We start from the raw sequence: 72,089 nt of genomic DNA, 5'->3' as shown, positions 1-72,089 counted from the left end.
GCTCACACACCCATGATTCAGCTCCTCCGCGGCTCACACGCTGATAATCCGGCTCCGTCATAACCCACTTAAAAGTTAAAGCATATTTATTATGTCCTTTATTTGTATTTATTTGAATTTTTGCATTGCATTTTAATTTTGTCGATGATCTCATCACAAATTTACTGTGACAAGTTAACCCCGCGTTTGGAATATATAAAATATGAGTTTCATTGGGGTCGATTTTACCGTTTTCATTGTAGTCATAGATTTTACCTTATATACGAGTACGTGTTATATTTATGTCTAAATGTATCCATATTTATATTTAAACATATCCAGTTTTTACTAGATTTTCTGTAACTTAGACTAGGTTTCTAATTGTTTGGGAAAGAAATAAATTATGTGTAATTGCAAGACTGATAGTGTTTTAGTTTTTGTTAAAAAACTTAGTATTATTATGATGAGAAAGGATCAAATAAGAAGTTTGATTATCCTAAGAAGGCTAGGAAGGAGGGTATTTTTGTCTACTACCTTAATATTGAAAACTCAGTTAATTTAATTTCAAAAACCCACTTAATTAAAACCCACTTAAATTAACACCCACTTAAATTTTCACTCATCTCCTACAACCACCACCGCTCACCGCCACCACCTTGCCGGAAAAGTCTTCGAAAATTTCGTCGGAAAATAAAACACTATGAAAAACACAATGAAAAAGACACAATGTAAAAAACACAATGGAATAAACACTATGAAAATAAACACACAATGACAAAAACACAATGAAAAACACAATTAAATTACACAATGTAAAAAACACAATGCAAAAAACACTATGAAAAAATAAAACACACTTATATAACACAATTTTGATAAAACACACTTTGTAAAAAACCCACGAATTTTTTTTTATTTTTATATAGCAATATGGTACTCATATAAAAGATAAAAAAACACACTCGTTATTATGGTGAAATTGTTTTGAAAAAAAAATGTCGTATAAAAAAGTTATGAGCGTTTTAAAATGATGGGGGTATATGACATGTGCCTTGCATGTGGAGAGAGAAAGTCAACAAATGTGTTATCCCTATTATGCCATTACCCTTGTTTTACACTTTATGATTTCTCTAATCTAATCTCAACCATTCAATTTTAAAATGAATAGACAAGATTATTTCCTATCCTTCTTAGGAAAACTAATCTTCTTATTATAACTCAACCCTATGATATACTCCAATTTATTTAGCCCGGTTGAATCGATAAAACCCAAATAGAAGAGTCCATATAGTTTTCGTACAGTTACTTTCTAAAAATTAGGGTTTACCCTGCGAGTGTTTGTATATATACACGTAGCTAGGGTTGTATCTTTTCAATTCATTTGACGCCGCTTAGCCTTTATCGGTTCTCCAATCCTAATTCATGTTCTGATGATTCAGTGTGTGTACGTTTTTCTTTTCTCTCTGTTCTTTAATTATGGATCTGATCTGATCTTTTTTATGCATGTATTCTTTAATATATATTCTGACGATTGCTTTAATTTGTGTGTTGAAGGGTGCTCACAGTGTACGTTAATCATAACATGTTGATTGTTCATAGCAGACACGCATCATGTCTTTCAGGTAATTTTGTTAAAACATTCTTTAATTTTCATATTTTGTTCTTCATTTACTAACAGATCGAATGTAGATCTTAGGGTTTGAATCTAGAGTTGTAAAATGACAAATGTTAAGCGGTGCAAACTAGACAGCGAAGCAACAGAAGATGATGCTCCTTCTGGTCGGTATCGTGGGTGAGTTGAGTGGTTTAGTTACACAAGACAGAACAAAGGGTAATGTTTTTGCATCTATGAAATAGTTTTAACTTTTACTTTTCAATAGTTTCTTATTGTTTTACTAAAATATTTATTGTTTAATTTGTGTTAGGAATATGGATGGATAAAGGATGGGATGACATATCCATCCCTTTCTAGACCACTTGGAAAGGTGTGCATGTATTTAATATTTATTAACCTTATACTGTTAAAGACTGTTTAATTAACTAATTATATTGTTCAGTTTTCTTGGACAAACTCAGTTACATGGAGATGATTTCCGTAAGGCGATACATGAGGCATGCAGGGAAGGAAATGGGTATTTAAACTCAGACTATGTGGACAAGGGGAGACCTAGAAATATTGTTTTTGATCATATTCCGGAATCTAGTCCCTGTGGTCAGGCAAGTTGTTCATGTAATCTTGTTTGAATATTCCTTCTCTTAATATGTGTTTATACTCTTATTAGTAACTTGTTAATATGGATTTTCTTACTTTAGTAAAAGAAGCAGCAAACATGGAGGCAAATCATGAACAAGCCGCAGTGGGAACATAGCGAGTTCACAAAGAACCAAGCAGTTCGGCAGGTGTGTCTTTTGCGGAGCTCTAGTGGTGCTGGTGGCAGTGCACACAAAGTTCACTCAGGGAGATCGGAAGTTTGCTTTCGCATTGGGGTGCACATTGAGGAAGAACATGAGGCAAGTGTTCAACAGTTCTATGCAGAGATTTCATCAACCAAAAATCAAGTTGTCAAGGTATGGATGCAGAACAAGAAGCTTTTTGTGAGTTGGGGTTTATTTGATCCGTGTATACTTCTTCGGTAATTGTAATAATTCAGTTCTTAATGTAAACGTTCGTTTGGGTGTACATCTTTAATCTGTTATGTTTTTATTGATTTCACTTGCACATATGTTTCTGTTTACATTTCAAGAGTAACCAGCATGAGAGCCCGCGCGTTGCCGCGTAGAGGCAATGAGAATTCGGTTGTTAGGGTTTCGGTTCATTATGTTCCCAACGTTACTTGCGTGTTGTGGCAGGACTTTTTTCAGCATACAATAATGTTAAAAATGCCGTTAGTCATGTTTGTCGTTTAAACAAACTGTCAAGAGACATAAACGGACACTAAAGATAAACAAATGCTGACATTAACGGACACTGAAGATAAACAAATGTTGCCAAGTACAGACATTTATTATTTAAAAACTCAATACGCTAACCCATCCAACAAATCATTTTATAAGCATAATGCAATCATGTAATAATTACAAGATATAGCATAATGTAGTAACCAACCTAGTGTTTGTTACTTCACATGACAAAGACAAAATAATGTAATCTTTTTCCTTTCTTGAAATGAATCTAGTGAGCCATATCGTTAGTGGCAGTTTTTGATTGTACAGCCATTGAAATTCAGCCTTCAAAGACTTGCTTGACGAAATTATCGTAGTTTGCTTTTATATTGGTTAAACAACATTGGAGTCTTCTAGTTGATATCTCTCATAAATGATATGAGGAAAAATATGATAGTTACATTAAGGATTATATACTGAAAATATGTTGTAGATAACAGACATTAACCAGGTAATACCGGTTCAAGAAAGTTGAAATAAAAAAAATAAAAAAATAAGCGGCACACGTCGGATTGTCAACAAATTTCCAAAGAGAACCCCTTTTTTGGTGATAATGTGCAATGTGTTCGGCTAAAACACAAATTAAACAGAATTGTTCATGGCTATTTGCAAAGCCAAAATATAACATTCATAAGCAATCTGTCATATGTTTAAAGAAAATCCCATAATAGACATGATTGTACCATAAAAAAAATGCAAACTGAAATAAATAGTAATCAAGGTGTAAAACATACAATCACAAAGCGTGGATATACAGACCCTGAACAAGTAGCATAGAGTGACTGAAGCACTGCATATCTGCATTGGAAAAAAAAAGTATTGCCCAACTTTTCAAACCCAGCAACCTGCAATTTTGTACCTTATACTAGCCAACTTTAAAGACTGCAAGATAAATTGTATATCACAAAACTTACTGTGACATCATACTGTTCTTTCCACCGCCGTCCTTTCTTATTATAACCTTATAATTAAATCATTACAGAAAAATATATAAAAAAGACAATAATTTATAATTACTGTTTCTTCTTAAAAATATATTTAAAAAAAAGACTATAATATATAATTACTCTGGCCTCAAACCAACGTTTACCCAAAAGAAAGTCAAACTACCTAAATGCAAAAGTCTAGATTTCCCATGGTGAAACGTGCGCTTCGTGGCTAGGTGAAGTATATATGCCCATGTTATAGAAGTATATATGCAGCGTGAAGGCTTCCTTCGGATAGATGACTTTAAGTCGGTTCGACCATTTCGGTGCATTTGATCCATAAAAGGAAAAAAATATAACCCAAATCAGTATGCACTGGATCAATGCGTAGATGGATTTCATCAGAATTGAGGTAACTGATCTGGTGGTATGTCCTTCTCTACTAAGAAATAAAGAAAAAGAAAAGGATTTAAACTAGAGAATTTCAAGAAAGTTTTATTTTTTTATTAACTTACACAGAAGTAAAGTTGAGAAATTACAATATTTGAATACCTTGATCTAAATGAAGCTTCACCATAGTAACCGCCACCTTTGTATCAATCAATACTTGCCATTTTGAACAAGAAACAAGTAGGCCCTTAAATGCATTTAAGATACCATTGACTTACAACATTTATAAAACAGATAATCAAGAATAAATGGAAAATTAGTAAATGATTTTGTAACCATTACCTTGAAAACCCAGGTTCCATTTCAGTGATGACAATTTCCTTATTCCCCAAAAAATTAGACAGAATAACTGGAAATCTAGCAGCCAATACCAACTTATGGGAATGAAATATTTCACCAGACCCATTTAAGATAACATATGAACCTTTCATATTTTCAACATGACAAAATTTAATCCAATATCATATTATGGGACCGGAATAGAATGTGACCCACGGCAATGTGTTGCAGAAACCACAACTCCACATGTACAATTAATTATCAAGCAGTCATTTTTGTTAGAGGAATTCTATCTAACAAGTTCCTCCAAGTAAAACGTATCACCTTTATGAACCATTTGAGATTTTAGCCAGGTCTAAGGAAAGTAATGCATCGTGCATTACTTTCCTTAGAGACTCTACTGAGAAGGTTCCCAAAGTACGACCACCCACAACCAATTGTCGCCTACGTGATTAAACCCAAAGAAATATGTACGTTAAGTTTCCATATTACGAATCCAACAAGTACCAAAGCTTCGTTAAATCTATTGCAACCTCCTACCGAAAAAAATGTACACTTCAACTTTTCTAACCAAGATATTTCAAGGGGGCCAAGCCTTACAAAAACATAACTTAGAGCATTCATATTTCATTCTTTATAATCCTCCATGTCCTTAAAATAAGTGAAAAACATTAAAAAGAAAACAACTCACTATATCTTATTCTTTTCCTTTTTCTTTATCCATAATTATATCAACTCTATATATGGTTTAAATTTTGATTTTTTATATTGTTAGGCCCATTTTGTATTAAGTTTTTCGTATTTGTATGCAATGTGTCGTTTATGTAATGTTAACTAGTTGGACTTTGTTTATATGTATGTTTGGCCCCAAAGTCATGTATTATGGAGCCCAATGGGTCGTGAATAATGAATAGATAGTGTATGAGCACACACACTATATATAGTGTGTGTAACTTATAGACAAAAACCTTTTGTCATTTCTTATATCTTGTCCATACTTACGTACTATCTCTTCTCTCCCTACCCTCACGGTAATAAATATAACCAAACAAGATCCGAGATATCGGTCCTCACTAGTGATTTCCGCTAGCTAGTGTAGAGGTTGATCCAAGTAGACTAGTTGTTGTGTTGTTAGATTCGGTCAAGGGACATACAATTGGTATAAGAGCTTTCGGGCTCTACTAGTTGTAGATCTTGGGTCACAACCTTGGATTTTGGTCTTGTTTGTGTCGAAGACGGATTTTCAAGAGTTTTGTGGGTTACGTGTTGTTCAAGCCACAAAAAGGTGTTCAAAAGTTCATAATGATGTGTGTTCAAGCTTCAGGTTTTCAAGTTTCTGTGTTATTTGTTGAAGATTCACTGGTTAAATCTTCAAATCTCTAAATTTTGGTGTTTAAAAGTGATAAAATATGGATGTTTGTTAGATCCATAAAGGGTCAAAAGTGATTGAAGTGACATTCATAAAAAGGGATATCTTGGAAAAGGGTGATAGAAAGTACACATTGTACAGTTATAATCGAATCAAATCTCCATTCGAATCAAGTGTGGATTATAATCTAATCGAGTTCAAACTAATCAAATCGAGTTGCTTGTTCTAATCGAATCCAAAGTGATCTAATCGAATAATACAAGTAATCGAATTGAATTCAGATTCCACTCTAACTGAATCCAAACCTAATCGAATCGAATCAACATTCGATTAGATTAGACCATTCGATTAGACTAGAATCTTATTCGGTTAGACTAATCCATTCGATTAGATTATTAAGCCATTCGATTACTTTATACTTAATCATTTTCTCAGAAGCTGCTTATCCATACGATTACCCTGCATAAGATTACATTACATTTGATTACTCAGTACTTGTGTTTTTCAAGAAGAATCTGTTGTGTTTGTGTTTGATTTTAAAATTGTTTAAGCAATGGCCAATCCTAGTGAAGAAGTTACAATTAAGCCTCCTAAGTTGATGAATTGGGACAATGACTTTAAGGAATCAAATGACGGTTTAAGAACCACATTAGGATTCTGGATTATAATCTTCTTAGACCACTTGGAAGCCAACATTGCGTTAGAAAGCCGGATTGTTGTTCAAGATGATTTAATCAAATCTTTTGATGCATAGGCGAAGTTGCGGAAGGAGCAGGCGAAAGAGATGGTGAAGCAAGAAGATGTTCTTAAAACTGATAATATTAAGCTTGCGGGAGCTCTTAATGAGCAGGAGGAGAAAGCCAAAAGAACTGAAGAAGATAAACAATGCCTTATGGCTGAGGGTCTTCCACTGGTATGTTGTTTTCTTTATCCCAATTCTTGCATTAATGTTGTCATAAGCACTTATTATGTTTGTTACTTGATAGGTGATTGATCATATCATGGACGGGCAATAGCTGGGAGATTGTCTTGCTATCTTGCTTAATGTTTCTTCTCAAGTCGGCCGCAATGTTGGTTTTGAGTAAGGCATTGAGTATACAAAGACCCGACGCCCTCTCGAAGAACGTCCGCTGCATGACCGGGACTTCGAAGCGGAATACAACATGAGACTGCGAGAATATGATGATATATTATTTCCTCTCCAGGTTGTAATTCTAGAGTTTGCTACAGATGCGAACGACGTTCAATTGCTCTGGGAGAATCTGAGCGGATCCTCAGATGACAAACCACCAACTCCTTCTGCTTCTCAAGAGCAAGAAACCCCGCAAGCACAAGGTCATGAAGGACCTCAAACTAGAGAACCAGTTGCAGAATAGGATACAAGATTGATTCATCTTTGTTTGTAGTAACAATTTAGGGAAAACTTTGGTAACCATCTTTTGTGATCATCTTTTGAATAATATAAATGAAGCAGTCTTCCTTTTCACTTTGTTTTATTATAGATAATATAAAGTTAACGTAGGATCTTCATTTATTTGTCAATAAAGGATTATTATATCAGATAGAATTTTGAGGACATGCGGACCATTTCTAGTACGCATATCGGGTGTAATTTTAGTGACACGCGGGTCACTTCTGGCACGCACACTAGGTATAAGTTCATGACACGCGAGTCACTTCTGGCACACGCACCATGTATAAGTTTAGTGACACGCGGGTCACTTCTGGCACGCACACCAGGTATAATTTTAATGACACGTGGGTCACTTCTGACATGCATACCAGGTATAAGTTTAATGACACGCGAGTCACTTCTGGAACACACACCATGTATAAGTTTAATGAAACGCGGGTCACTTCTGGCACGCACGCCAGGTATATGTTTAATGAAACGCATGTCACTTCTGGCACGCATGCCAGATATAAGTTTAATGACACCTGACACGCGGGTCACTTCTGACACGCAGGCTAGGTATAATATTCAAATCACAAGATAAGTAAATGGTTTTTTATATGTTTACAATTTTATTTTAGCACTAAGTAATACTTAGAATACTTCTTCCTAAAAGTGGCACGCATGCCATTAACATAAACCAAAATAGTCACGCGGGCCTCTACCAATGACGCTCAGGTCATTATATGTAACATTTTTTCAATTGTGCTATATTCCAAGTTCGCAGAATCGCAGTTGCATCTAACTTTTCCAACTTATACGCACCCTTAGCCAAAACTTCCTTGATTCGATATTGTCTTTCCCAAGTTGGAGCCAGTTTTCCCACAGGTTCTTATCCTGGCGCTTCATTATTGCGAAAGACAAAATCTCTCTCAAGGAATTTGCAAATTTTGACCTTAGAATCATAATACTTTTGAAGTTGACGTTTGTAATTGTTTTCTCGAATGAGTGCTAACTCACGTAATTCTTCAAGAAGATTAAGATTCTGACGCAATTTTTCCTCATTATTGATTACGGACAACGTTCTTGCAGATGAAACTCCTATCTTCACCGGGATCATAGCTTCAGTACCATACGTCAAGCTGAAAGGTGTTTCAGTGTTGCTCGCTTTCTTTTGAGTTCTGAAAGCCCATAGCACATGAGGTAGTTCATAAGCCCTCTCAATTCTTTTGGTTCCAATCCTTGACTTGATCCTATCTTTAATGCTTCTATTGGCTTTTACAACTTGACCATTGGCCTGCGGGTGGGCCACTGATGTAAACACTTGGGTTATTTGCAATTCTTCCAACCATGCGTGTAACCCGCCATCTGCAAATTGAGTTCTATTGTTGCTGACCAATGCTTGTGGAAGGCCAAAGCGGAAAATAATAAACTCCTGTAAGAACCTTTTCACACTTGCAGCGGTGATGGAAGCAACTGGCTTAGCTTCAACCCATTTGGTGAAATAATGATTTCCACTATTAAACATTTGATGCGTCCTGGAGCCTTTGGGAACGGTCCCATGATATCGATTGCCCACTTCTGGAACGGCCACGCGAATGATACTGGCACCAACACATTTTATGGTCACAACATGTTTGGCGCATGTCGCTGGCATGAATCACATTTTCTAATTTCAGCAACCGCATCAACATGCATCCCTAGCCAGTAATATCCCGTGTTCATCAACATGGCCACCACCATTATGGCCAGCGTGTAAGCCACATAATCCTTCATGAATTTCTCTTATAAGATACTTGGCGTCTCCTGCATCAACACATTTGAGAAGCGGGCCTAAGAATGATTGGTGGTAAAGCACCCAATTTGCAGCTGATAATTTAATACCTTATGTCTAATCTTTTGGGCTGCTGACTTGCCTTCCGGGAGTGTACCTGATGACAAATATGCAACAATTGGGGTCATCCATGATTCAACTCCCGTTTGTATGACTAACACCTGGTGTTGCGGAACTGATGGGCGATCTAAAACCTTCAATGCGGATGTCTTTAGCAAAATGTTCAAAGTTCGTGGAAGCCAATTTGCTTAAAGCATCGACAGATTTGTTTTCATTTCTTTTAATGTGAATAACCTTACAAGATGAAAACTGGAATATGAGTTCCTTTGCTTAAGACAAGTATGAAGCCATTACTTCGTTTTTGGCTTCATAAGACCCATTAATCTGTCCCTCGGTTAACATTAAATAAACACGTGCTTCCAAATGTTTTACACCAAGTTTCTTAGCAATCAACAAACCTGCTGTAAGTCCCGAATCTGAATCACTACAATATGATATCAACCAACACACGTCAAATATGCGGAATCTAGTTAACGTGGTGATTCAAGAACAATGATGAACAGTATGAATATGACAAACACGTAATATGGTTTCAATGCATACGATTATATTATCAATCGTCAAATACATAAACCGGTTCACACAGAATCTTAAGCTCTCTAGATGGTGGCTCTCAAGTGTTCAACCTCTCTATATGTGAACAACCCTTAAACCCTATACAATAAGATCTATTTATAGAGTAGCCAACTATCAAGCCCAAAGTAAAGCCCAAAGCCCACCGAGATCCCTTAGTGATCTCGGATTACACACATAGCCCAACACGAAACTCAACAAGCATAGAACTAATTACAAACCACCAAATATTGACCCAACAATCTCCCTCTTGGTTTGTAGCTTCGTTCTTTTATATTTTACTTCAAACTAGCCTAACCGAAATCCATAGGGATTTCGGTATTGCACCAATGTAATTCTTCAACTCGTCTTTGTTTGAATCACTTTAGTCTTGATCATGTCGTGGCCTTTTGATATGCGTCAGTGTAACCAATTTATGACCCAACAATCTTGCCCTTAGACTGATGCTTTCAAGATCTTCAGAATCTTTACTAGAACATAATCAACAACTTCAGTGATCAGCAACTTCAGCATCTGCATCCAATACTCTACCATCTCCCCCTTTTTGACAGCATCATCCAATTTGAATCTCAGACACTTCATATGCTTCCGTTGCAAGAAATCAGTCTTGAAAGAACAATCAACTTTGATAGAAAGATCAACCATAATATTTTGAAAACAATTTAAATAAAACAAAATAAGACAGACATATTTTTGTAATTTCTAAATTTTTCTAATTTTTATGGTTTTCTTGAAAAAACTTGAAATGAGATCATACCAGCTAAAACAACTATGACACAATAACCGAAATCATATTCCATTAGCAGAACACAAATTTTAAAACAATTTCTTAGCACATTTGTTTCGACAAGAGTAATCAAGAAGTAAAAATAAAATAAATGAAATAAAATGAAACCAAAGACAACAAATAAAACAAATTTAATCACATGGTCTTCTTGTAGTTAAGCAAAAATTTGGGATCAAATTTCAGTTATTGATAAAAATTGTCGCCTTTATGAAAAGATCCGAACATGGAATCATATTGTTTAAGGTGCTTTCACAAAGATTCATGTTCAGCGTTATTATGACATAAAGAAACAGGTTGATAACAGGTATAACGAACTTAGCATGATTTTCATTGAATCAGTGATATGAATTAGGTTCAGTTCGGCATAAAGCTTAGATGGACATCACTCATGGACCTGTGGTGCCTCCTATCTCTTCTCAAAGCGTATTTGGCTTTCCCCAGATCACCCCAATTTGACTCCAACCCCCTAGTGCTTGAACAAAATATTTTTATAGATAATCAAACAATAATTTAAGCTTTAAGGTTGAACGTTGGACTTAGTGCCAGTGAACTGACAAGCCTTTCATTCGAGACGTGACATGACTTACTTGTGTGCCCCCCATCTCTGTAGTTATAGTTTGACCCTTTAAGCTTTTGAAATACTAAGTTTTTAACAACACAAATTATATACATACTCATAATAAGATTTTTTTTTAATTTTTTTTTCATATTTTCCTTGTTTTTCATATTTTCCTTTTTTTTCTTCCTTTTTGTAATAATAAACATAATAGCACAATATTTTTGGTGATCAAGACACTAACAGGCTCGTGTATGACTGGGTAATTGCTTTTCTACCTATCATTCAGAGAGATGTATCTGGAGACATGCACCTGTCTTCAAAATGACTCTTCATATTAAGTTTAGCAAATTTAGTTTATATCACTTCAACTTTTACGCATCATGGAAAGCTACCATACAATATCAATGACTGTTCTAGAGCCTTTTAAGCTTAATAACATCATTCGTTAGGCACACAAAAACAATTTACCCATCATTTTCCAAAGGTTGGATCAATTTTCATTTGAAAAATATTTTGAAGTTTCTAAAAAGCTGTTAACTGAATAAATATATCACTTCCCAGAAAGTTACAGAAGACACACATGTTAAGAACTCAGTCACCCCGGTCACTCTTTAGTTTTTAGGTAAATGGCTATCCCGTATGACCACTAGTGGTTAACAGGACCAAACCACATATGAGAATACGTGTCCCTCCAACTTGGAATTACCGACATAATTTTAAGTGAAGGAATTCAAAACACGAAAACACATCACAATCGCCCCAGACGCTTTCAGTCTTTAGATAAATGGCTATCCTGTGAATCTACAAGTAGATCACCGGACCAAACATATACAAGTATATGTTCTTCAAACTTGAGCAGCCGACATAATTTTAAGCGAGAGTGAAGTTTGAAAGACATAGAATTTTTTTTTATTAAACGCATACACACTCTTTTTGAATTTTTTAATTTTCTCCCCCTAAATTTGTGCAAAAACTTTTATGTACAAATTTAACCTCAAAAGACTCAATCGTCGAAACGAAGTATTTAATAAAAAAGGTGTGATAGTCAGCCAACTGATGTACTATCATTTCTCATGTATGTTCAAGTCATTTTCTCATTTTTAAATAAGACAAAATAAACACTATACTTGAAAAACTATACGTGAACAATTTTTATTTTTTTTAATAATTAAAAATTTTAAAATCTTTTTGATTGATCAATCTTTCATACCAAAGTGATACGGTTACCTTTTATCTTCAAGACATCATCTTTCATTTGTGAGAATCTCCCCCTAGGAATAAGCTTGTTTTGAGATTCTGGATCCTTGCGAGTTGAATGTCTGGAACAAGTCTTTTAATATGCAATGTATTCCCTGATTTGTTCCTACACACTTAGAGAGCAGATTAAAAATGTTCTATCACCCTAAAATCCCTTCCAGGCAACAAATAATCCATTTCATGGTTTATTTGCCCTGTCATGTACCTGGAACAACCCATTTAATAAACAATGAATATGTGGTTGTTCCTACATGCATAGCGGGATTAGTTGGACATAGGAACCCAAGTCATAAATGTCTTGGGATTCCCTTGAGCATCAACATATGTGACCTCTAGCCAACTCATATCTTTACCATCTTTAACAGAATCATTTGTTATAACAGATTTTGTTTGCTGAGTTTTAAATTTCCAAGTCTGTCTTGGTTTAGTGAAATTTGATAGAACAGACTTTGGAGTGGAGCAATTTGAATTCGAACTCTTAGAACTCTCAACACTCTTTGATTTCTGAAAATTTATTTTTCTTTTAACAGTTTCTAAATCATTTGTGTGCTAACCTGTCATATTAGCTTTGAATCCTTGAGTATCTGTGACCCGTTGTACAGATACTCATGGTTTTCTAAAATAAGCATTTTGTTTAACCACTGGATTCGGTTGAAACCTATTACCTTTCACCTGAGAGGCTTGTCTATTAACAGCACGGTAGTGACACTCCTTTGCCAAATGCCCGCCGATCCCGCATACGAACATGCCTTCATCCTTCTTCTAATGTCAACGGATATAGTTGCCTCATGTTGGAATTCCTTCTTAGGAAATGTTTTTCCATTCTTCTTGCCCCTTGGCACAGCCTTTTGATTTTGCTTGTAGTATGGAACATATAGACGATGGACACAATTTCTGGCTATATGTCCTGGCGTGCCACAGTGGTAACATGTTTGCCTCTTGATATAAGTAGCACCCGATGATTTATCAACACATGGAGATCCGTAGGATCTATGAGGACGAGACTGTCCTTGTTGTGCTGATTTGTTACGTGTCTTCCCTTTGTTGCCACAACTCTGTGTATTACTTTTGGAGTTGTGGTGTCATCTGAGTTTGATGACACGTTAGAATGAGATTCATTTTCACTAGCATGAACCCCTTTACTATCAGAAGCAACATCATTTACTATATCTGCACATGAAGTATAAGCATCAAAATTGTTCACACATTTAAAAACAGGCTTGATTTCCTCTAGGGATCCTGATCCAACAGTTTCAGATTAAACCTGTTTACCATACTTCATGTCTTTTATCTTTTCCTCCTGTTCTTTGGTAACAGGGGTAGGGACATAATTATGATTATAAGGTGGGGGAACTTGACTGAATCCTATCCCCTCACCTTCATTTTCTTTCCACCACAATTGATTTTCAATCATTGAGTTAACAACTTTACTGGAGCCCTCGAATTTTTTAAAATCAAGTTCAGCCTTTCAAACTTGCTAGTTAGATTTAAGATTTCTAACTTGGAGGCTTCCAGTTAGCAGTTAACTCATCGATTTAACCACTGACCCAGCCTACCGCAGTGAAATTGAGCAAATGATCATTAGGATCCGTCATACCGTTATACTTCCCCAAATTGGTAGGAATTTTTATATTAATAGGAAACGGAGCTGTAGCAATACTCGGGACAGATTTTGACTTCTCCGCAAATGCTGCGGTACAATAAGGCTTTATAAAGTCTTCTTCCGTATCACTAAGGCACTCAGTATGCCTGATCATCGCACGCGGGTGACTAGTCTCTTCCCTGCCATAAACTTGACTGTCATCGCTAAAGTAACTAGCCTCATTATGACGGTATATGTAGGATCTCTTCGACTTCTCGAAGCATGACTCTGATCATACTCAGTTATGACGACCTTTGTCACGACGTCCAGAATACACCTCGGTCCTAACACTCTCCCGCATCTAACTCTAACGTACTGTTGAAGGAGGAGATGGAGATCTCGACGGAGCATCTCCATAAGTTAGAGTCCTTTCACGGACTCTTTCCTCCCGCAACATACATTCGTATTCAGCTATAACCTTCTCCTTCTGTAACTACAACCATTCTTTCTGGAGACTGAAATTTCTCAGATCTAAGAACTTGACGATGAGATCTCGTCGGAGGAGAATTTCCAAATCTAGATTATGACGAGTCCGACGAATCTCCCACGTCACACGTCCCAAATCGCCATGATTTGAACCCGTAGGTGCCATAAGTCCAGCAGAACGCTTCGTTACCACCAGAGTTTCCATCGGGCCTTACTGAGATTGACTCATACTACCTAAACAATCGAAAAACATGAAGTTTTAGCAAAAACATGGATGAGGCTAATGAAGAAGCACAGATCTAAACCAGGATAGGCTAGGCCGATGGTTCCACATAATACGGGTCAAATAACAAGTAACTCAGCAGTATGAGCAACGGTTCAACAAGTCCGGTGACAGAAACCTAAAAAAAATAACACCGTGAGCTCTTTACAGGAAGGACAAGAGTGGGGTTCTTCCAGTAACCACCCACCGACGTGAGAATAAGTACAATTCTTAGAAAGAAAAAGTACTTTTAAGTGATTGATGTAATATGTGAAGTGTGAATGAATACCTCATGAGGACGGAGAGGGTATTTATAGCCGGTGGTTAGGGAAATATTATTGGTACAACTGTCCTCTTCTAGAAGATGTTCTTTATAACAAACTGGACACGTTTCTACACATGATAGGACGAGACAACTGACCATGTGCACGGTTATAACAACCTTGTCAGCTATCCTCCCCTGATTGGCTGTTACATCACGTGCTTTCCAAGAAAGAATCTTCGCATAAATCTTCTAAAAGGAAATTGGTTACAACTGATTTACTGACATCACTCTTCTGTCATCTCGCGTGAGATGGGAATGTCTTGCAGATTACTTCTGAGGGAGTTCTAAATAGCCTGCGGATAGTCTTTGGAGTTTTTCATTAATCTTCCTCTTACTTAAGTTATGCGGGTGACGAGAATGTTCCACGGGTGACTTTTGAGGAAGTCCTGAATGACCTTGGATGATCCTTTATGGGTATTTGGATCTTCTCACTACCCTAACTCTATAGATTGTATTCTGGGTTGCATTTTGTTGTTAAAGGGTCATACTGAAGATTAAACTTTGTTAGTCACAGGTCAGATTCCATCTTACATTTTGTTATTAGCGAGTCAGATTGAAACTTGGATTAATGGGTTAGCTGCATATCGCAGGGTAAATCTCATGTTTGCATCTTAATCAATAGAAATTGATGGAAAACCTCTTGTATCCATCTAAATCAGAATTTAGCATACACGAAATGGAGACCAATTAAGGGTACGTGTATATATATAATTTATTTATTAAAATGTTTTCTTAATAAATTAGTAAAATGTCTAATTTTCCCTCACATACAAAGTACATGACTTGACTTACTAAAAAAAAACCAGCTAGGGTATGGCTAAAGAGCAAACGGTGTAGCATTTAGAAACATGAAGTAAAAAATCATATCAATTTTTAAAATAAAGGAAGAACAGTTAAATTTTATACAAACATAAACAACAATCTTTGTAATTACGTCCATTTATAACCATGTAGAAGGTTAAAAGTGTGAGTTTTGTAAGTTAGGGGTTCAATTTCGAATAAAGAAAACTTTCCAAGATATAAGATATAAAAGAGGCTTAACAACATATTATTATTATTCTCATTCTCTCCCATATATATTTATTTTCGAAGGCCGATATGATGTTATATTGTTACACTAAATCATTTATGTTTAAGTTGTGATCATTTTACGTAAGGATTGACAATGTTGGATTGCATAATCAAGGTAACGATTATTCGATTTCACTTTTATTATGGTTTTGATTCACTGTTTAGGGTTCAGTGTAGGTTACTATCGAATTAAATGTTTAAATCATGTTAAAACATTAGCGAATTGATTTATGATGATAGGTATCGATGTAATCCTCTAATTTACAATGCATAAATTAAGTAGCAACAAGGGTTTAGAATCATCCAATACTTTATCTCTGTGTATAATACACTGTTTTTGTCGAGAGCTATTCGTCTTTTCTTAAGTCTCCGACTGAGTAAAACTTGAATTTGGTGAATTAAAACTTCACATCATATAGTTGTGAATTATGATTAGCAAAAAAAATAAAAGATTCAAGAATGCTATATTTTTTCGAAACACGAATTTACGTAGAAACTTTAATAAAAGTTTAATTTTATTGTATGACATTGATTCTGATATACATTTAGAGGGTCGGCACTAATATCCGTTTCTATTCTGATGATTTAAACAATTTTTAACTCACAATACTCATTATAGTTGTTTATTAACATTGGTCCGACCCCTATTCCAAAAAAGTGCACCTTTATAACTGTTTTAGTTTCACAACTCTATGTGTTATTATTTAAATTTGTTTTGATATTTCACTGGAGTTAGTTATCGGTTATTCCAGCCATTATAAAACGTAACTGTAGAACACTAGAAGCAACCGGTCACTACTTAACAGCTACAAATGGATAATCTAATCATTTATGGCGTATGATACTGTAATAACTTCGGTTTGTTTATTATATTAGTCTTCCATATTATTTCCCATGTATCACGATGCATTTTATTAGCTTTCGGTTTGTTTATTGTATGATTGGGACCGAGGCCATGTAAACAAAGCCCATTGGCCGGTTATAATGAAAGCAAGTATGGTATATCTTGCACTATAAATAGTGCAACCATGCCCATGTAACAACTTCTTTTGACCAACTTTTATCTTATCCATCTACCAACTCTCTCTACTCTTTCCATCTGCTTTCCTATTCCGGCAATAAACCCAACACCACAAAATCCGAGATCTTGGTTAACCACTAGTGATTTTCGCTAGCTAGGGGTCCATATTGATTCAAGAACTTGTTGTTTGATCCGCTCTTGGGACCTGTTGCCCAAGATAAAAGATAGATGATCGATCAATGAAAATAATATGATAACAATTTGCAAAAGGTATATTATTCTTTATTGATATGAAGGTATATATAGACCACATATCATCGTTCATGTCTTCTGCTAATTACAACTTTAATCCTTCTACAATACATAAATATAAAACTAACTAAAACATACTATGACATATTTACATAACTAACCCTAGACTTTAACTTGGAGGGATTAAATCTAACAGTCGCCCCCTTAATCACGAACAAGTAATTCATCAACACCGAGCAGTTTCCTCATTGTAGCAAACTTTATCCTTGCCAATGCTTTTGTTAAGATGTCCTCTCTTTGAAGTTCTCCACTTATATATTCAAGAGTGATGTGATTGTTTTCGACACATTCCCTTATGAAATGATAACGGGTGTTAATGTGTTTACTTCTTCCATGAAACACCGGGTTCTTCATCAGCGCGATAGCGGATATGTTGTCGACATATAGAGTAATCTTTTCTTCTTTCCATCCGGTGAGTTCACTTAGTAGTCTCTTTAGCCATAGTGCTTGACATGTTGCAACCGTTGCAGCCATGAATTCAGATTCACATGAAGAGAGTGCCAAAGTTTGTTGCTTTTGTATGCACCAAGTTATGGGAGAATTCCCAAAATAGAACACTATCCCCGTAGTGCCTTTTCCTTCTTCAGTATTAAGACCATAACTGCTATCACTATAACCAGTTATTTTACATCCTCCATTCTTCTTATAAGTTATACCGAAGTCTTTAGTGCCTTTGATATAACGTAAAACTTGATGAATGGCTTTGAAATGGTGTTCTTTAGGTTCTTGCGTAAACCTGCTGAGTAAACCAACTGAATATGACAAATCTGGTCTAGTATGAAGTAGATACCTTAAGCATCCGATCAGACTTCTATATTCAGTGGGATCAACCGATTTTCCACCTTCGGTTTTAGTCAAGAGTGTACCAGGGTTCATAGGTATTTTGGTTTCATTACTATCCAACGTTTCAGCATTCTTTAGAATTTTTGTAATGTAACCAGCTTGCTTGATAGATATTTCACCCCCTGATTGGGTAACTTCTATACCAAGATAGTAAGCCAATAACCCAAGGTCACTCATCTCAAATTTTTCTTCCATTTGAGATTTGAACGAGTCTATTGCTTTCTTTGAAGATCCAGTTATTATTAGATCATCAACATAGTCTCTAACAAGCAAAGTAGAGGTTTTGCTTTTCTTCGTATAGACTGCATGTTCCAACATACATTTCTTAAAATCAAGTGATTTTAAAGTGTGATCAAGTTTCACATTCCATGCACGTGGCACTTGTCTAAGTCCGTATAATGCTTTGGAAAGTTTGTAGACCTTTCCTACATCTTGTGTTTTCACAAATCCTTCCGGTTGTGAAACATAGACTTCTTCCTTCAGATCTCCATGTAGAAATGCGGATTTTACATCAAGGTGATGTACTTCCCATCCATTATAAGCTGTAAGAGCTATGATGAGACGAACCGTCTCTATGCGGGCTACTGGAGCAAAGACTTCATCAAAGTCTATACCATGCTGTTGTACATAGCCTTTGGCTACCAAACGAGCCTTATGCTTTATTATTTCCCCGCTCGCGTCTCTTTTGGTCTTGAATACCCATTTTAGGCCTATTGCCTTATGATCATTGGGTAATTTGGTCAATTTCCAAGTATTATTCTTATTTATTGAGTCTATCTTAGCTTGCATAGCCTCAATCCATTTCTTGTCCTTGGCTGCCTCCTTGTAATTATGAGGTTCTTCTTCAGCCAGGAAAAGTTCGTTAACATCAGTGTTAACCTTTTTGGACCTTTTATACACATCTCCCAAAGTTTTAAAACCTCTCAATGGTGTATGATCGAAAGAATCTAATGAGCTATCAGTAATTGGTCTATATTCAGCAACCTCGGCTGAATTTGGCTCATAAACGTATGTTGGAGGTGTGACAGGATTGCTAGGAGAATTAGGAGATAATGGTTCTTCATATTCTTGGTCATTATCTTTCGTATATCCATCCTCTCGAATCACCGGGATTGTTTCATTGTTTTCTTGAGGAACTTCATTAAAGTTATCCTCAACAATGAAGTCTACCCATTCAGGTTCCTCACTTCCAACTTCATTCATGTACTCTTTCCAATTCCATGAATCCTTTTCCAAAAATTTTACATCTCGACTGATGCAAATTCTTTTAGTATTGGGATCATAAAGTCTATATGCTTTTGATCGTTCCTCAATTCCTAAATATACCATCTTGATACTTCTATCATCTAATTTGGTAAGATGATTTGATGGTACCTTAGCATATGCTACACAACCAAAAACCCTTAAATGTTTTAGGTTTGGTTTTCTACATTTTAACTCTTCAAAAGGTGTAGCATTCGTTAGTGCTTTAGTTGGGATTCGGTTTAAAACGTATATGGTATGCCTTACAGCTTCACCCCAAAAGTTTTGAGGCATTGACATAGCATTCATTATGCTACGCGTAGTAGACAACATAGTTCTGTTTCTACGTTCAACCACACCATTCTGTTGTGGTGAATAGGGTGCTGTAAGTTGCCTGGCTATACCATTATCTTTACAGAACTGATGGAATTCACTCGATGTGAACTCTCTTCATCTATCAGTTCTTAACATTTTTAATTTTGTTCCAACCTCGTTTTCCACCATCCTTTTAAATTCTCTAAAAACTTCAAAAGCTTGATCTTTAGAAGTTAAGAAATATACCCACATGTAACGAGTACAATCGTCTACAAGTTAGAAAATATATTTCTTTCCAGAATAAGTAGGTGGTGATATAGGACCACAAAGGTCTCCATAAACCAAGTCTAATGGTGTAATAGATTTAAACTTGGCTTGGTTCGGGAATGGGGCTCTAACGTGCTTTCCCAAGAGACATGCATCACAGACTTGACTTGCATGATTAATACGAGGAATACCTTGAACCAAATTTTTATGAGTCATTGACTTTATCGCGTCAAAGTTTAGATGACCCAACCGAGCCTGCCACAGCCATGCCTCATCATCTAATTTGGACAGTAAACAAACGGGTTCACCAATTTTCAGATTGATATTGTAAAGTCTATTCCTTGAGCGTGTGACTTTCATAAACAATGTTTGATTATGATCATATAGAAATAATGAGTCACGTTCCAATAGAACTTTACAGCCGTTTTCTGTTAATTGTCCGAGGCTCAGAATATTGCTTTTAAAACTTGGAATGTAGTAATCATGAGATATAATTCTCTGTTCCTTATTTTTACATTCCAACAGAATTGAGCCTCGCCCTTTAATATCTACAAACGAACAATCACCAAAATGAAGTCGTCCGGAGATTTTTTCGTCTAGTTCTTTGAAATGATTTATAATACCAGTCATATGGTTACTTGCACCATTGTCTAAGTACCATAGACTTTCATTTGTTGACATATGTTCACTAAGAACTGCCATCAACAACGTGGGTTCTTCGTCCTCTTCCACCAAGTTAGATTGATCATGTGTTTGATCCCTTTGAGGACACGTGTTGGCATAATGCCCACGTTGCTTGCATTTATAGCACTTAACCTTACTCAGATCTCTTTGAGTTTTCTTAGGTTTATTGTAATGGGAATGTTGAGATGATTTTTCTTCCTTATCAACATGTTTTCCCTTGCCATCACGCCAATTCATTCGTGATGTATTGAACCTCTTAGGTCCATGATTTCCAAAATTTTTCCCATGACTCTCATTCTTGTCATGGCGTGTGAACAAGAGTTTATCTTGAGTGTCGGTCACAACTCCTCTGTTGGATTTAATCCTTTCCTCATAGGTTTTAAGCCGCCCAATAATATCGTCTACGGTTACTTGCTTTAGATCAGTAAATTGCTCAATCGAAGAAATTATATGCAAGAACCTATCGGGCATTGAGGTTAAGACTTTTCTTACTAGCGTGGTCTGATCAATCTTTTCACCACAACTAGTTGCTTTACTAACAACATTTGTTAGTCTCAATGTGAAAGAATCAATAGTCTCATCATCTTTCATTTGTAATTTATCAAATTCAGACTTAATGCTTTGCAACCGTGCTTCTTGCACTTGTGTTGCACCAATATGTCTGGTTTTTAATGAATCCCACACCTCTCTTGCAGTTTTACAATCTGCAACTTGTAGGAGTAAATCTTCGGGTAAAGTTTGAAACAAGTAGGCAATAGTATATTTGTCTTTCTTGACATCTATTGTTGTTTCTTCATTGGGTTCTATCATCTCCCAGAGGCCATTTGCATCTACCATGGTCTTCATTTGAATTGCCCATGTTGTATAGTTAGTTGATTTTAACATAGGGCATTGGAAATTCGAATAGGATGATCCCGGTTCTTTATGTGTTACAATAGCATTATTATCCTTTGGACTTTCCGACATGGTTTCCTTTAAAGATAATAATCCTTATTATACACAAACAAAGTATGAATTATACACAAAGTATAAACAAGGTTTTGGTGAATTAAGTTTAACCTCTTAAACTTATAAGAACTGTCTTCAAAAGTTTACAGCAAAACTTGGTTCTGAAAATAAATAACGAATCCTTATTCGTATATGATTAAACCACTACACTAACAGATTCCAACGATCTGATTTTGGTTTTAATTTTACCAAAATGATTTCTAAATAAAGAGTAAATCTTTAATAGATTTATAACCAATGATTTCAACAATCAATATTTTGGTTTTCGATATCAAATAATGTATTTCAAAATACTTGGGGTACTTTTTTTTCAAAAAGAATAATCATATGTTTGGGATTTCTTTCCCTTGACCGTGGAAAAGAAATTGGTGCAGCCCCCTTTCTTAAAAACACAACCAACAATTGGTTGGTTAAATCTCAAACCTTTGATTAAACAAACTTTAAATTAGGGGTGTATGGGTGCCCCCTTTTTTTTGTTCCCTGCGTACAACACAACAATCAACTTTAATGGCTTTTAAAGTCTTATGTCCAATACAGAGAACAAACAACAAAAGTTGTTTTTAATTTGAATTCAATAAATGATTGCAATAAATATCAACAATCTGGTTAATTGATATAAACATCAAATAAAAATCACAAAGATTCTTGTAACAACCGATGTTTCAATCGTTAAAGTTTTCTAAACAATTTAGAAAAGATCACAATGAATGTGAATCACGATTTGAATGGATTTGATTTCGATTCTTCTGTTGACGTCTCAAACAATTCCACAAACAATTTGTAGAACCCAAATCGAATCAAAAGAATTTCGGCAATTGATTTCAATTGAGAGCAATTAAAATGGCTCTGATGCCAATTGTTGCCCAAGATAAAAGATAGATGATCGATCAATGAAAATAATATGATAACCTTTTGCAAATTGTTATCATATTATTTTCATTGATCGATCATCTATCTTTTATCTTAGGCAACAGGACCTACAACTCGTCATCTTCATGTATGATGGTTTTCAAGTAGAACGAATTTGATGGCTCTGAAAGGATGGCTGGTCGGATCTAATGAATAGCATAGTAATGGTTAGATCTGACGATCTTAGTAGGAGTGGAAATTTAGATTTGTGGTAGATTCTCAGCTAGATATGTTTGTTCACACGAATATTGCAGGTTTCAGCTACGTCTTCATCGTGGTGAATCTGTTGAATATAACAGTGGAGCCGATGGAGATCAAACAGAACTGATCTTCTATTTGCAGAACACAAAACACGTATTGTTTTCTTTGTGATTTGTTGTTGTACGTACAGCAAGGAGTAACAGGTGCAAAAGTCAAATTTTGGTTGATCTGCACTATTCCCAATTGAACATACAATTAGTTTCTTTCTTTCTTTTTCTTTTGACAAACAAAAACTTCCTATATTATTAAGAAAAGACACACGAAAAACTTAATAAACCTATGTGAACCAAGGGTTTATATAACACCCTTAATTCGAGTCCTACTCGTATTCAAATACACAATTTGAATCTAACTCAAATAGGTTTTAGGATAAGAATAACTTAATTAAAATAAGACAAACTTATTAATAAATAATAAACGAATTATTATTTAAATCTCCTCCAAGCCACCCCATGAGATTTACCGAACCACCCTTAAATATCGTCTCGTTTAACACTCCCTCTCGATATTTGCTTCCTTCATTCCCAAGCGAGTACAAAACTTGACAAGCTTCTCTTTTGGCAAACTCTTTGTGAACATATTAGCAGCTTGCTCCAACGTGTTAACGTATTTAAAATCAATTTTTCCATTTAACACTTTCTCATGAATGAAGTGATAATGAACTTCAATATGTTTCGTACGCGCATGAAACGTGGGATTCTTAGCCAATAAGATTGAAGACACATTATCCCCATACAAGGCTACCTTCTCGTTCTTACCTTGATTTAACTCGTTTAGAAAACGAACTAGCCACACGCACTCTTGTGCAGCCATAGTCGCGGCCCGATACTCCGCCTCGGTGGTCGAAAGTGAAACGGTAGGCTGCCTTTTGCTACACCATGTAACAGCACTTGAACCAATCAATAAAACATACCCGGTTGTACACCGTCTCGTGTCCGGATCTTTAGAATAATCGGCATCGCAAAACCCGATTAATTCCATACTCGTCTCCTCTTAAACTTAACACCATAACTCGGAGTCGACTTCACATACCGCAACACTAACCGTGCAGCTTCAAGGTGCGGTTTTCTTGGAGCTTGAACGAATCTACTAAGCACACCAACGACATACGCAATGTCGGGTCGAGTCAAGGTCAAATAAATAAGACTTCCAATTATTTACCTATACATGGTTACTTCTTCCAACTCTTTTCCTTCTTCGGCTCGTAGAGACACGTTTGGTTCCATGTGTACCCGTATCGGTTTGCAAATTTCCATACCGAATTTAACTAAAAGATTAACGACATACCGATTTTGGTGAAGTATAAACCCATCATTCTCGTACTCGAGCTCAAGACCAAAAAAGTGCTTTAATTTTCCCAAGTCTTTCATGAAAAAACAAGTGCACATATTCGTTTTTAGCTGCTCCACCACATAGACTAAATCACTGGTTATAATTAAGTCGTCGACATAAACGAGTACAACGGCAGTTTTATCACCTTCGGCTCGGACGAACACGCTGGTATCGGCTATTGTAGGAACAAATCCATTGAGTTCTAAAAACTCACCAATCTTACCGAACCATGCCCGCAGTGACTGTTTTAAGCCATAAATTGCTTTCTTTAACTGACAAACATAATTAGAAAAATTTTGACTTATAAAACCTCCCGGCTGATCCATGTATATTGTACTATCCATATCGCCATACAAAAACGCATTACTAACATCCATTTGCCATAAATCCCAACCTTTGCATGCGGCAATAGCTAAAATTACTCGAACCGAAACGAGTTTAGCTACGGGACTAAACGTATCCTCATAATCAATCCCGTACTCCTGTGAAAAACCCCGTGCCACTAATCGAGCCTTATATCTTTCTATCGACCCATCGGCTCGTCTTCTAATTTTAAAAACCCACTTACACGAAATCGGTTTTACATCGCCGGGCTTCGGAACAAGATGCCAGGTCTCGTTACTGGCTAAAGCATCTAACTCTTGCCTCATTGCTTCCATCCACTTAGGATCTCGTACAGCTTGTTCTACCGTCTCTAGTTTGGTTTCTTGACTAACAAATAAGGCAACATTTGCATACTTCGGGTTTTGGTTTCTAACTCGATCAGACCTTCGGACAGCCGGTACATCACCTTTGGTATTAACTGGTTCAGTTGAGGTGCTGGTTTGACCGTTCGTTTGACCAACTAACGACCCGGTTCGCCATGGATCAGAACGTGGCCCGTTTCGTGTTCCTGAAACAGGTTCGGTGTTAAGTGTTTGCTAATATTCTTCTTCTAGATCGTTGCCACCAACCTGAACCGTAACATACTCATCATACTCTTTTTGTAAGTCATGTGTGTCGGGTAAGACTTCCTTACTTGGTGACCACCCTGATGAGTTTTCATCAAATATTACGTCCCGAGACACATAAATTCGCCCGGTACTCGGCTCACAACATCGCCACCCTTTCTTTTCAGTATCATAACCAACAAAAATACATCTAGTTGCCTTTTTCTCCAACTTGTGTCTATGATGCCCCGGGATGAACACGTAACACACGCATCCAAACACCCGAAAGTAACTAACATTCGGTTGGATTTTGAACATCTTCTCGCATGGTGACTCGTAGCTCATTCCTTGTTGTGGCAATCGGTTACTTATAAACGCAGCGGTACTCATTGCCTCCGCCCAAAATCTCCCCGGTACATTTTTTTTGTGCATCATGCTTCCAATCATGTCGGTTAGGGTCCGGTTCTTTCTCTCCGAAACCCCATTTTGCTCGGGAGTATTAGAACACGTTAGTTGGTGTTTAATTCTATTTTCTTTTAGAAACAAAGAAAATTAACGGATGTATATTAACCTCCGTTATCGGAACGAAGGCACTCGACGCTCCTTTTTAGATCCCGTTCGGCTTCTAACTTGAATTCTTTGAAACGTTCAAACGCCTCGGCTTTCTCCTTCATGAAATATACCCACAAATATTTCGAATAATCATCAATAAATGATATCATATAACTCATACCTTTAATTGACGGTTGTTTCTCCGGACCGAACACATCAGTATGAACTAGCTCGAGAGGGGCTTTAGCTCGATAACTAGAATTCTCAAACGGTTGCTTATGAGCCTTTCCAAACTGACAATCGCTACACACCACATCTGTTTTTACTTCGAGTTCGGGTATTCCCGCCACCAACTTCTTTTTCACGATTAATTGAAGTTTATCATACCCGACGTGGCTTAAACATTGATGCCACAGATCTGAGTTTAGATTCCTTTTCACCTTATTAACGTACGAAGTCCCGGCGGACAATACATAAACCGAGTCTTTCTTTCTCCCTTGAATCACCGGTATGGATTTAGTTTCGAACTTATCGAAAATACTCACCTCGTTTGGCCCGAACAGAACATATAGTCCGGTGTCGGTGATTTGAGGAACCGACAACAGGTTCTTTTTCATACCGGGAACGTGAAACACGTTTTTAAGAACAAAACCACTTTCCTCGGAATCCGATGAGAGACCAACCTCACCAATATAAGCTATGTCGTGTCGCGAATCATCGGCTATAACTACCACCTGATTACCCTCGTACTTAACCGGGTTCTTTAACCGCACCTTTTCACCGTTAGGTGATTCGAACAACCCGAATCTACAATCCAATCATTTAATAAATTTAAAGCGGGTTTTACCGTAGCCATTAACGCATGAACTTCTCCAATTCCGGCATAATGGGCCTCGACATCCCAAGGCTCTTCAGTTCGATTTTGCGTTGTCGCGGCGTTTCCTTCTTCAGTTGCACTCGTTGTACAATACTTTGCGATGTGCCCTCGCATGCCCCAATTATAACACTTAAATGTTTTAAACGACAGATGTTTACCCTTTTTATTGCGGTTCCAATTCTTTCGATCAACGTTTCCTTCCTGTTTGTTTTGTTCCTCGGGTTTATTTCGATCCCACGGTTTCTTTATGTTGTAACCGTGGTTGGGTTTGAAATTTCCTTTTCCTTTGCCCGCAACAACGCCTCGTTTTCTTGATTCGGTACAGCAGAGACCGACACACCGGCCGTCTGTTTGGCTAAGGATTCCTGTCCGGATAATAAATTTTCAAATTCTGAGAGTGACGGTTGAGTCGGCCAACCTTGAATAGCAACGACAAATGACTGAAATTCTGGCCTCAACCCGTGAATAATAATCCGTTTCATCCTCGCGTCTCCGATCCTTAATTGCTGATCTAAATCGGCAATCTCGTGACAAAGCGATTTCACTTTATGGAAGTACTTTGGAATCGTCATATCTTTTTGAGTAACCGAAAGCAACTCGTTTTCAAGAAGTTGTAATCGGGTGTCGTTTTTCTTCGTGAATAGTCGTTCAAGAATATCCCATGCATTCTTCGGTGTTTCGGCTTCTTGGAAGTGATCTAACATCTCCTCTTCGACTGTTGTTTTTAACACCAATATCGCTCTCCCGATTTTTACTCGCCACTTCCCGATGGCACCTCTGGTGTCGTTTCTTGGCACTTGTGTTTCGGTTCCGTTGGTTACCTCCCAAAGGTCCTAACCTTGAAGGTATGACATAACACATGTCAACCAAACACGGTAATTAGTTTGGTTCAAACGCTTGATGCCGGCGACAAACGACATATCGGCCATCGTTTACTTCTTCGTCGGCTTCTTTTCTCACCACTTCGATCGACTAAACTCGATTACGTACTGACGTTCGATGTACCGGCTCTGATGCCACTTGTTAAATATAACAGTGGAGCCCATGGATATCAAGAAGAACTGGTCTTCTATATGCAAGAGACAAAACAAGTATTGCTACTTTTCTCTTTGTTGTTGTACGTACAACAAGGAAACCAAGAACCAAAGACTTGAATTTGGTTGGGCTGCACAATTATTCAACTTGCAAACAAAATGAAATTATCTGAGACAAACAAAACAACTTCCGATATTATTAAGAAACGATACACGAAAAACTTAATAAACCTATGTGAATCAAGGGTTTATATAATACCCTTAATTCGAGTCCTACTCGTATTCAAATACACAATTTGAATCTAACTCAAATAGGTTTTAGGATAAGACTAACTTAATTAAAATAAGACAAACTTATTAATAAATAATAAACGAATTATTATTTAAATCTCCTCCAAGCCACCCCATGAGATTTACCGAACCGCCCTTAAATATCGTGTCGTTTAACAGAATCTATAGTGGGCGTGGGTATTACGAGGATGGTGATGTTTTCCTTCCGGCATTGTGTTCTTTTGATGTCATTGTTTCTTGCTCAGTCCGGTTAACCTTTTGAAGTTACTTGAATATATTTTTTCGGGCTAGAAGCGGTGCTGTTGACCATGGATGGTGGTTGTCGAAGCATGAAATGAATCTGACCTGATCCATGACGATGTTTCCACGGATTTTCGAGATGAACGAGCCACGTCTTGATCTTCTTCTCCGGTTGCTTGAGACCTGCAATGGTTTTTCGGGGGTGTGGAGGTGACTGCTAAGAGATCTAAAAGATCTCTTGTTTACAGACACAAAAAAGTGGTGGTTGCTCTTATTGAGCATGACCCCTTAATAAGGAGGTGGAGACCTCCTTATATAGAGAGTCTCATGGCCACCATCATGGTACCCTAATGGGCGCCCAGTTAGGGTTACCTCCACAAAACCCCCTCAGCCCAATAACATTGTATTAGTCCATATAATAAAATAAGCCAAACATAATAAATTTAGGGTCGTAAAACCGGGTTTAGTACCATACCCCTACAGGGTTCACTACATCATACCAGAAGAAGAAGAAGAAGAAGAAGAAGAAGAAGAAGAAGAAATGGCGGTGTAAGTCTTTTATCTATTCTTAGAATTCTTAACTTAAGCAATGTGTTAAAGCATCCCAAATTCATATGCTTTAGTTCCAAGTTTAATTCTTCTTTAAGTTATAACAGGGTGTTGCTACACCACCACCACTGTCAGTTCAATAAGGTTATACGTCATGTATAACTTTTGCAGACCATCATAAACGATTTCTATAACATCTAGGGGTGTAAACGGTTCGGTAAATATCCTCAACCATATTAACCATTTGGGCTATTCGGTTTCGGTGAAATACATGAGGTGGATGCATAAATACTTGAAATTGAAGGTATAAATACATGAAATGTAGATATAAATGCTGAAGATGGAGGTATATATACAAAAAAATGGTGGTATAAAACATGAAATGGAGGTTTAAAAACTAGAAATATATGAAAATATGAATGGTTTGGTTAGGGTAATTTCGGTTAACCGAGGGTACAAAAAATAACCGATAACAGCTTTTCGGTTATTTCGGTTCGGTTTGTCGTTTTTCGGTTCATATAAACCTTATTTTATTATCATATAACCTTATACGGACCACGCTATGTGGAAAAGGTTTATACGGAAGGCACACAGCTCATACAACCTGCCAATGGTGTGTGGATAGTATGACAGTGGTGTGCATATTAGCTTGACTCATTTTTTAGTAATCAACATTGTTTCACTCAATAAATGAAAACTCAAGCATATTTATATCGATTTTGAATCAAGAAAATGACTAGTTTGAAGAAAAATGTGTCTGGTTTTTGTATGAAGGGGGTGATAGTTGTGGGGCATGTCACTTATGAATACAGAAGTTAGTACAATTCATAGTTTACGGTGCTTTCGGTTGTGGTTTTGATGGTATAACTTAAGTTTGTTTGCTTGTTATAATTTTTGATAGGATTGCATCTGCTCCCGGGAAGGTTCTGATTACAGGAGGCTATTTGATCTTGGAGAGGCCTAATGCTGGTCTTGTGCTAAGTACGAATGCTCGATTCTATGCAATCGTTAAGCCACTCTATGATGAACTTAGACCAGACAGTTGGGCTTGGGTATGTATTTCTTTCTTCAACTTTGTTGCTTCTTTTGTTTGCTTAGAAGATTGTTTATTTAACTGTTACTTACATGAGTTCAATTACTATGATGTAATATCTTGTTTCAAAATGTGTCCATTCAGCAGACATTACGGTTTGATGGTTTTACATGTATCTTTTTTATGTCTCTTTTCAGTCATGGTCAGATATAAAGTTAACTTCTCCTCAAATGGGCCGTGAAACTATGTACAAAATGTCATCAAAGCACTTTACACTTCAGTGCACTTCAAGGCAAGTATTGTTTGTGTAAAAGAACTGAGCAGAGCCGAGCCGAGCCCAAGCTTGTCTGGGCTTGAGCTTAGCTCGTTTAACTTACAAGAGCTCGAGCTTGGCTCGTTTCGAGCTCTATTTCTAAGCTCTAGCTCGGCTCGTTGATTATTTATTCATTATTAATTTATACACTTATAATTATTATTATATGTTTTTCAATATAGCTGTTATATATAACGATATATATAATTTAGTTAATTTTATACATACTAATAGTTATTATTAAAATATATATTTAAATAGAAAATAATATAAATAATAGGCTGTTTAGTCTCTCAAAGCTTGGGCTCAGGCTCGTTTATTAAACAAGCTTAGTTTTAGGCCCGTGCCCTCGTTTAAGCTCGTCTCGATTCGAGCTTATAGCAAGGCCTACCTTGAGCAGCTCACGAGCAGCTTGGAATGCCTTGGATCATTTACACCCCTACTTTTCTGCATCATTAACAACTTATGTCTTATATTTTTCAGTGAGGCAAGAAACCCTTTTGTGGAATATGCAGTGCAATATGCTGTTGCAGCAGCATACGCTACATTTGATAACAGCAAGAAGGTTATATTGCAGAAACATATTTTGCAAGGTAAGTTTTGAAACTCTCTTATTATTTTGCATTGATGAAAAATTTCTTAAATATTTAATATCTTTTATATGCAATTAATTGAGCAGGTTTCGATATTACAATTTTAGGGGATAATGGCTTCTACTCCTACCGAAATGAGGTTGCTTTTTCCTTTAATAATGCATACAACTGATTGTTTATTATTTCTCATCTGTTGCTGTTAAATCTTGTTTTATTTTTTTATTATTATTTAGATTGAAGCAAGTGGGCTCCCACCAACCCCAGAATCATTAGCATCTCTCCCGCCTTTTACTTCCATTACATTCAATACTGAAGAGTCAAACAGTCAAAGTTCAAAGCCCGAAGTTGCAAAAACGGGCTTGGGTTCTTCTGCAGCTATGACAACAGCAGTTGTTGCTGCTTTGCTTAACTACCTAGGGGTTGTTGATCTCTCGTCTCATAGTGGAGCCCGGCATGAAGAAAATTTAGATGTGGTGCATATTATAGCCCAAACAGCTCATTGTATGGCCCAAGGGAAAGTTGGCAGTGGGTTTGATGTCAGTTCAGCTGTTTATGGAAGTCACCGTTATGTGCGGTTTTCTCCCCAAGTTATTTCTTCTGCTCAGGTACTCTCTCTCTCTCTCTTTGTTTGTTTGTGTGTGTGTCTATGCTTTGAAGTGATTATGTGTGAAGAGTCAGAACCGTATAATTAAGTGTAATAAAACAGGAGCGGCACTTTATAGTGTTTGGATGTACTTTTTCTGTTTAAAGTTGTAATGATCAGAAAAATCAGATGTTATGTATATGGAGAATTGTTTTTGTTTAAAGAATACACGAGAATTAGAACAGGAGTCCTTCAATTTAGGTTAAAAGGGGTAAATTGGTAATTTTGTTTTACCCTGAGACCATCCGCTTTTTTTTCATGAAATCGATTTTTCTAAATTGGCCATTAGATCCCCTATTAGGGTTGTTCAAAAAGCTCGTGGATCACTCGAAATCGGCTCGTTGGTAACCGAGCCTAGACCAAAGCCAAGCTAAGCTCAGTTTGTTGGCTCGCTTGTTAGGCTCTTTTGTATTAAAACCCAACTTTTACTACATAAAAATTTATAACCCAAAATTTTAATATATATTAGTTATAAATTTTGTAGTTTACTACTTATGCAGTGTGTATATGTTTAAAGTATTATTTTTTTTATATGTATAATGCATAAATATGTTAAAAATATTACTTTTTTTTTGTTTTAGTAAATAAATGTGCTGTCTCGATGAGCCAGCTCGTGTTTTCTACGACTTAAGCTTGAGTTCAACATTTCAGTTTGTTAAGGTAAGCGAACCGAGCCCGAGCCCATCCTGGCTAGGCTTGGCTCAGCTGTTTACAGCACTCCCCCTGAATTGGACATTGCATGTGAACTGAGTTACAAAAAATATATGTTTTCCTTTGGTTGGAATAATTCAGATTACTTTATTACTTGATTTTTATGAGTTGCAGAATGCAATAAGAGCCATGCCTTTAGAAGAAGTAGTTGCTGATGTCTTAAAGGGAAACTGGGATCATGAGAGGACCAAATTTTCATTGCCACCACTAATGAATCTGGTAAATAACCGACTTATTCCATGCTTACATTCATGTCCTACATTTTAACATCCAACTTACAACGCTGCATTATAGTTACTAGGTGAACCCGGTGCCGGAGGATCATCCACTCCATCCATGGTTGGTGCTGTAAAAAACTGGCAAAAATCCGACCCCCAAAATGCATTAAATACATGGAAAGAGTTATCAGAGGCAAATGCAACACTTGAAGCAAAATTCAAACTGTTGAGTAAATTAGCAGAAGAATATTGGGAAATATATAGAAGTGTCATCTACAGCTGCAGCATGCATCAACCAGAGAAGGTAGTCTATTAATTGTTATAAAATAATTAAACGTCTCTATTAATATTTTTTTATGGCAGTGGACAGAGCAAGCTAGTGAAACAATCAGCCAGGAAGTTGTGAAAGCGTTATTTGGAGCGCGCGATGCGATGCTTAATATTAGGTCCCACATGAAGCTCATGGGGATGGCTGCAGGAATTCCTGTAAATTCTCTTCTCTTCAGATGTACCATGTTCTTAATTTTAAAAACTAGTTACTTGGTTGGTCCCTGTGGTTTGGCCAAATTGCAACTTTTTGTTCCCAAATTTTAAAAATTTACAGTTTTAAACCAATAGTTTCTAAAAATGTAACACAAATGTCCCTGGAGTGGATGCGCGTTAACTTGATCTGGGGTAGGGGTATTTTAGACATTTAACATATTCTCAACAGAACAAGTTTACAAAATTAGAGTACATACATTAGGTGGTTGCACTAAAAATACTTTTTGACTCGTTTTGTCTTTTAGCTAGTTTTCTCTATAACACTCGCTTGACCTGTTAAGAGATAAAAACATAACAAGCGTGGACCAATCTGTACAAACGGGTTGGAATTATGTCTGTTAGAAAAGCTCATGGCTTGCTCGAAATTGGCTCGTTTGTAAATGATTCGAGCCTGAGCCATTGTAAGCTCGGCTCGTTACGCTTGTTTAACTGGCCCGTTGGCGCGTTTATATTATGGCCCAAATTTATATATATATATATATATATATAGGGTTGAAATCAATTAAGAACCATTAATCTCATTAAGAACTTTGAGAACTCATTTCAACCAATTAGTTTTATTTATTAATTTATATTTTTAATTAAAGATAAGGGTATTATTGTCTATTGAACAAATAACCATAATAATAGATCTCCTAGAAAATCTCACTCTGTATTCGTTAATGAATAAATCTCCCCAAATAATTTTCAACCTTCAAAATTAGAAATGTTATTAATATGAACATTAAATACGATGAATCTAGTGTTGGATTTGTTTTGCATACAATACAATGTTATTATTATGAAATGTTGGTGTTTGAAATATTTCTGTGTCGTTTACATATAACAACAATACACATGAATGCATATTAGAAAATATGCGCATAAGTAATTTAGCACAATATATGAAAATGCATGCCTGCAACTAATTACCAATTTTATATTTTCTATTGTTATCAACACATATGCAATGTTTGTTTTTTTTCTTTTTACATATATGTATATGTAATTTTCATGTTTGTGTTTTTCTTTTTACATATATGTAAGCTTCTAGGTTTATCTTTTAGGCTTCTATCAACAAATGTATTTCAGATTTGAGTTATTTACATGAATGAATCACATGAAGATATTGTTTATGCTTGGTGATTTTTTTAATACATAAATAGAGAAACGGTTTCGCGTACGAACCGCGAGAACCTCGAAATCTGTGAGACGATTTAAACTTTTAAAAATAAGTACCCGAACCAAACATTACACTTATTAATCAGTTCAGATTCGTTTATGCCATATGCTAAAAATTGGTTCAGTTCCAGGTCGGTTTTGACAGGTTGCAATCGATTACCGAATATTACATAGATGCAAATTTTATGTAAACATGCATATATGTAAATTTTATGTTTTGTATATACCGTCAATTTTATGTTTATTTACAAAGTCACACATGTTTAATTGCATTCATTGCCAAACGAAATCAAAATGAATATTATAATTGGTAATTGTTAATTGTATTAACTGAATAATCTGTATACAATAGGAGGCCCTATATATATATAGGACATATATTACATCTAATATTAGAAACAATCAATTACATATATAACACAAATCTCTGTCTAATATTCCCCCTCAAGCTAATGACGGGGAGCAACTTTTAGCTTGGATCTGAGAAGTAGAAATCGTTGTAAGGATAGGGGTTTTGTAAACACGTCTGCGATTTGATCATCTGTCTTGATAAACTGTATTGAGAGCTTTTTTTGAGCGACCCTTTCTCTAACAAAATGAAAGTCAATCTCCACATGTTTTGTGCGCGCATGAAAAACGGGATTGGCTGATAGATAAGTGGCGCCGAGATTATCACACCACAAGATAGGTGGCAATGTCATAGAAACGTGAAGCTCCTTTAGAAGTGCTTCAAGCCATGTTAACTCAGCAACAGTGTCTGCTAGGGCTTTGTATTCGGATTCTGTAGATGACCGAGAGACAGTTTGTTGTTTACGAGCACGCCATGAAATAAGATTGGACCCAAGGTAGATGGCATATCCCCCTGTGGATCGACGGTCATCGAGAGAGCCAGCCCAATCTGCATCGGAAAAGGCTGTGAGAGACCGTTTGTGAGCATCGGTGTAAGCATGAACAACAGGAGCTGACTTTTGTTGAATCAACAAACCAAGATTAGATGTTCCTTGAAGATACCGAAGAATTCTTTTGACCGCAGACCAATGATTTTCTGTAGGGGAGTGCATAAATTGACAAACTTTGTTGACCGCAAAGGTTATGTCAGGTCTGGTAAGAGTTAGGTACTGTAAAGCCCCAACTGTTTGTCTAAATTTCACTGGATTGTCAAACTGAGGGCTATCTCCGAGAGCTAAATTAGAGTTAGGGACCATAGGCGAGTCAACAGGTTTTGACTGAGAGAGACCTGCTTTTTGAATGATGTCAGCAATATATTTTTTCTGTGAGAGAAGCAAGTCATTGCCTTTGAAGATTACCTCAATGCCCAAAAAGTATGACAACCGACCCATGTCTTGGATCGCAAAAGTAGTGCTCAACCGTTGAATGATGTGGTCAATGAGTCGGGAATTGTTACCGGTGAGAATTATGTCATCCACATAAACTAGCATATATAATAAGTGACCATTATGGGAATAAATAAACAGTGAAGGATCTGTTCTAGACCCGTGAAACCCAAGTTGTAACAAGACTCCCGAAAGACGATTGAACCAGGCCCTAGGAGCTTGTTTGAGGCCGTACAAGGACTTATGAAGCAGATACACATGATTTGGCTTTTGAGGATCGATAAAGCCTTGTGGTTGTCGTAAGTATACGGTTTCCTTGAGATCACCGTGAGAAAAGCGTTTTGAACGTCTAATTGGCGAAGAGACCATTTCCTTGTAACGGCAAGCGACAGAACCACACGAACCGTGGTGGATTTTACCACCGGACTAAATGTCTCATGATAATCAATTCCCGGCTGTTGGTTAAAACCTTTCGCCACTAAACGGGCTTTGTAACGTTTTATATTCCCATTTTCATCATGTTTCAGCCTGTATACCCACTTACAATCAACGACATTAGCATTAGGAACAAGTTGTACTAAAGTCCATGTACCGTTTCTCAGTAAGGCTTTGAATTCCTCTGTCATGGCAGCACGCCATTGAGGACTTTTGTTAGCAATGGCAAAGGTGGATGGTTCGGTTGAGGAAGAGTGAGTGGAAGTGTGAAAAGCAGAAGCATTGTAGGAAGTCCGTTGCTTGGATTTTGTCTTAGATTTGGAGGGCGTGTACGTTGTTGGGTGTCGGTTGTGGTGGGGATTGAAGTGGATTCTGTTTGGACAGAAGGTTGAGTTGATGATGGAAAGGATGTGGTAGTAGATGGGGCTGTTTGAGCAGAATTTTGGTAAGTCTGGTAGGCTGGAACTGTGGGTTGAGTAGCCATAGTAGAGCTACGCTGACAGGTGGCAACAGGTGGGGCTGTTGGTGGGGAGTTGTCTGGTTGGGGTGAGGTAGTGGGTGTTTGGACAACATTGGTTCGGGCTGAGGGTGATGATGGTTGAGCTGAGTTGGTAGTTGGTTCAGTTTGGGTGGGAGTTGATGAGTGATGATATTGGTCGTTTGTAGAAGATGATGGTTGTTCATGTGTTGTAGGAAAAGGATAGGATGAAAAGTAAGGATCTGGAGAGGGTGGGGTAGGTGTAGGAGAAGATGCTTGAAGGAAAGGAAAATGTGTTTCATTAAATCGTACATGTCGAGCGATGTAAATACGATTTGTGGTAGGATCAAGACATTGTTATCCGTGATGTGAAGGACTATACCCAAGGAAGATACATGGTAATGAACGGAAATCCATTTTGTGTGGATTGTATGGACGAAGATGAGGAAAACATTGGCACCCAAAAACACGTAAAAATGAAAGATCGGGTTTACGATTGAGAAGATGCTCAAATGGAGAGAGATGGGACGAGGTACGAGAAGGCATGCGGTTTATCAGGTATGTGGCGGTTTCAAAAGCAAAGTTCCAAAAACGCATTGGAACACCCGATTGTGCTAAGAGTGTGAGGCCGGTTTCGACCACATGGCGGTGTCGTCTCTCAACAAAGCCATTTTGTTCGCTTGTATGAGGACATGAGAGACGATGTAGAATTCCAAGTGTTGTAAAGAAAGAAGACAAGTTTCGAAATTCCCCACCCCAATCTGTTTGAACTGATTTAAGTTGTGTTTTGAATTGTCTTTCAGCCATTGTGTGAAATTGTTTAAAGGTGCTAAATACATCAGATTTTTGTTTAATGGGAAATATCCACATATATCTAGTGTAATGATCAACACAAAGTAAAAAATAGCGATGACCATAAAAGGAAGTAACAGGAGCAGGTCCCCAAACATCACAAAAAACCAAATCCAACACATGGGTACTTTTATAATTTGAAGAAGATAAATGCAGTTTTGAAGACTTTCCCATGGGACATGAGTTACAAAAAGGAAATGCAGAATTATTGCTAACAGGAAGACAATTCTTTGAAATCATGGATTGTAAAAGTTGCAAGTGAGGATGTCCAAGTCTTTGGTGCCAAGTTGTAGGAGAAGCTCGAACAGTAGAAAAAGCAACATTTGAGACAGGATGAATCTTTGGTAGATGAAAGGAGTAGAGACCATCTTTACTTGGACCCATGAGGAGGATAATTCTCGTAACCGTATCCTTCACACAAAAAAATGTAGAGTGAAACTCAAAAAAGACATTATTATCTTGACAAAAACGTTGTACTGAAAGAAGATTTCGTTTAATTTGTGGAACGTGTAGGATGTTATTAATAGAAAGGGTTTTATTTGGTGAATTAAAGGCGGTGGAGGCATTATGAAGAATAGGTAAACTGTTGCCATTACCAACAAGAAGGGAATCCTTACCAAAGTAAGGCTCAAAATTGTCAAAGCCAGGTGCTGCATGACTGTTTGCACCAGTGTCAGGCAGCCATGATGATGATGCTTGTGAGCGATGATCAGCAAAGTTCGCTTGTGGAGCATTTCGTGGTGGACGAATTGTTGCTGGATCACGATTTGGGCACATAGATGGAACGTGCGCAATGCCACACCTGTTGCAAGAATCATAGACGGTATTCTGATTAGACGCCCAAGCAAATATGGAATGAGGAGCCCGTGTTCCGGTTGTTTTTATAGTTGCCTAGTCCACGTCGGTTGTTGTTATATGAACCACGGTCACGGTTGGACTGTCCACGAGCACTGTTATAGGCCTGATTTTGCTGTTGTGCAGGTTTCACATTGAAACCTAACTGTGTCATCAGTTGTTGAAGTGATTGTACTGTTTCAGGCGGGAGTTGAAGGCTGTTCTGCGAAGCTGATTCACGGCTGGTTGTAGCCATGAAAGCTTGGGTAACAACAGGAAGAGTGGGATCAACCTTTTTTGTCATGTATTCATGATCAGCGAGTAGCCTAGGTAATTCCAATAAGGTAACAGGAGGGTGTCGGCCAACAAGGGTGGGCTTCAAGTTGTTGTATTCTGCCCGAAGGCCTGAAATAATCAGCATAACGACATCTTTTTCTTGCATAGCTTCACCAATGTTTGCTAATGCATCATTATATTCTTGGGCTCGTGTGATATAAACAGCTGATGATTCATCAGGTTGCATCTCCATCTTGAGGAGTTGGGTTTTCAGTGTGTACTCTCGAGAAGATGTATGTGGTGCGTAAGCACGTTCCAAAGAAAGCCATAGGTCACGAGAAGTATCACCTTGTACATGCTTAAAGGAGGCTTCAGAGATCGTTGACAGCAAGAGCATGCGAACGTGGGCATCATTGGAAACCTATGTTGGGTAGTCAGGGTTCGGTTGTTGTGTGGGTGGCTCTGGATCTTTGCCAGACGAGGAAGAATTAGCAGTGATGGTTTGGGATGGACATGGAAGAGAACCATCAATGTAAACATACAGGCCATTGGTGATGAGAAAAGGTTTGATCATGGTTTTCCAATATCCATAATTGGTGGGACTTAGGGTAAACCCGAACTTGTGAGAGTTGTGGTTGGTTTTCTCCACTGTGGTGAAGGAGATGATGGCCATTGTTAAGAGGTTTGGAAGAACAGAAAAAAAAAAAAAAGAGAGGCGGCTGTTAGGGTTGAATGATCGGTGGCTGTGATACCATATAATTGGTAATTGTTAATTGTATTAACTGAATAATCTGTATACAATAGGAGGCCCTATATATATATAGGACATATATTACATCTAATATTAGAAACAATCAATTACATATATAACACAAATCTCTGTCTAATAAATATCATACTAAATATGTATGAAACAAAGGTTTGATGAGTTTGGGATATAAGAAAACGTGGGTTTAGTAAAAATCGGGATTTTTGTTTCTGACCAAAACCGATGCTTTTACCATTATGCCCTCATCCTAATGAAAGTTACCCCTCATATTACCAGTTATTTACAATTATGCCATGATTTATTTATAACCATTGATTAATCAGAGTTCTTAATTCTTTTATAGTTGATACCAACCCTATATATATATAGCTTTGTTGCACATTATATCACTATTCTTGATTAATTTTGTTTTACTATGCAGATAGAACCCGACTCACAAACTGAGCTTCTAGATGCTACCATGAACACGTGTGGAGTCCTGTTGGCAGGTGTTCCTGGAGCAGGAGGCTTTGATGCTGTATTTGCAGTTACTTTAGGCGATTCAGGCAATAATCTGGTAAAACATGGAGTTCACATAATGTATTAGCCTTGCTCATAAAAGAAGATCCACGTGGCGTTTCTATAGAGAATTCTGACCCAAGAACCAATCGGATCACTTCTGGTATGTCTTCAGTTAGCATCGCATGAGCTGTAATTTGTAATTTTAATTTTAATTCATGCATCATGGTTACCATATTGTTGTATTATTTTTTTTTCAAATACTATTAAACACATATAAAATAATCAAGTTTTGAACTTGGCATTGAACACGACTGTCTAAGTAAAGAGAACAAACCAAAATGAAGCAGCGGATCTGCTATTGCAGACTTTTGTTTGACCATTGCTGACCGGTCAACTGTTGCCTGGCGGAAGGCTGGTAGCAACAGTAGGGTTGGCAACTGCAAAATACGCAACAAACCGAAAAATAAAGTGACACAAGTGATTTAAGTGGTTCGGTGAGTGTTACAATTACACAGGGTGTATATATGTAGGAAAGTTAACGTACAGATGAAATTAACGTGCTAATTGTGATAATCAAGTAAAGTAATTATATATAATTTCTTCATTGCCCTTTTCTCCCATCAGCTGCCACAACTTAACAATAAATAAATAAATAAATAAATAAATAAATAAATAAAAACTGAATATGGCATTGAAAATCTAAATAATTAAATGTATTTAACAATTACCAATGATCTTTACAAGAGCAATTTCCATCCTCAAAATGATGGAACCTATTTCTATCCCTAACAGTAATTCTTCTTTCAAAGATTGATGAAATATATTTGGTATAATTGTGACAATCCTTACACATTCTCATGTTTCTAACTATCCTAATTGGTGAACCATGTGAAGTATTAATGAGCCCAAATGCAATTGCCAATTTCTGACTGTGTTTACTCAGTCTTTCCCTCTTTTCATCTTCATCTACATCAAACAACACTTCTGATGTATCTGCACAATACCCTTCAAATTTAAGCTGCCATTCCATCTGGTAAATCATATCAGATAACTCTTTACAGTGGGCCAACTTTAGGTCATTCGATACAAACTTATAGACCTTTCTTTTCACCTGAATTAAGCTAAAACCGGGCGTTTTCATCAACCCCTTTTGACCCATTTCTCTTCGGGTTAACACTACATTCTCCCACTTCTGGGCTTTTGCGTACATATTTGATAGAATTACGTACGCATTAGGTGCTGGTGAGTTCAGATTTAGTAGCTTTTTGGCAACTTTTTCTCCTAGTTCTAAATCTTGGTGGACCCTACAAGCATCAAGTAAACTGTACCATAATGCATCATTTGCTTCCATTGGCATGCTTGTAATGAGGTCAAACGCGTCTTTGACTTTTCCCGCTTTACCTAAGAGATCCACCAAACACCCGTAGTGTTGAATTGTGGGTTTAACTTTGTGGTCAACGGTCATCTTCTTGAAAAAGTCAAGACCTTTTTCAACTTGGCCTGTTTGACTACATGCGGTCAACACACCTACATACACAACTTCATCCGGTTCAAATCCTTTTTCAAGCATTTCCGAAAATACCCTTAATGCTTCGGTGCCATAACCGTGAAATGCCAGCCCTGATATCATGACACTGTAAGACCATTGGTTTTTCACCTTCATTCTTTCGAATATGGTCAACCCTTTGACCAAAGATCCACATTTTAGATACATATCTAGTAAAGAAGTCTCCACAATCACATTCAATCCACTTAAGTTCTTTGTCAAAAACGCGTGTGTAGACCTTCCTGAATCTAAGTCACCCAAATTGGTACATGAAGATAGGACACTTACTAACACACTCTCCTCCGCCCGCCAACAGCTTTGACTAGTCAACTCTTGAAACAAGCCAATGCACTCACTCCACATTTGCTTACTAGCATGAGCTGCAATTATTGCACTCCAAGTAGCCAATGTTCTATCAAAATCATCCATTTGCTCAAAAACAGAACATGATTCTGTTATTTTACCGCACTTTCCATACACATTAATCAAACTGTTCCGCACAAACACATCATCTTGAAGCCCATACTTGACGACGTGGCAATGAAACTGCATCCCTTCTTTAAGTCTTTGTAAGTAAGCACACCCTTTGAGAATTGATGGATATGTGAAGTTATTTGGTTGAATTCCCACTTCAAGCATTTGGTTATATAACATAACAGCTTCATCTAGATTCATGTCTTTAATAATATGGCCTCTGATCATTGTATTGAATTCAAACGAATCCGGACCGTCGATTTGTTGGAATATCAATTGGGCATAGTCCATGCTGCCCCAACTGGACAAAGCACAGGTTGATAGAAGATTGGATGTGCAGAAAGAAGTATAATTTAAGCCTACTTTGAGGATTAGTGAATGGGATTGCTTCAGTTGTTGAATATTTTTGCAGTTCTTGATGAGGGAGATGCATTCTTGCTCTCTTGAAGTGAAATCAATTGCTTTTGTGTGATGGTGATGTTCTTGTGGTTGTGGTAAAAGCATATTGTGGTGGACTGATGTCCCAGCCATTATGTCAGCTATGCATATATTAATGGATGCTTGTGTGTGTGTGTGTGTTTTGATGATGAGGAGTTAAATTTTAATTTAGGAAGTGATGGTCATTTTGTGTTTTTTTTTTCTCTTGGGGTGAGGGAATCTCATCTGTGAGATTTAGAGGAAGTATCAGCCAAAGAAAGGATGTAGATAAAGGATAGGATACTGCTTTTTAAACATGGGCTCCACATGAAATATAACTTCATAACATCTATTTAATATATCAGGTTTCCATTATTGTCTCCACTATTCAAAGAATACTCAATGTTCATAACTAAATAATCAGACAAAAGTAATTTATCAGTCAAGCTGAGTAAATTGTTTAGTCAATCAGAATTGGCCATTTGTCACTAAATTAGACGCGGCGAGTAAATTGTTAAACAATAAACTCGCTAGAATCAGTCAAGATGAGTAGATCACGAACGAGTAGATCGTGGTCCACGAGTATGTTACGTTATAAACAAAACAAAGCGGGCCGACTAATGTGTAGTGAAATTAAATGACAAGTAGATGCACCGATCAGCCGGTGTCCCGATGATTGAGTGCTATGTGCCTTATGTCCAAGGCTTGATGCAAAACTACTATCGAGCCGGGGGTCTCACCGGAAGCAGCCTTTCTATCCCTATGGGGTAGAGGTAAGGCTGCCTACATCTTACCCTCCTCAGACCCTACCATAGCTTTGCTATTGGTGGGATATACTGAGTACGATGATGATGATGATGATGATGATGATGATGATGATGAATTAAATGACAAGTAGATCACGGGCCACGAGTTTATTGCGAGTTGATCATTGCGAAGTGCCGAGTAGATCATGGGAACTATCGAGCAAATCATTGCGAACCAAATATTTTAAAGTTCAACCCGTTTATTCCCAATATCCATTTATTTAAATACATTTTTCTCAAGTTTTAAGCAAATTTATAACTTAAAATTGTATTTCAAAATAGTTTGTTTTTAAAATTGAAAGATGGTTTGCACCGTATTTAATCTTATTTAACTTCTTTTTAAGTCATTCAACTCTTTTAAACTGCATATTAGTCGTCATTTGGTTTTAGTACAAATGCCAGTCGGCCATGTTTGTTTGTAACATAAAATACTCGTGGAACGTGATCTACTCGGCCACGATCTACATGTTCCGTTTTGTTTTGTAACGTAACATACTCGTGGACCACAATCTACTCGTCCGTGATCTACTCGTCTTGACTAATTCTGGCGATTTTATTGTTAACAATTTACAGGTCGTGTCCGATTTAGTGATATATGATCAGTTCTGATTGGCTAAACAATTTACTCGCCTTGGCTGATAAATTACTCGATCCGATCATTTAGTTATTAACATTTTGGGATTCTTTGGAAAGTGGAGACAATAATGAAAACCATTTTTATTACATGGATATTCCGGGAATTTTCCCCTTTTAACAATTTATTTTTTAGACAACCTGAGTAACTTTAATGCACCAAAAATATATTAACGATTTCTTTTATAAATTAACATGTCTTTAATATTTTTATAACATTGGAAATTTTAAAGAACAAAAAAAAAGTTGGGAGTAACTTAGTGAAAAAGTTGAAGTATAATTATTTACGTCTTGTTCTTGAGTTTTTTAACCAAGGAAAGAAAAGGAAAAGAGAGGGAAGGATAAGAAAAGGAACGGAAGGGAAGGAATTTTTTTTTAATTAGGTGTGTTCTTGAGTTGGAAGGAAATTAGAGGAAAAATAATCATCCCATTTTTTGGAGGATAACTTATTGGGAAAATACTCTTCCTACTCCTTTCCTTTCCATCCTAAAAAAACCTCAAGAATACCTATTTTTTAACTATCCTTAGTTTTCCTTTCCTTTCTATCCTTTAAAAAAACTCAAGAACAGGGCGTTAGTTAAAAGAGAATATATATTTGCATTCCATTGGGTTTAGGGACGGGCCACGTTTTTTTTATTAAATCTAATTATTGTTTTATCATTTACCGTTCAATTTTTTTTTGAAAATAAAACTTAATTTTTATAATCATTTACCATCCATTTTCACATTTTAATCAACCAATATCCTAAAAAAAACCATTAACATCATCCAATATCTTAACACAATCATCCATTATCATACAAAAATAATGGATGAAACTAGTCAAGGAAAACCTTAACAAAAATACACTTGATCCGCAAAACAAACCTTGATCAGTTCTAGACATAATTATGCATCACATATTAGTAATTATTTTGCAAGATAGTCAAGCCCACCATAACGTGCAACGTCAGGCATACGAAATCCCGTTACACAAAAAGTTCGATTAATTAAAGAGTTATAAGCAAAACTAATCAAATCGAACCGAAAACAACCATTCAACCAGATTCAAACTATACACATGTTTTGGCTCCGACTGGACTATGGCATTGAAGTTGAACTACATTTCGATCATGAAGAGTAACGGTGATCGCGAGGATGGTGGTGACTTGGATCTAGAGTTAGCGATGATGGAGAGGAGAATGATTTAGAAGTCGAACAGTGCAAGGCCTTTCGGTGATTGGAGTTCAATTGGTTGTGGCGACGGTGATTTGGGTTATACCATTGGTACTTGATGATGAAGGTGGTGGCGAACCAGGGTGTGGTGTTGAAGTAGGTGGTGGACGACGGCATGGTGTGGAAGAATTATTTGGGGTGTTAGCCTGTATAGGAAGAAAAGTTTAGGAACGCAAACGCATAGTGTGTGAACATAAAACATGAAGGTAATACCATCATAGTATGTATGTATGTATTGTAAATGTGAAAAGACCATACCGTTAAGGAATGTCGCTAAGCGGAGGGACACATAAAGATGGTCAAAAAGTCGTGGATCATGTTATTTTGATTTTCAGAAGCGCAAACGTGACTCACCCTGAAACCACAGGGACACAATCAGATCTCGTCTCTTTATTTAATTAATTTAAAAAATACTTAACATCTTTATAAAATTCTATAAAATTGAAGCAGCTAATATAAGTTATTCCAATTTAGAGAAACGAAAACAATGAGTGACTTGGTCAACTGATTACTATCATCATGTTTGATTACTCATGGAAATTTAATGAATCCTACCTTATAAATAAATAAATGGAGTACCATTTATTCATAGCATTATCCGATCAAAACTATAATATAATAAAGGTATCTTATGAGAAAAATAACTATAAAAATTTAAAACTACCCAAAAGTTTCCAACTAGAAAAAAAAAACTAAAAATCATTCAGAATTTTGCAACTAAAAATAATCCAAAGGTCGTCCGTCATATATCAATTGGCAATCGTGTTTTCTGGCAGCCTTAATTAATCTAAATAAACATTATCATCAAGTCCTCATTTTGTGCGAGCTTACACTCGGCCTTGGCACACTCTCGAATACTGAAACCCTCATCTTTGTTTATATTCACAAAAAGGTTGTTACGTCGTTCATCTCTATTACTCTTTATATATTTCAAAAACTTACTAAGGGTATTTGTATGTTCCAGTTATTTCCGTCGAATATGCCAATAAAGAATCGCAATTGCTGCCCCTTGTTCTCTTTTGTTATGTACTAGAAGCAACATATAAATGGCTGTTTAGCTGCTAATAAACGTCTATATCCTCTAATCCATCTTAGTAACCTCTTGTACTTTTCTGTTTATGTCAAATAAAATATGAGCATCTATTTCAAAGTAAATTAGCAGATTTGGCTGGAACAACAATAAACATGCTCGACGCTCCCCAACCTATCAGGCAAGCTTATATACAAGTATAGAAAAGACTTCCAACCATAATCCTATAAAATGCAACACTTTTTGGTTTTATTTTGCGATATGTGAATACTTTGTTATTCGGTTTGGGATGACATTTTTTGACAATTTATCCAAATAACAGGACCCGATTAACCCCGTGAAACCCAAAACCCAATTAAAATAATCAAACACCACCCCTAAATTTGGATATAAATCTATTAATTGCAAGTGACTGATTGTTGAATGAGAATTGATTGTTTTGGTGAATGCGAAGGAATCATCAGCTTGTTTTGATAATAGACAACTAGTAAAGGAAACGGGTTTGAATTGAACCGACGCTTTGGGAACAAAACCAAGTTGTGTGGGTTATCCTTAAATTTAAAAAGGGGTATTCGAGTTACCCTATACCCAAACCAAAAATAACGCGGGTGAATCAGTTACCCAATTTTTCATACCCGAAACCCGATCTACCTGAATCGTAGATGGGTCGGTCGGTTGGTCTAATCAGGTATCATTGAATTTCAAAAGGTCTAGTTGCAAAACTATGGGAGGAGGGGTGTCAGGAAAAATATGAAGATGGGAATTTTATTAGTTGCAGGGGCATTTTAGTAAACAACATAGACTCGTACTCTAATCGAATGTTAAATTCCTTTGGTTGAAGTAATTTGTTAGAACTTACTCCATACCAATTCCCTCAATTTCCAAACCAAGTGTGATAAAGAAAAATAATCTGCAACCGAGCTCATGTAAAACCTAAAGCCACTTTAAGTTACAAGATTGAAAGTCGAACGATCGATCTCATCATAATATTCATTAATGCTATAGTTATGAAACAGAACAGAGGTTCAGTAAATATCTTGTGACTTGCTACTAATACTATCAAACAATCAAAATGTTGGTAGTAAAGCCACATATTAAAGGAACAAAATTTAAAGGCTGCAAAAGCATACAGAACCACCCTAATAATATCAGCAGATAATTAAGAGAACTTACTTCATGGATGTAGATACAAGCAAAAGTTGGTCACCATCTGCATCAAGGACTGCATTTCTTGTATATGACAAAATCAAAACATCTAATCGATAACTTAACACTTCAAAGCAGTGTTCCTAGGCGTTGGCTTTTTTGAGTAACAAGAGTTCCACTCGCCTCCATCTTGCGAATAATAATCCATCAGGTAATCCGCAACGTTCTCCTCTAAACCCTTCAAACCATTATTATTATTAGTACCACAACAATTACCCATCTTCTCGCAACAACCAACACCATCACGGTGGTGCGGATTTGTGGTGGTTTTGAGGGGTTTAAGGACGTTCAAAGATTAGTCTCAAGTTAGGGTTCGTCATGATAATTGTTCTTAAAAAATATTTTATATCTTAAATATTAAATACTAGTTTTTATCTCCCGTATTACGGGGGTTGTGTTTTTTTTTCGTGTCTAATATTCATATTTTTTTAAATTTTAATTTTATGTATTATAAAAAAGTTAATAATATACTTAGGGTTTAATGATGAAATAGTTTCACAAATAAATGAAATGTTATAACCCGTTTAAAAGCTTTGGGTTTGGTGAGACCCATGACCCGCTTATTTTTTACTATAAAATTGTTTCTTATTATAAATAATAGATTTTTCTTAAAAAATTGGATATTAATATTTACTATATCCCTACTTTATAAGATTTGCATATCAAATACTTGGTGGGATTTATTTTAAAACAGTAAGATGTTATAACTCGTTTAAGGTTATCTAGGTATGGTGAGACCCATACCGTGAATTTGGGTCAAATGCATTGAAGTCTTTATTTACAATTAAAACAATATGGTGGCTTGAGTAAATTTAAGAAACAATCATAAAGTATTTAAATGTTTCGTATATTTACAGTGGTTGTTTTATATTATTTGTTTCTAATATTTATTTATGTTTTGAATTTTTATTTTTTTATTGTATGAAAAAATTAATAATATACTTATGGTTTGATGATAAATTGTTTCACAAATAAATAAGATGTTATAACCCTGTTTAAAGCTATATGGTTTGATGAGACCCAAGACCCATTTATTTATTTTTTTACTAAAATTGGGTTTTTAATTATAAATAATATATATCTTTTTTTAAATAAATAATATATTGTTTTTTAGTATATCCTTACTTTATAGGATTTTTACATCAAATATTTGGTGGGATTAGTTTTTTATTTAATGAGATGTTATTGGTTTGATTAGACCCATACCCAAGAATTCGGGATAAATGCATGAGAAGCCTCCATTTAAAAATCAAGCAAATTTGGTGACTCCAAAAAAAGGGGGAGCAACCACATTGCGACACGTAGGAATTTATTGTTTTCGTTCATATATATTATAGATATATAAACGAAACATTTAAAAGGTTGTTTCATACATTCTCTCAAGTCATCGGATTGTTTTATTTATAAATACAAGTTTCTCATGCATTTGACCTGAATTCACAAGTAAGGGTCTCACCAAATCCATAATGCCCCTAAACAGATTATAATATCTCATTAAATAAAATTTAGTTTCACCAAAATATTTGATATGAAAATCCTATAAAATAGGGATATACTAAAAATTAATATCCGAATTTTAATAAAAAAAATAAGCGGGTCATGGGTCTCACAAACCCAAATAGTTTTTAAACCGGGTTATAACATCTCATTTATTTGTGAACCTCTTTCATTATCAAATCCTAAGTATATTATTAACTTTCTTACAATAAATAAAATTAAAATTAAAAAAATGTAAATATTATAAACGAATAACGTAAAACAACCCCTTTAATAAGGAGATAAAAACTAGTGTGTGTGTGTGTCGTTTTATTTTTGCTTATATGATGTGAGTTTAAGTCTTGTTCGTGACAAAATATTATGCATAAGTCAGAGGTTTTACCATAGTCCATAGGGGTTTTCAGACGGTGAGTTTCCCCTGGAATTGATGACGGGCCGGTAACTAGTGATGTTTGCGACACGGGCTAGGGTAGCATTTTGCCAACGGGTATACCTAGATGGGTGAACGATTTTGATTGTTGTCAAAATCTTATTGTACAACATATAATGCAAAGGTAGGGAGAATAAATTTGTTTTTTTGTTCGATTTAATTCCCGTAATTAAGTATAAGCTATGCGTTTGGCTCAAAAATTTTACTCGGTTATTTAAAGGTTAGTTGCACTTTGTTCCCTTATCTTTAACCACACATTTCTTTAACATACTTAATTCAAGTTTAGAAAGGATTTAACCAGCCTGTTAAACCTAAGGGATTGAGTCAAATTAGCAAAGTTAAAGAAAGAGGAGGGAGTGATTGAACGACTTAAAGAGGATTCGAACCCAGGTCACGACTTTAAATAACTAATAGTAAACTACTCAAGCTTGAGCTTAGCGAAAAAATTAGTCATAAATCAAGCTCAAACTTTAAACATAAGACTCTGTTCGCCAAGCACCAGGCCCATTCATTGTATTTGAAACAATTGTTTAAATTTCTTATGATACAAAACTGAAACAAGTCAGAGGGTTTTGAATCTAGGAGTTGCTCTTAATGTACCAGAGTGCTTATAATTAACCCCTTCCGATCGTATTTCCCCGAGATAAAAAAAAAGGTAGAAAAGAGCTATCGCCCAATCAAAAGAATACTCTTATCATAGCCCCTACAGGGTACAGATACCTCCACATCCAAATGAGATAGAAAAACAGATCAAGGAGATGCTCTTAACAAGATGATAAAATCTTTTAAAATTAAGCAAGCCAAATTCAGGTATAAACAAACCCGAACTCGTTTATTTACATTATAACGATACAACACAAGTACATATCATAGCACTTCTCTAAGTGGTGTATTTTATCTCTATAAAAGAATGTAACAAAGCGAAACAGTAGATCATCGAATAAACTTAAAACGATTTGAACCCAACAAACGTTCCACAACTATTCTTTGTGCTTGCAGTCTGGCATCAAAACAAAAACGAAAGCAAATAGGTATCTTACACAAACTTAGCCCACCACACAATAAATTCATCATCATCATCATCAACACAGTAACAAACTATCCTCATAAGTATTACAAAACAAGAAACAATATTGTCGAAATACAAAACTTAAGATGCAACTAAATCCGGTGTTTCTGCTTCAACAGATACCAGAGCAGTGTGTACTTTCCCAACCCAGTTGTCCAACCGATCACGCAAAGATTTGATTTGGCTTATTCCCAAAACTCGAGGTTGCACCCATGACACGTAAACTGTTCCTTCAACTTGATCAATTATCCCCTCAATAAGATGCACCTGCAATATACATAATCCATATCCATAATGAATAAACGCCCTGCTTGCGGTGCGCGCATATAATGTATATATGCGTGAACCCTCAGGTGGGCAAAAGTAAAATTGCACTAATTTTGACATTATTTTACTAATCTCATGAAAATAACGTTAAAAGTGGCGGAAGGTTAATCAGGCATCATGTAGTGGCGTTGATAGCCGAAAGACAAGGGCACATGCACCAATCAGCCGGTGTCCCGATGATTGAGTGCTATGTGCCTTATGTCCAAGGCTTGATGCAAAACTACTATCGAGCCGGGGGTCTCACCGGAAGCAGTCTCTATATCCCTATGGGATAGAGGTAAGGCTGTCTACATCTTACCCTCCTCAGACCCTACCATAGCATTGCTATTGGTGGGATATACTGAGTACGATGATGATGATGATGATGATATCCATAATGAATAAGAAACTTAAAATTCTCATTTATAAGACCATGTGTTATACTCCTCATTGACTCATTCACCATTCATTATTAATTTAGTTGTCACCTCACCTATGCTCTATAGGCCTATACTCATCATTTACCATCCAGGCATCCACTATTTTCAAGAATTTTTCAATACATTAAACAGAGAGAGAGAGAGAGAGAGAGGAGCACATCAGGAAGGGGAATAGGGACGGGTGTAAACGAGCCTAGCTGAGTTGGCTCGTTTAACTTCGGGGAGCTCAAGTTAGGTTCGTGATTAATTTTACAGGCTCGAGCCCAGCTCAGATAGTTTTATTACTAGTTAACTGCTTTATTACATGTACATATTTTTATAATTTTAAGTATGTACATGAACATAATATTACATTATGTAATAACATTTATTATGTAAAAATAAATTATATTATATTAAACAAAATTGTTACTATTATATACAAAATAAGCTCATTTAGGCTCGCAAACCTAACCAAGCCTATATGAAGCTCTGGCTCGAGCTCGTTTATTAAAAGAGCTTTTAGCAAGCCAATCTCTAGCAGCTCATAAGTAGCTCGGCTCGTTGACACCCGTAATTAGTACATGGGTCGCAACAGCCCATTCTATTCATTATCAATTGCTATGTTTAGGTTGGACAAGAATAATATTCTATAAATTAAGAAAAAACAGACTTACAGATAAACTCTTCATGAGAAGATATTCAACATCTTCAACTGTCAGTTTAGTCCGCTCTGCAATGATGGTCAATGGAATGGTTCTGTCTTCTGATGGCCGACTGCAAACACACATAAAAAAATGTATTAAAAACAGCTACTGTAGTTAAAATATGCAAGAATTTTGCAAAGAGAATAGAAACCTGAAGATAATTTCCATCAAGCAGAGAATGTTAATCTTTTCCAGAAGCTTCTTCTCATTTGCCACCAAAGCAGGCTGGGCGTTCAGTGACGCTGCATGAACACGGCATAATTCTTGATAGCGAACAAGATCTCCAGCGTTGAATGCTTCAAGAATATAATAGAGCCATTCAACCTTTGTCCCAAGTAGACTTTTAATCTGCGCATGTTCAAATTAATGTAATTACCTTTTGAGCCCGTAAAGAAATTTTGTTACATCATGCAATAAAATAAAATAACTTCCTTAAAACTTCCAGGTCGGGTTTTTATTCAGCGGGCTTTCTTGAGCTAATAATTACATATGCAACTGTGCACATGTGGTTGAATGTGTAAGTTATCTATAGTCTATGCACACACACACACACACACACATATACAAAAATAGATATGTAAGCTTTTGGATAGCATGTATATAAAAATCATAGCCCATAGGTTAGTATTTAAAAATCATCAATGTAAACAAATGTGGTTCGAAGAAAACCATGTCGTAGAGCACATAACAAAAGGACCAATATCATGTCAAAAGGTAATAGGTGGCACTCACTATTGGATGTGCAAGTAGTTCTCCAAAGTTGTAAATGTTATCTCCCAGTAAAGCAGATAAAGACAGATCAAATGCAAGATCCTGTAAACACAAACATAAATCAGTGACATAACAGTTAAAAATCAAATACGTAAGTAACTAATTTCTCTAAAACATACCAGCTTAAATGAATCTGAGAGAGATTCCACCGAGGTGTAGGCCAAATAAAGTAGAGAACTCTTGTAAAACTCAGCAAACTCTTGGCGAGATTTATGGTACTGAGACGACACCCAATAGTAATTAGCGTATACAGATGGGTCAATGTCAGTCATGCTATCAAGTGTACTCTTTCCATCATCTAGAAGATTCTTGCACTCCTTTTGATCGCCCTTTTCAAGATTAAAAGCTGCTATTTGCATCTTAATATAAAGGATTGGTTCCTCTATGCGCGACTCTTTAGTAGCTCTGAGCTTTTCAATCACTCCTTCAAGATAGCTGATGGCATCTACTTTATCTGAGTACTGACGAGACACTATAACAGCAAAATGTGCAAGCTTGAGAAGATTGATCTTAGTCTCGAAGTCAGTGATAAAATTATTATATAGTTGTATCAGAGCATCGCCAGCCTGAAATACAAATAACAAAGGAGTTCATGAGCATAAATGTGAAATTAAAAAAAAAAGAGAGAAATAAAGCTTATTTGTATTTTTTTTAAAGCTGCTAACAGTTAACTGTCAACCTGAAAAATTAAAGAAGAAAGTGCAAGAAGTACATGAGTATGCATTACTAACTTTAATAATATTGATTTGATTTTAGAATATGATGATACCCAAAACGCTACAAATAAGCTTACAATGAATTGTGACTGTTTACATTGATTGGTTGGTTGTTCCCATGGTTATGAACATTTAGTGTAACCAAACCCAAAATATAGGATGAAGGAGGTTTTGTTGAAAGTAAAAACATTGTTTTAGCATATGGACTTGCATATAGATATGTTTATTACTTGAAGGTAAAACATTGTTTTGGTTAAGAGCAAATCAGAACTACATGGTTTTAATTAAATGTCTTCAAACTACAAGTCGGGCTGTCTTCTGAATAATATATACTCTTCTTCAAAATCAAATCAGAAATGATATATATGCAGGTCCTATGAATATGCCACCACTACCTAATAAAGAAACTTCTAGTGTGCATGCATGATGCAACCCAGTTGCACTTTGCATCTCGCACAATGGTGTTTGTACATTTTCATTCATGGAGGTGCTTAATAAAAAAAATAAAATTTTGAGTGCTATGAAAAAGAAAGATGACACTTTCAGATTATAAAACGTCAACAAAGAATCCATATCAGTTACATCGATTGCAATCAACCACGGGTGAATTAAAAAATTTAGCCATAGTTTGATGTAACTTAATCAAACTATGCAGTTTTGACATGTTTTGCATCTAAGATAAGATGCGTGACAACCACATATTCACTTTTCCCAACTCCCATATATATAACATCTAGGATCTCTATATTAAAGCAACTTGTTGAAGCTTTAGATTTTCGATGTAAGACTTCTACAACTCATATCACAGGAATTATCCCACAGTCCCAAATCAAAGGAACCTTTTTTTTCACTTTATTAACATACAAAACTAATTCTTAATTGCTTATACCAAGCATAGTTATTAAAAGCGTGTGCTTTTTGCGCTTAAGCGCATTTAAAGCGCCAGGTGCATTAATTGCAATTAGCATGCAGCAGATATTTAAGGCGCAGTCTTATTTTCCCAAACCTCCCCATGCGTATTAAATTCCCTTTAATAATCTGTTCTTATTCTCTAGGAGTCTCTAACACTCCACTATTTAAGGGGTTCCACAATTAATATTATAGCACACAAAATCATCAATAAACTAAGAATTTACAGGTTAGTTACAGGTTAGTTTTTTCTTAAAAAACCTAAATTCGGATTTTTTGTTCTTTATTTCTTATAATCTTATCTAACTTTAATATTTGTTTCAGCTTTAATATTTGTTTCTTTACTCTGCATTTTTTGTTCTCTGCATTTTGAGTTGTTTTAGTTTTTGGGTTTTCTGTGTTTTGATTTTTCGTTTTTCTAATTATTATGATGTACTTGGTACTACTTCTTGTTTTGGATTTTGGATTTTGGTTGTTTTATAAACTATTTGAAGAATGAAAGTATGTGTTCTTCATAAGATGTTCCATTTAAGTTAAAAATTTTGTTTTTATAATGTGCGCTTTTTTCCAAAATCGGGCGCTTTTTTTGCGTTTATCGCCTGGGCGCTAGACCCAGCCTCAACGCTTTCGAGCGCTTATCACATTTGATAACTATGATACCAAGATAAGTATAGTAACAGGTAAATTCCTCTTAACTTTTCACAAAGAAATTTTATATGTGTGCAGATAATTAGATACACAAGAAAAAGGAATAAAAACGTAATGTATAACCTTTTAATATTTTCCACATAAACATTTAATATATGAACAAGATACTTTTCTTCTTTCGTTGGGTTGTCGACTTGGCTTTAACGCTAACACAGAATCTCAACCTCTGTTCTTAAATCTTAAAAATCATCAAATCATGGCATTCAGAAATCAAGCATTTGTATACTTCATTACAACATATAGTCGATTTTAGCATTCTTCTGTACTATATGCCCTAAGCATGGGACCAATTAATCGCTAGTAAGTACCCCACGGACTAGTCGCCGATTAATCACTATTTGGTATACATATTTATATTTAGAAAACTACATATAAATTTTAATCCGATTAGTCGCTAGTCCCTACCCCACAGCAAGCGAGTTCTACAACACTGCCTATAACACACTAAGACACCATATGCACTAAATTTATAAACACTAACTCAAATCTCTATGGCAAATTTTCAGCAAAAATAAACCCTGGATGACGTAATTAATACAAAGAGTCAATAAATTAATAAAGAATATATATTAATATAAAGAGGGACCTGGAAAACAGCGAGTGCGACGAATTGTTCGAGCTTAAGAGTGAGTTGGTGCCATAGCTTCCTCTGGTAGAGATCTGCAAGCGTGTTGTACCAGTCGGATAGCTCCGGGTGAGAGCTACGGAGAGAATCCAGGTACTCAAGAGCTGCCATCACCAACGCCGATTGAGTGTTGCCGGATGGATTGATTAAGGATTACGTGTGTGTGTGTGTCTTTGATTCAAAGCCTGAGGTTTCTTTTCCTCGAAGAAACCAAGGATCGATTTGGGATGAACCCAATTGTTTTTAAATATTGATGGATTTTGACCCGACCTGGTTACTGAAAATTGCATGCCGACCCAACTGATCCGGATCAGACACGGTTAGTTATATTATAGTCGGTTCTCATATCCTAAGAATACCATTAAACAGGTTCTGAGTCGGGTGTCACTGGTATGACCATTTTCTCTTTACGTACACCAGGCGAGACCCGGTTATTTACAACGGGGCCGGTTTCCAGGTCCTAAGAATATCAATAAACGGGTAAGACCCGTGAGATCAACACTGATCAAACACAGTTATATATAATTGAGTTGGATCTCGGATCCTGAGAATACTAATATAAGGTTTTTTGAATTTTTGTTATGTCATTTAATCATTTAAACTTTTCATGTAAACTACTACCTTCACCACATTTTTTTGGGATCTTAACGTGACAAGAATTATTACAACTAAACCTTTGTATCACTAACATACATCTAAGCGCACTAGCAATAGCAATAAACTCCAAGCTAGCCTGCCACCCCTACAGAACACGATTGTCACCATTTTCTTCCTCTAGCAACCTCGCATCCCATCCACTATCGCTCAAATATTAATCCTTGACGGCTGGTGAGTAGTAATATGTAAAACAGCTAAGTCTCAGGGGGGGGATGCATGAAGTTCACATTTTTTTACTTTAATGTGTATTGTAAAATTATTATAAGTAACATATATCGACCTTCTTGATCAATTCTTTAACATGTAATGAAAAACAAAGAGATAATTATGTGTACCAACCTAGTCTCATGGTCTTCAAAACGCCAACCTACTACTTCCAGATCTAGTGCTAAGGCCGAACATCGTGGCGTTGCTAATGCTGTTGCCGAAACCAACTGGATTCGTAACCTACTTTTTGAACTGTCTATTCTAGTTCATCATGCCACCGTTGTCTACTATGATAATATATATGTTGTCTATCTTTCTGGGAATCCTGTCCAACACCAACACACCAATCACTTAGAAATTGATACACATTTTGTTCGGGAAAAGGTCTGTGTTGGCTCTATTGATGTTCTCCATGTTCCAGATGATTACCAGTATGCAGATATTTTCATCAAAGGATTGCCACGACCATTGTTTCTAAAATTTAAATCCAGTCTCTGATAAGAGATTACAGCTAGCCATGTAAATGTTTTAACTAATAGATTACAGAGATTACAACAAACTGTCCAGCTGTCTTTCTCTAATTGGCCACACTGTCACGCGCTCTTCACGAAGGAGGGAATGTCTCTTTTAAGGAATATTTCAATCAATCTTCTAGAAGGAAGTTGGTTACAACTGCCTTTACTGACGTCATCCAATCCTTCTCCTGCATTTGGGGGCTTCATGGAAGGAGTAGACTTAACGGGTCTATAGGTGTCAGAGGAAGATGTGACGTCTGCGTCGCCTGTCTGCTGTACCCAGGCTGTTACTTTTCCCGTTTTTCGTTCCCGCCTGACATGTCACTTATCCGTTGGACCCTAAATTTCTGTTTCTTCTATACACCTCACATCGCATTAATTGCGATGGGTATAAATAGGGTATTCCCTCATTTCACTTAGTTTCTTATCTCCTTTCATCTTCATTTTCTCTCATCTTTTCATTGAATTTGTTTATAACTTGTTACTAAACACCATTGCTCGTTGTAATCCATTTGCTGTTGACCTTATGGCGACCGAGAAGAAGAACTCTCCGTCAATTGACCTTGTGGAGAACAATTGGAAGATGAAGGGTTTCCAGGATCTGGTCACCACTTATGGCATTGCTCCAGAGTGGGAACCAGAATATGTGGCATCTAAATCAACTGTCGACAAGCCCCTGTCAGGGAAGATGACCGTCTACGCCGAACATTTTGGCACCGGAAACCTTCGAAATCCGATTACGAAGTTTCTGGGCAACATTCTGATGGGTCACGGGATTCATCTTTCCCAGGTGCAACCTTTTGGATTATGAGAATTCGCCACTTTGAATTCTGTTACAGAGCTAACAACATTGGGCCCACGGTGGAGAAATTTTATGTTTATTACCAAATGAACGGACAAGGTGGCCGGTATAATTGCCCACTAATGGGAAAGGGGTAATAGGGAAAGAGTAGCCGCGTAGTGCTTACGAATGACGAACCAAGTTTTTCTGGATTAGGGAAGATGTTATCCCTATTTCCACTGTCCGTCGTCCGCAGAATGAGAAGCTCCCAGACCCGTGGTTTGCAATTAATGAGGGTCAAGTGTGGTTCAATACTTTGACCAAGATGCCTAACCCTATGCGGTCTATTGTTGAAGATGCTTTGGTATGGGCTGGTATGAGCATCTTGTGGCCGTTTTCGGATCTTGAACCATTCTTCCAGAATTTGGACGAAAGTAAGTATTTGTGTGCCTTCTTTCTATATGTTTCGTCATATCCTTCTCAAAATTTCTTTGGTTTATGTAGGTGAAGGATCAATTTTAAATGCGCTTCTTAAAAAAGCGGTGGGTTACATACAACGCCGTCTGCGGGATCCCAAAGCTCTGCCTGTCCTTGACAAGACGCGGGATCATTTTTGTTTCCAAATGACGTGCGCTATGAACCCGTCGTTTTAGAGGCTGTATTTTCTTTAAGTGAGTTCCTCTTAACCCTCACCCTTTGAATGCGCTTACTCTCGATGGGGTGATTGTATTACTGTCATCTAGTGATAAATCAACACGTGAAGAAGAATGTCATGTCAATAATTCTGATTTTTCGGATGTCATGCATGCTCTGGCATATTTAAACCGCAAGAGGAAACACTGTTCCTCAAAATCAACTGATGCGGGTGGGAGCCGAGCCGAGCGAACCCATCAAGTTGATCCGACTGACGACGCCCCACCCAAGAAAAAACAGGCGGTAGGGTCAAAGAAAACCAAGAAATTCCACCTTGACGACCGAGTCAAGCGCGTAGCTAGACAGACCTTTGAAGGTAAGATATTTTTGTGAAGTTTTTAAATGATCTCCACCCATTACCATTCCTTTTATTTCTCTTGTTGATGATAGAAGTTCCTGCCAATCCCGCAAAAAGGATTAATATTCAAGAACCTTCCTCTCCACCAAGGTTATCTCTCCTGATGAGGTAGCATCCTCAAAGGAAAAATCTACTAAGCACATTCTTGAGGTACTTGAAACTAAGGACGCACCTCAAGATAACCCGCAATCTCCAGCGCGTTTTTCTTTATCCTCTCCCTCCACTCATGGAGGTGATGGAGTGTCATCACATGTACCGCAAGGCGTGTAACATCCTACTTTTGATAATAATAATAAATAAAATAATTTCCTTTACTTAATGGTGTGTTATTATTTAGTTCAATTAAATAAAAATAATAAAGTGTGAGATTGGATAATAAAATATTGAATAAGGGATGATGATGGGCCTTAGGTCAATGGGCTTAGGGGTATATAAACACCCTTAAACCTTCCTAGAAACCCACATTTCCACCAACCTTGCCTCTACACACTCAAAACATGCACAAACACTCTTCTACCATTCGGACCAGATCCGAAGTGAACAAGGGGTAGGTTCGGCGTGAATCTTCATCAAACGAAGCAAGAAACACGTATAGATTCACGTTTTGAATCAAAGCCGAAGCAAAACCAAACCTAAAAGGTACGTTTTAGATTAAATGTTAAGTTTTTGAGGTCGATTTTCCATAAGATTTGATACTAAGGAAAATCGGGCCTTATTATGTAAGAAAAATGTAAACAAGATGTTTGGAATGAGACAGGACAAACAGGTAACGTTTAGACCAGGTTAGTGCAAGAAAACGATGTGGTTAGTCCAAGGCTCATTTCTTATGCAAGACGAGCATAACGAGTCGAAAGGTAATCCTGGAAAGTGAGGAGAATGGAAACCAAATATGAATCGAGCCCTTAAGGAACTTGATTCAAACGAAAAGTAAACGAATCGAATTGGTAAAGGAATCGAATCGAATGAGTAATTCTATTTGATTGGAAATATCACTCGATTTGATTAGAATCAGTGATTCAATTCGATTAGAATCGGCGATTCGATAAGAATCGCGATTCAATTAGAATTATGGTTCGATTCTATTGGTTCAAACTTTAGCTCGACCCCAGCCAAGGGCTCTGCCCCTTGGACCCTGCTAGGGGTTTCTGCCCCTAGACCCCGCTGCCAGGGGCGTTGCCACTGGACCCCTGTTAGCTAGGGGTTACACTAACCTAGAAGTATGATATAGTTAGAGGTAGTTAATTGATACTTATAATTATTACACAGTTAGATGTGCACAACTAAGGAGGGGTATTACAGTTAACTCTGAGAAGCACATGACGCATATGAGTTTCTAGCCCCATTTTCTTGTTATGTTTTTAGGGCTGTGTGCATACTCGATGTGATTAGTTAAAACATTTACCTTAAGTGGTAAGTTTAAGATATGTGAATGTTTTATGAATGATGTATAAATGATATATGAATGTTACGGAAAAGACTAAGAGTATGAATGAAAGTATATAAATATAAATATAAAGAGAGGTATGTATGGTTGTATGGTAAGAGGGTGGCAGACCCTAATAATATCTATGAAAGGAGGGTGGCAGGCCCTAATAATATATGTGAAAGGAGGGTGGCAGGCCCTAATAATATCTGTGAAAGGAGGGTGGCAGACCCTAATAATATATGTGAAAGGATGGCGGCAGTCCCTAATAATATATGTGAAAGGAGGGTGACAGGCCCTAATAATATATGTGATGTTATAGGGCGAAAGGATCTTTAAAACACATAAGTATGTATGTAAAGTAAGATTAAATATGAAAGTATGAAAGAACAAAAGTATGACAACAAGAACAAAGGTATATACTTATGTATGTACAAAAGTAGTAAAGCAGGTTAAGTATGTAGTATACGAACGTATTGTATGTTGCCTGATTAACTAGAACTCACTCAACGTAGCTGACTTTTAGTATGCACGCAAGTGAATTGGCTAAGGCAGCTAGCTTGAATAAAGACACTTGACATTGGACTAAAGATATTGGCATCTTGAGAAGAACGTTATGATGTTATATTTGATTATGTTTTTATTTTGAAAGACAAATTTGAATGATGTTAAGACAAGATTTAGAATGTTATGTAATATACTGTTGACTTATTAAATTCTGCGGAAAGTTTTATTTTACTATGATATTGAGAACTGTGTTTATGACTAAATCTAATGCCAAAGTAGGGCACCAAGTCACACCCCGACCAAAGGCGGCGGAACATGCTGAGGTGTAACGATTGCCCATAAGCGCACGACACTATTAAAGCGACAATATTTAACAAACTCACTTCATTTCACAACATCGAAAATGTCACATAACATACTTGTTTCATAAGATAAACATAACAAAATATAGCAAATAAATATTGTTCATTTTTGCTAATATCCTAAGGTCTTGATGACATTTTCTCCAACTCCATAATCAACCAAGATGTAAACCTGTAACATTTCATAAAATAAAGTTTGTCAACCCAAAGGTTGGTGAGCAATTCATAAGTTTGAGCATATAGATATATAGTAAGAAAGAGCCACAAAACTCGTATACGAAACAATATATAAAAGCAATAATTTGGATAAAATCGCTAATAGAATTACGCTAGCAACACCTAACTATAAGGGGATGCCAAATAGTCTAGGATTTTATAGTTATCGTTAATTGCATTACGTTAACGACACCTTTCTATAAGGGGATGCCAAATAGACTAGGATTTTATAGTTCCACCAACCAAAAGCAATAAACACATAGGCATATAATCATAGAACACCAAATCGAGCAATTATTCAAGTAAAGTATACAATAACGTTTGTGGTTTAAGATTCAAGTATAAAACATTTAGTTGAATAAGTATGAAATGTCACCCCCAAAACAAAAGAAAGAAAAACAGGGTATGAAAGTACTCACGTTCAAGTAATAAACTTGAAAGATGATAATTTGTAGATTTGCCGGAACGACGGGTTTAACGAACAAGGCCTAAAAGGAAAGAAGTCTCGGATTTAGAAAGGTTGTCTTGAAAGTCTTTAAGTAAAATAAATGTTGACAAATGAAAACAATTAAAGTTTCAAGGTTTAAAATGTAACTATTTTCAATTTATAATAATAACCCTTTAAAAATGTAAGTTTGCTCGAAACCGGGTTAAAGTATCTAACCTTAATATTCTCAACCTATGTTAAGTAATAAGGTGGGTAAAATGCAAGAATGCAAGTCCCTTGGGAATAAAGATACTAAAACCGGTTTTAACGAGTGTTTGGGTTGTTGGTTCGGGTCTTGATAATTGGTCAAACCCAAAGTCAACTTTTCAAAATATTAAATGTTATGAGATAACTCACAAAAATTAAGTAAGACTTAACCAAGTATGTAGATCTATTGTTTTAGAACTAACAACGTACGTTAAGCGAGTGTTTGGTTTTGTCGGTCCAAACTTTGCTATGAGATCAAGTTGGATCCAACATTTTCAAGTACTTAAGAAAATAATTAAAATCAGTTTGTAAACTATTTTTAAAGAAATATACAAGTCTTGATAGCTAAAAACACACTTGTGTGTCTTAAGCGAGTAAAAATCAGATTTGGTTTCCATCTCACAATAAGTTCATATATGGTTTCCACATGCCCAAATATCCAAGAACTTGTATAATAATGTACAACTGAAAATACTTAAGTTTTACAACAAAAAAGTTAACAATAAAGTCTTTAAACAAAAGTTCAGTTTACGGTTCGGATCTAGTTTCGGGTTAAGACTGAGTTTAGAATCTACTAACCCATAACCATGGAACTCATAAAAATGGTTTTATAAACTAAGATCTAACTTTAAACAAGTATTAACAAAAACTAGTAAGCAAAGTTCGGTTTACGGTTTAGAGCTATTTACGGTTAAACCGAAGCATAGACCCTCAAACCCATAACCATGGAACTTGTAAATAAACCAAAATGAGCAGAAGTTAAGCATGGTTAGTAAGCAATAATAAAGTTAGAGTGTTAGATGCGGAAAATATATAACAAGGACCACGTAAGTCCTCCATGAAGCCTTGCCTTACAAGGTTTCGAAACCTCACCGATCGGAGCCGGAGAATTAACTACCAAAGGTAAAAAGGGGTGTATATTATATATATATATATGTTGTACAACCATAAACAAGTGTTAGTAAGACTACATAAACAAATTAGAATGAAAGATTAAACTCAGTTTGACTTTTAGAAGTCAAACCTTCAAGAACAGCTAATAAACAACCTTGAATCTTTGATGTTTGAGAGAGGTTTTGGAGTTTTAGTAGGGGAAAATGAAGGGAAATGGGGTGTATATATAGGGTATTGTTGGTGGTCAAATATGGGTGTTAAACACAAGAAGTTTCATGCAAAAAGGATAAAAAACAAACACAAAACAACAAAAACGAGTTTGCTGATCTGACACAGCTCGCGCCGCGCGACCATAAGCCCTCTCCCCCGTCGCGTAGAGAGATGGGATGCTGACAAATTTTTTTAAATGTTTCAAAATTGGCATAAATGGCCCCCGAAGTTCGTTTTAAGTGATTTTTACGCGTTTTAAGGACCGAAATGAATGTTTTCAAGACCCAACAAGTGTAAAACAACATTGTAACATAAAATACATCATTCTGATTATAACATAAGCTTCGGTTCACAAAATGGGTCGGTTTACATAATAAAACAAATACAAAAGTGACCCGAAATTGACGAATGTCACACACCGGGACCGGGGCCTTACAAGTTGGTATCAGAGCATAAGTTCGAGAGAAATAAGAATCCTACAAGCTTAGACTCAAACAGAGAATGTGACTTAAGTAAGAAAAGAATGAAGATATCAGTTCAAGAAATCCATATGTCACTCAAGCAAGCTAAGTAAAGGTAAAGCACATGATTAATTTCATGTGTAATTAGAGGTGGCAAATGGGTTGGGTTGGGTCGAATGAGTCATGGTTTGAAATGAGTCATGGGTCAAAACGAGTATGAGTCAAAATGAGTTTGGGTCAAAACGAGTCAATTAAAAAAAAGGTTGTTTTGGTTTGGGTCAAAATAGTTTAGGGTCAAACCGGGTTTTGAGTTTTTTATTTTTTTTGTGAACAAGTATAACGGCGAAATCATTTTAGTTTTTTTAAATTTTTCGTTTTTTACTTATATTTTAAGTTATGATTTTTTTAATTATTTTTTTTGAATATTTTTTGAGGGGTTTTCTATTAAGATCAAAAACCCTCAAAAAATATTCAAAAATAATAATAAAAAAATTATAACTCAAAATATAAATCATAAACAAAAAAAGTAAAAACATTAAAATGTTTCATACGTTGTCCTCGTTCCATAAAAAAAACCATCTAGAATCGAACCGAAACCGAAAGAATCGACGAAAATGAAACAAAGAAACAAAAAGCCAAAATCGGGACCACATCAATCGAAATCGAAAAAATCAATTAAAACGAAACTAAAAGAATTCAAACCGAACAAAAACAAAACTGAAAAAACGAACAAAAATGAGTCCGGAATCGACCAGAAAGAAACAAAAGAAACCAAAACCCCACACGTCACGGGTGAAAACTCGTGTTGACTTGAAACATGAACCGAACCCGTTCCGATCCGAAACCGTTTCGTGCCGAAACCTGTCTTATACGAAAACCTGTTCCGATCCGAAACTTGTCACATTTCTTTAGGACACTAACCCACATCGACCCATTTCTTTGAACTTGTCGACCCATTTTGACCCGAAAATAAAAGGATGGAATTTCAAATGACTCATTTTGACCCATTTATTTAAAACCTTTTACCCAAACCAACTCATTTAACTTTTAAAACACAAATTGACTCATTTGAAAGGGTTTGGGTCAAGATTGCCACCCCTATGTGTAATGTAAGAATGTGTAAGAAAATTAGCTTAATTTCTAGAGATAGGAGTATTTGATTGTTTGTGGATGGTTTGATTGATTATTTAACCGTTTAAAAGTAGAACCTAGCACAAGTGAGCTCACAAAGGGAAGTGTATAGGACACGGAAAGTAACGTGATCAGCTAATCACAGCTGGCCATTGTTATCACCTGTTAGCCTTACTACCCTTGTACTAAATAGTTCCTTGAGTGACGATGTTTGTGTTTCCTTATTGAATACGAATGGTTGGAGCAAGGAAGGTTGTTGGTCAAGAGGGTCGTACGGGACGTCGTGGTAGGCCGCGTATTACCCGAGAACCTTCTAAAGAGCCAATTACTAACACAAGGGAGGAAGGAAGCGTAACTATGTGATATCAGAGTAACAATGAAGGGTATCAACTTGATCTTGCTATTCAAGCCGCTATTGCTCAAGATGTAGGTTCTGCTGTGGGGAATCTACACCGGATCAGTCTGCTGGAAGTCATGCTAAAACAGTCGAGAAGACTAGAGAGAACTCCAATAAAGATGATGGGGTGAGAAAAGTGACTTGAGTGAAGTTCGGTCTGTGAAGGTTGGTGAAGGGAAGAGGGGCCGAAGTGGGTGCAACTACAAGTCATTCAAGGGTTGTGACCCGCTGAAGCTGACTGGTTTGGGGGATGCAACCGCTACTCTCTAGTGGATAACCTCAATGACAAGATTATCCGAATTAGCAAGTTTCGTCCCGACCAAGTGGTGGGTTATGCTACCCAGTCGTTTTGTGATGAAGCTATGTTCTGGTGGGAAACCGTGGAACAAAAAAAGACACGGGAAGAAATTAAGGATATATGGTGGGATGACTTGAAGGAGATGGTCATGAAACGTTTCTATGCTGCTGCTGAAGTTGAGAATGAGGGGATGAAGTTTCTAAATTTGAAGGTGGGTAAGATGACACACCGCGAGTATACTACCGAATTCAACCGCATGTCTAGGTTGGTGCCCGATATGGTTAATACTAAGGTAAAGCGAATCAAATGCTACATCAGAGGACTTCCACATAACGTCCGCACACTAGTCAGGACTAGAAAACAAGCTACTTTCGACTATGTTGTTGAACTCACAGAGATGGTTTACAATGACCCGGCTGTGGATGATGTGGCAGTGGAGAAGAAAAATTGGCTGATTTTGTTAAACGACCCGATACTCATTTGTGGAACTCTAAGGATAAGAGACAAAGAGTGTGGGAAAAGAAGTCATGCAAGACTTGTGGGAAGATGCACGCCGGTGAGTGCAAGTGGGGTACTGGTTCTAATGTGTGCCACAAGTGTGGTAAATCTCATTGTGGAGAGTGCAGGCTAGGGTCAAATGCATGTTACAAATGTGGGAAGATGGGAAATTATGCTCATGAATGCAATGCCAAGCCCACATATTACAAGTGCGGTAAGAAGGGCCATATGGCAAGGGAATGTGTCGAAGTCGGAGGAAGTGGAAAGAAGGATGCTGACCAGCCTAGGCAAAGGACCAGGGCCTACATACTGACTCAGGAGTAGGCAAAGCAGATCCCAGATGTTGCGACATATACGTTTTTAGTAAACAGTATTTCCGCTCCTGTATTATTTGATTCAGGTGCAAATAGAAGTTTTATAGCTACGACATTTAGTAAATAGCAAGAATGAAATGTTGTTATGTGCCTAAAATTTTACAGTAGAAACCACTAGTGAGACCTCGGTTAGAATAACGAGAATGGTTAAGGATTGTCAGATAGAGTTAGAGGGATGTGAGTTCCCTGTTACCCCGTATGTTATAACCTTCAGGAGGGTTCGATGTGGTTTTGGGAATGGATTGGCTCTTTGAGTTTGAGGCTCAGATACTGTGTAAAAGTAGGTTGATAAGGTTAAAGTCCTTGGATGGTGGTATGGTGACGGTTTATGGTGATAAAGAAAGTTCAAGGCTTAATGTCATTTCAATGATAAAAGCCGAATGTCTGTTAAGGCGAGGGTGTTGTGCGTACTTGGCGTATCTTGTCAAAGCTACGGCCTAGAGGAAAGAAGTGAAGGATGTCCTGTTATGCGCAACTACTCAGAAGTGTTCCTTGAGGACCATCCGGGGTTGCCACCGGAGCGAGAGGTAGAATTCCATATAGACTAAATACCGGAAGCACGGCCCATCACGAAAGCACCTTACAGCCTGGCGCCGTCTCATATGAAAGAATTAATGTCCCAACTGCAAGAACTCCTCGACAAAGGTTTTATAAGGCCGAGTGTTTCCCTATGGGGTGCACCGGTTTTGTTTGTTAAGAAGAAGGACAGAAGTATGAGAACGTGTATAGACTATCGCGAGCTGAATAAGTTTACGGTGAAGAACAAATATCTGTTGCCACGGATTGTGACGTGAGGTCGGAGACTCACTCATAAATAAACCGATTACAACTATTAGATAGCGATAAGCGGGTATCGAACACAGGGAGTTTGTGGAAAGTGCGTTACCAAGTAGCTTTATAATTATACTAAATTAAGCTAAATGCAAAAGTAAATTCAAAGATTTGGTTGTTTTGATTAACGAAAAGAACTGAAAGCAATTTAACAAGTTTTAAATCAATATGAGAAAATATGTCCTCCCTCGGTTTCAGGTTTCCATGAATGTTATGGTTAATGTTTAACTGAGATGAACAATAGACAAAGTTCGTGTTTATGTAAACGGTTGCGGTAATTGAAGATCTAGTACTTGGATTATACAACGCAAGGTAATCACTCAAAAACCAATTAGTTTATCCAACCCTAAATCCCTCCCGATTAATCTCGATTACTTAAAGCACCAAGAACTGACGGTTTAGAACACAAAATCGATAAACTAACAATCTATCAACCAATACACAAACACCATAATAATGAAATCAATAAGATCAAATATTATCTCAGAAATTATCTAAACATTCAACCAAACAAACATAGTAAACCTTACAATCCAAGGGAAAACACGAAGGAGTTTAGCCGAGCATGATTCGGTTCGTCATCCCTTCGATTATGATTGTCATACAAATTGAAAACAAGTGTTTTATGATTACCACACTCACAATTGATCAAGAAGCTCTAAAAATTGCCCTAGGTTCGTCCTTAGATGAAAAGATATGTAAAAGATATCAAAAGCCGTCCAAAAATACATGTTAAATGGCAGTTACAAAGTCCAGCGTGGCCTCCACCGTAAGCAATAGTGGCCACCGTAGCTTACGGTGGCTTCAAAGAAACCGACGGTAGCTAGAAACTACCTTACGACAGCTATAAATCTCCAACCCCACCGTAGCTTACGGTGGGTATCGTAAGCTACGGTGGTCTTCACCACCAATTTCTTGTTTTCTTGATATTTTCTTCGTTCCAAGTCCGTTTTCGCCACCGTTTTCGCTTACGTTCTCGTAATTCCATCATCTAGCTTTTCATACCTGCCATTACACAAGTAAACGTAGTTATCCAATTTAACAAGATAAACCAATTAAACACATGAATATTAACGGACTTAAACCACTTAAGGGTTGTCCCATGGACCACCCGTCACATTCCCACACTTACTCGTTGCTTGCCCTCAAGCAACACCTCAAACAACAATTTTCTATTACATTCAACTTGTATCCACCAATCTTACCACAAAACCGGTTCAGTTAAGGTCCCAAGTCATACCCTATTCCTATAAACTGACACTGTCCAAGTTGATAACCCACCAAATAATTTGATGTTACAATTTAAAACTATGGAACCGCCCAAACGAGTGTACTTTGTTTCCGGTTAGGGCACACATGATCACACCCCTCATAATATAACATCTCTCCTCTCGGTTTAATATCTGGACCAACATAAAATGTGCTAGTATCTCTCCGCCCTCAATACCAAGTATGAACAAAATTTAATAAGCTTGGAAGCAAGTCATATCTCCACCCATTACCCACCGGTTGCATAGAGAATAGAACTAAGGGTTTTGTTGTGCCTTAGGTTAGGGTGTGGAAGCGGATTTATTTAGTGACTTATGGTGGATGAAACCCAATTTATTCAACAAACAAACAACTCACTCACACTTATTTACAAACGATACTAATTCAAACATCGACTCTTTTTGAGCTTTTCTTTGATTTTCCTTTTTTTGACAAATACTAACATTAATATATAAAAACAACTGACCCGAGACATACGTACATTGTGTACTATGCTCAACAAACAACTTATATACAACTCTTAACATACCGGGTTTCATACACAGGGTTAAAACAAAAGGTCAAGGCAAACACGGCTTGTAATGTGGGTTAAAAAGAGCAAAGAAAAATGGAAAAGGCAACTATCTAAGGGATAATGTAAGGCAGGGATTTTTTATTTTTTATTTATTATTATTTTGTAAAGGCCATTATATGTGGGTTTTCTAAAGTCCTATTTCTCCATACAGGTGGTGGTATTAAAATCTCGAAATGCATGAGACAACCAAGTTCTAGATATCATGGGCATACCGGTTACTCTCTATAATGGCACTCATTTGACATGTGTATATACTATATATTATATGTGTATTATATATAAAGAAAATCTCACACACGTACCGGATGAGTTAGGCTGCCGATATGAAACATATGTACCCGTCCCCATGACTCATTATCCCCTCTAAACGGTCCATTTTAATTTTCCCTTTTTTAAAAAAAACAACTAGGCACTTGTTATTTAAGGAATTGTGACCATGAAAAGGGACCCAAAACTTCACCCCGCCATCTTACCACTTTCCGGTTTCATTAAAACATTTTTTTTATTATTATTATTTTTTGATTTTTTTTAATTTTTTCTGTGATTTTTTTTTCTAAACAAACGAAACGAAAATTTCCTCATCCCCACACTTGGGATACATTGTCCCCAATGTACGGTTTTGAGAAAAATAAAACATAACCTTCTTTCCAACACAACCCTTAATACTTATCAAAAGTATTTTGTCCACCACCCATCCACCCAAACAAATAAAAACACAAAAGATAACTTATACAAAACTATACAAAATGATGTTCACCTGGTAATACTAGATTCCATCAGAAGAAAGGCGGTCGGGCCGGCCCAAAAATGGACGTCATCATATCGTTGAACTCACCAAATCCAAATGCATCTTGACCATCACCACCTTGCTCACCTCCTTGTTGTTGCGAGGTGCTTTGACTTGAACCTTGATTGGGATCCACCCACATAGAACGATGCAATGGTGGTGTAGGGTATGACACACTACCATCATACGGTGGCAAAGTGGTGTAATCCACATATGGCAGGTCGGACACAACCGGCTGTCCCGCATGCCACGCGTCATGCATCCGTCACTGACGATCATCAAGGTATCGGTTGTTCATGTCATTCTCAAAGGCATATGCATGGGTGCAATTCCACTGATCTTGTTGATCATAATTCTGCTTTAATGCCCTTTCCATGCTCACGTCCATGAAGGTTTGTTGATTAAAAATGGTTTGGGAATATTCGGGAAAATTCCCAAACGTGGGCGGTCTTTGTCTTTCTACCACCTCTTGCATCGTTCCTTGATAATCCCAATTCGAATCATACGGCCTTTGTGCATAGTCAAATGCACTTCCCACATAACCCGATTGCGTACCCGTCTGCCTTCCATCCCAACTCGGCCTCGCTTGATCCATTTCCATGTGAACTACATTTGGATTATCTTGATACGTCTCATCACCACTCACCTCATATTCACTTTCCGGGTCATCCGCTTCACCCGCATTTAATGGTCTTGCATCTTCCTTCAACACTCTCCATCTTCTCCCATCACTCTTCAATTTATGATACCGTTCAGATTGGGAATATACCCAACCCGACCCCAAATGTGTGATGTCGAAAGGTTTGAAATTTTTGTAAGACCCCCTATCACCCGTCTGAATAGCACCATATTTCTTCAACAATGCCGTGATTAATCGACAATGCGGTATGATCTTCCGGTCCACACTGTTTCGGCTTATCCATACGTTGCTCATTACCAAAAATCGGTATGAAATAAGCGGTGAGCCATGTAGCAACGTGTATAATATTGGAACTTCAGGATATCGTACCTCGAACCTGTCACCCCGACGCGGAATGACGTTATTGATGCTAATCGTTAACATCAATTTTGCTTCCATCTTCAAATTTTTTCGGTACAATTTCCCCACGTATGTCCCGGGCAAAAACAGATAATCTAACATGGTGTTCCACATCGGGTGTTTCTCGGGAAACAAATACAAATCATCCAAATCCGGGTACTTATACTGATTTTGCGTTTTACTATCAAACTTTGCCACCCGTCTCAAACTATCAAACGACATTTCCACTTGAACCCCATTCACAGTACCAATCAACCTGTTCTTTGATGGATGGTCACCTGTAACCCGTCTTAGAGTAGCCATCCATTCTTGAATTTCTACATCAAATAAGTTGGTTGATTCGTTGTCCAACACTTTAAGGCTGCTTCCCAAACCAATGCTCTGAATTTATCGGTAACCCCAAATGGCCCAAAGTCCTCTTCTCTAACTTCTTTTTCGCAAATAAACGCATCAGTTCGTTGTCTCAACGCGTTCATTTGATCATGGAAGAGCTCCGCTTGCCATTCTTGAGGTTGATCTGCCAAAGACCCTGACCTCCAAATTGGCTTTTCCCTTATTTGATCCTCTTCCTCCTCACTTTCCGCCTCTGCTTGAAGTACCAGTCTTCTTCTCTTTGGTTGTTCAGCCTGTTTGCTTGACGAGCCAACCGGTTCTTTCCCTTTTCTACCCATTCTGAACATACAAACAACAAAAAAAGAGCAAGTTATTCACTTTTCAACTTTAAACATTCCCACACTTGCTTAACATTATGATTGAAGATGCTACTTAGACACATATTTACTTTTTCAAACAAAATCTTTCAAAAAATTTAGCATTATGTCCCCTATGTAGCTAATAATTTGCCCATAATTATGTTCCAACTCATACTAATCATCTTCAACCGTAACCATTCAAACTCATTATTCACAAATTCAACAATTCAAGCAAGTGTGGTTATAGAAACAATTATGAACAACTTACAATTTCACTGCAATACACCATCAAGAAAGACAATAAATTACATACCTTGATATTGTAGAAGATGAAGATGAACAAAACTTCAAAATACACCAAAACCCACAAAATTTCGTATTTGATTATCCACAATCGACTATCAAAACGAGTGATTCTCTCAAATACAATGGTATAATTGAAAACCTTGTAAGATTCTAGCCAGACCCAAAAATCAATTGATTTTGTTAGGAAATAAGAAAGTTATGGTGGATTGAAGAGTTAGGGTTTTGAAGGTTTGGAGATGAAGAAGTGGTGTTGATGAAATATGTGGTAAAAGAGATGGGTAATACATATGTGGTGTATATTAATTGTAAAAATTGTTTATATATATATATATACCCGGTTTGCGTCGCACAGCTCGAGGGTCCACCGTAAGCTACGGTTGCTGCTAACTCCAAATGTGTACCGTAAGACAGTTAAGAGCCAGCGTGAGGTTTTTACTCCCCACCGTAGCTTACGGTGGGTACCGTAGGCTACGGTGGTACTTGCAGGTTTTCAAGCATTTTTTTTATTATTTTTATGATCAAACTTAATCAAAACAAAACGAAAACCTACAAAAATCAAAAATTCAAAAATTACCCACCCCCCTTGAAAAATCCGAGTTGTCCCCAACACAGTAAGGAAAATCGTTAAAATTTGCCAGACTTGAGTCGAACTTACTTAAGACGAGAACGGTAATTTTTAAAACCAAACTTAAGAAAAACTAATTTAACTTAAACTAAAATATACAACATACCTTGGCCTCTTAATTTGTTTCCTCATCCGGTGAGCGTAACAAGTAACTCACCCGGTCCACGTCGAGCATATTGATGTCCTTTCCTTCCAAGGTTTAAGCCTTTTACCGTTCACCACTTGTTTCGTTTGTTCTTGGACATCTTCTATCTCCACATCACCAAATTGACCCACTCTTGTGATGATATATGGACCCATCCACTTGCTCT

At 36.8% G+C, this 72,089-nt stretch overlaps 2 protein-coding genes and 2 pseudogenes across 3 annotated transcripts; 1 reads left to right on the top strand and 3 right to left on the bottom strand.

Moving 5' to 3' along the window:
- Positions 1 to 26,932: 26,932 nt before the first annotated feature.
- On the bottom strand, positions 26,933 to 27,391 carry LOC143623337 (uncharacterized). The gene has a single exon (XM_077094273.1). The coding sequence runs from the start codon at positions 27,389 to 27,391 to the stop codon at positions 26,933 to 26,935; it is 459 nt and encodes a 152-aa protein (XP_076950388.1).
- Positions 27,392 to 28,781: 1,390 nt separating this feature from the next.
- On the top strand, positions 28,782 to 39,817 carry LOC143624527 (phosphomevalonate kinase, peroxisomal-like; annotated as a pseudogene). The gene is made up of 10 exons (XR_013152132.1): positions 28,782 to 28,801; positions 29,703 to 29,853; positions 30,032 to 30,126; positions 30,631 to 30,740; positions 30,827 to 30,879; positions 30,974 to 31,345; positions 32,209 to 32,313; positions 32,389 to 32,616; positions 32,676 to 32,798; positions 39,416 to 39,817. The product of XR_013152132.1 is annotated as a phosphomevalonate kinase, peroxisomal-like (transcript).
- A 355-nt stretch (positions 39,818 to 40,172) lies between these two features.
- LOC143624516 (pentatricopeptide repeat-containing protein At1g31920 pseudogene) lies at positions 40,173 to 42,254 on the bottom strand (annotated as a pseudogene).
- Positions 42,255 to 49,712: 7,458 nt separating this feature from the next.
- LOC143624505 (26S proteasome non-ATPase regulatory subunit 13 homolog B-like) lies at positions 49,713 to 55,091 on the bottom strand. The gene is made up of 6 exons (XM_077095137.1): positions 54,941 to 55,091; positions 52,141 to 52,587; positions 51,983 to 52,063; positions 51,402 to 51,598; positions 51,221 to 51,320; positions 49,713 to 50,085 (listed from the first exon to the last, which is right to left on the bottom strand). Exons 1-6 carry the CDS (start codon positions 55,088 to 55,090, stop codon positions 49,900 to 49,902), a joined length of 1,161 nt encoding a protein of 386 aa, XP_076951252.1. The 5' UTR covers position 55,091; the 3' UTR covers positions 49,713 to 49,899.
- Positions 55,092 to 72,089: the final 16,998 nt, after the last annotated feature.

Source organism: Bidens hawaiensis, unplaced genomic scaffold, assembly GCF_021521415.1.
Source record: "Bidens hawaiensis isolate Kalapana, Puna unplaced genomic scaffold, B.hawaiensis_p1.1 tig00000369_1, whole genome shotgun sequence".
Classification (NCBI taxonomy): domain Eukaryota; kingdom Viridiplantae; phylum Streptophyta; class Magnoliopsida; order Asterales; family Asteraceae; genus Bidens; species Bidens hawaiensis.
Note: the sequence above shows the minus strand (reverse complement) of the source record. Positions and strands in the feature narration are given on the sequence as shown.

Excerpts from the sequence above, each read along its gene's own strand:
- LOC143623337 (XM_077094273.1), bottom strand. The coding sequence starts at position 27,391 with ATGTTAGATCACTTCCAAGAAGCCGAAACACCGAAGAATGCATGGGAT.
- LOC143624505 (XM_077095137.1), bottom strand. The coding sequence starts at position 55,090 with ATGGCAGCTCTTGAGTACCTGGATTCTCTCCGTAGCTCTCACCCGGAG. Across the intron at positions 52,588-54,940 it reads TCGCACTCGCTGTTTTCCAG|GCTGGCGATGCTCTGATACA; the intron begins GTCCCTCTTTAT and ends TTTGTATTTCAG. Across the intron at positions 51,599-51,982 it reads AACTACTTGCACATCCAATA|ATTAAAAGTCTACTTGGGAC; the intron begins GTGAGTGCCACC and ends GAACATGCGCAG.